We start from the raw sequence: 72089 nt of genomic DNA, 5'->3' as shown, positions 1-72089 counted from the left end.
TAACCATTTGATACCGAAAATTCTTTTTTAGCGATCCTGTGGGGTGCAATCGCACGTTTGTGCATTTGTTTAATGAAGAATTAACTTTTCGGCTTGCAATATCATTCTCAGAGTACACGAGCAATGCAAAATTGCCTTATGAGTCATCCTCGGCTGGCCAGCAAGTTTCTGTTAGGTAACTTTCATCAAAAGCCTAAAGCTGTTTATCTTAAACATTTAGTTGCTTAACTTCCTCTTTAAAAACGATCAAACCAGTTTATAGCAACTGAACTGTATTCTCTAAACTATTAACCAGAGTTGAACGAAGGTACACTATTCCCTGGGTAGTAATCATTGTTATTGGAAAAACAAACAGCATATGAGGCAGCCTCTCCTGGCACTGCATGTGGATATTGTTATTCTTTCCGATAATATTCAAATGTCTCATGCAGAGTAATTTTAACGCTAATTTAAAGGTAAATTTAAAGAAATAGTCCTCTCAGAGCGCGAGTCCTTAAAAATTCTCCTAAAAAAAAAGTACTAAAAAATAAAATTTGAGCACAAAATCTAGTTCAGCCCCTAGATTTATATATATAAATAGGTTACAAATGTATAGTGATTAATGGTACAAGTCTCTACGCAGCATTTATAGTGAATTCGATTTAAGCAACACGAACACATCGAGTTTTGCCTTGTCACAAGTCGTTTGGATAGCACGAGACATCTAGGCAGCAGGTTCGTCCGTGATCGCTTAAAGATTTTCTGAAGGATGCTCTCTTTGCTAGAAATGTCGGTGTCCTTTTCCTACGCAAATCTATAAGGGCTCTCTTCCCCAAGATTACGCTATATTCCGTTTGTTGCTCAGTCCCACCGCGCAGTATCTAAACCTGTGGGTAGTTTTATCTTTTCTTACTATTTTGCATTCGCCTCTCACCTTAACACCTTTGGATGATTTCGACCGTCCGGCCGAGCACCTGTTTTCTATCGCTCTGTCTCCTAGACGCTAAATCGCGCCGCCGTCCCAGATACGGCGCTCCGTTGCTACCCACAACGACCACGGATGCGCTTCCAGTTTTTCCTTTGCGCTTTAGTACGTGTAAACGCAGCCACGAAAACAACTTCGGGCAACTGTGGTAGGGAGGCGTGGAGAGTATAGGGGTCTGGAAACTTAGAACAAGGCCGTGAAGAATATCGAGAAACGCAACTCGAAGTGCTGCCGATTCCTAGAGAAAAGGCACGAAGGGGCAGTCGGCATGTGAGCGCTAGCTGTATTATGTCTTCTGCGGAATAAGAGCTGCGTACATAAGAACTACAAACTCCTCACCCAGATGGGTTCACAGTCCGTTCTTACGATGATCGCGGAACAATCGACGAGGAAGCTTCATGTGTGGCAGCTTTAGGCACTGCGTGTTCCCGTAATCGATTCTACTGACGGAATGTCGGCCATATACGCTGGTAGCACTCTCTGTTCGTACCTATTTTCAGGCGCCGTAACTTGCTGGCAAGACAGTATTCGAAATATTTTGTTTCATAATCGAGGTCCCGCATTGTTCTCATTCAACTTAACAGAACTTTTTAATCAACGACCTATAACATTTATCCCTTGCCAAAATAGTATACATCGTCAATGGACGCAAACGCGCGGAATTTCCCATAATTTGATGCAAATCTGTAACAGTCAGTCAGATATTATTTAATATAAAGACCTCAGGGTAACTGAGAAAGGATCTTTGACTGAAATAGAACTATTGCATATCGGTTCTGTTAACTTGTTGTTGTGTAATTTCAAAACAAAGATTTTATTCCAAATTATTACGTACTAGGACGCAGTATTAATTTAAATTAGAAATTCAATATTGACCAGAGAGATAGCAAACCCAAAAGAGTCGTAATCATCGTTAGTGGTAAGTATTAACAGCTCTCTCTAACACCCTGGCTGGCTCTCATCTCTCGGATAGGTTTGATTGCGGTATGGGCGAAGGTATTCTTCGAAGCGATCAGCCGGTCGTGCTCAGCTCTTGGAACAAACTGTCAATATATCGTGATCGGTGGGACGCCTGGATGCAGCTTAACAATGACCATCAGGTAGGTGAAGTTGTATTCCTGAGACGCACACACAAACCCCGAAGTATGCCCAGTGGATTTAGCAACCGCTTTACCAAGGGGCCCAGCTGTATGACACGCGCTCGTGGCCGCTATTGGCTTTCGGGTAGAGGGAAAACTCTCAAGCAAATTGGAGGACAAGGTGCACAATGATGGCCAAAACTCGGTCCCGATAACGTCATACTCCGTTCGAACAGCCACCTGACTTTGAGTTCAGTTCTGCTTCTGACAGGCAGGCCATATTATTTCCTTAAAATCGACTACCTACTGCCAGCTGCCAAACACCGAATTGGCTCTCCTAAGCACGAATCGCTTTCTGCAGATGGGCGCAAACGAGTCTGCTGAGATCTATCTATGTTCAATAAGAAGGGCGTATTTGAAAATATAGAGAACCTTGTTTAAAATGAAAATAACAATAACATCCTTACCCGTTTGTAGAAACTTAGGCGTTTCTGTGATACGGTGATATCATTTCTCATTGAGAAACAGACCTACTGTTAAAAATTGTGCTGCCATCACCCCGCGCATTCTGGCTGACTTGTTCAGGTCGGGCTTACCTTGACGGCGATCCATAGCGCTCATTTAACACCTTCATCCACAATGCGTCTTCTTGTTGTCGCGCACCTAATGTCGTTATATTTCAGGTCCAAGGAAGAAGCAAAGGCTTATTCTCGCGTATCACCTTCAGAGACAATTTATACCTGGGCGGGTCGCCCAATATCACGATGGTTGAGGGACGTCTGAGAACAGATAAGGCATTCATAGGCTGCGTGAGAAAGCTGGAGATTAACAATAGGAACTTTGATTTTCGTTCAGGGGTTAAAGGCGACGCACTCGACGGGGCCGATATTGGTAAGTAATGCAATATGTACGTATACGTAACAATCATTTGCACACTGGGCAAACAACTGTAGTATTTATACAGCGGATGCCTTTAGGTAGTCGGCGCAAAGACAACACATTATCACTGGATATACCTATTTACGTTTCAAGTACTATTGAAAAATTGTTAATATTTGAGCTCATTCAAGTTGATGTTAGTATACGGTTTGGGATGCATGATTTATCACTTGGATACGGTATTAACCTGGGTGGAGGAACGAAAATTTAGGAACTTACTTATACGAATAGAATATTACAATAGTTGGACTGTGTTACACCAAAAACATTTTGCGGAAAATTTAACTTTCTTTGACTTTTACCAATTGATTATAACTATATATATTTTGAAAATCTTCGTTATTACATTATTTCGTTCCATATGGGGTTCTACTATTACTCACTAGTGAACAAGATAAAAAATAAATAGCCCGTACAGATTATCGTCTAAAACCGAAGCTTATAGAAACCTATTTAAGTCGCCTGAACCACATAATTCGATCGAATGCGTTGCGAATTATCTAACATACATCAACTACTCTATATTATACGTGGTTACGTAAAATTTTTATTCCTGACAACTAAATACAAAAGTCTTTTACTACGGTTCGTGACTAGCAAATACTACCCTTCTTACAACAAGTGAATCTGCGCAAATAAAATGCTTCAGAACAACTTTTTTGTTTCTTCCAGTGTCGGAACACTGCCCCGCTAACTTCGAAAGAGCATAAACTTTCTCAGTCTCACTTTTCGTCATGATCATTTCTGAAAGTACGCGACAAGGGGTTTTTCATTGCTCCATTCTATAATATCTGTTCAGACCATCCGTGTGCGTCGTTTTAATCCTAGAAGCTCTTCCTGACGCGTTGCGCGCGGCGTTTGCACTTGCAATATGGCTGTCGCTGATCCTTCTGACAGATCTTCAGGCTTCCCAGCCTACACGATTTCCTTCTGTTCCCGAAATTCGCGTATCCCATTTAAGAGATCCTTGTTGCCTCGAACTCGAGAGAAAGAGCTTAAGGCAAGCTGGACAGAGTCCTCACGCAAACGCATACCGTTTCATATGGGGCAACCGTCGTCACGAAAGGAATATTAAAGGGGTCTGTATGTAAGGCTGTGAGGGAACGAGGAAGCGCATAGCGACAAGCTGCCTTTACAGTATTGCGTTGCACAGTTCTACAGAGACCAATACCATTGGGCCTCGGACATCTGAAATAATCTGCCCCTTTCTTTCGTAGAGAGGAAATGCGAATGCTGTTTGCCGAGTTATTTTTGGAAGCTTTTCTACAGTGCCATAGAGTGCAGTTTTCATATTCTGCGTCATGCCGCCAGTAGTTCTATTGCTTACACGGTGCTTCTCTTCTACCAAGCCAGGGTTTGGCATTGTATTCTGACGCAACCCCAAACATTCCTTCATGTCGCGTAGCTCACCGCATCCACCCTCAGGTCCCATACGTCCAAACTCTGTCGGCCAGGCTTTGCTGTTTCTCCGGTTAGGATGCGCAGATTGGGCACGGCCAGAAAATAAACAAATAAAAAGAGAAACCATTAATGGTAGAAGGCCGTCTCCTAAGCGCATACAGCGTGCCAAGGACAACAAGAAGCGACTTATAGCGGATTAACCACCGCGACGGCTGGTGCTTCTGCTGGCCACAGGGTTACTGCCGTCGTACGGTTGCGAGCTACTGAACAGACGAAGCTCGCTAGCCAGGCAGGCATTATCGAGAAAACAACGACGAGATCAGGGGAGAACTCAAGTAAGAAGGTGTTAGAAATCATGCTTTGCAACCGCCCGCTTGAAATGATTGTTAACACGCAAAAACCGTGGACAGAAGATGTGCAATACAGACTACAAAGAATCGCATACGTGAAGAAAACAGCAACTGGGCTTTGTATCGGCTTAAAAAAAAAGAGTGAGATACGCAATAAACAAAACGTGACCTGACACGCTTATAGTAGAGCGAAACATTCATTTTAAAACTATGCAACATGGCTATGAAACCCTGACATGCAAATAAAGCTTTCGGCTTTATTTAAGACGAAACTATTTCATTGCGAAACACGCTATTCTTTCATATAATATTCCTATTTGTGTCATTAGACAGACGGCTGCTGTGGAAATCGACTTAATCAAGATACCGACTTTAGCTGCTAACGAGATATCTAATGCTTTGCTACCTTTTTTCTTTCTTAGCTTTTACAATTGCTAAGTGTTAGCTGAGCTCCGAATTCAATTTCGCCTGACCTGTGCCATTAATTGCATGTTCACATTTTCTTTTTTAGGCGAATGCCGTGATGATGCATGCAATAACGTGCTCTGCCAGAACGGAGGACAGTGTGTCGACCACGGAAAGACTGCATCATGCATCTGCCCGCTAGGTTACGAAGGAGAGTTTTGCGATCAAGGTAGTAAATGAGCCAAGACAACCCTAGTCCCTTCGCAGTTATCTTACACTAGCTACGTCCTGTATTTACTAGCAAGCATTGAACACAGTAATTCTGTATGCTTAGATTCCGATACTATATGACATTCGTATTGAGATTGATGAGGCGATAACAATATAAATCGTCTATTTTTCCTGTCAAATAAGCCAAACTAACGTTCAATGCACGGGTTCAGTGCATTTTGAATATCGAACTGAGAAAGCCTTGTCACCTCACCTACGGGCGAAATAGAAGGCGGTTTAATAGCCAAGCGAATGCTCTGTTTGTTTTTCCATATCTGCTCAACTGTGAAGAGGTGACAATCCTGGTACCGGCGTTCAACGGTTCATCGTTCATGCGTTTCCCCGGCCTCGGTGAGCGTTTTCTGTCCTTCCTCGAGATCACCGTCGTGCTGAAGCCGCGGTCTCTAAACGGAGTTTTCTTCTACAACGGAGATTCTCTCGAGGGACAGGGCGACTTTATTATGCTGCAGCTCGTCAACGGTTTCGTCGAATTTAGATTCGATCTCGGCAACGGGGCCGCTATTGTTAGGTATATTGACGTTCGCTATTCTTTTCTCAAGGGCTATCATTCAGCTTTAATATCTGCTGATACAGAATTGATGAAATGTTCTTTTTCAGCCTTCACTTGCCACAGCGAGACAACATAACATGAGAACGTAAAGATGTATAATAACCTAAGTCAAAGGTCCTACTATCGAGCACGCCAAACTGTGAAAATATTTCACTTTAATGACACACTCGTCCACTCCTGGCAAACCTTTTAGGTCTTCAGAGTAATAGAGATAATATTGGTGCATTCGTTTTCTCAGAAGCGACGAGGCAGTCACCGTGGACAAATGGCACACGATTTCCATTTCGCGCACGGGACAGCTTGGCATTCTACGGGTGGACAAGCACCCGTATATTGTCGGCTTCGCACCAGGAGCCTTCACTCAGCTCTCCCTCGATCTGAACCTGTACATCGGCGGAGTACCTTCTTTTAAAGAAACCTCGCCCAATGCTGCTATCACGCACAATTTTGCGGGATGCATACAAAAGGTTGTTAAAAAGGTTTTTTTTTTATTACTAACTCTTTCTTGTGAACAAACAACGAGTTATCCACGTTTTATCGAGACATACCTATATATATATATATATATAGCCCGGTCGACCGGTATCTCCGGACTACTCAGGTGCAGGCCCAGAATGACGGTCTCGTGTTGCAGCATCGTAGGAAAGTCGTTACGGAGATAACGTCTATGTTTTTATAGAAGCTGCATGACTTTCGGACAATGTTATTCTCATCGTTGCAAAAAAAAAACTACAAATATAAGTGCTATATAAATCGCTGTAGTCGAAGCAACTAAAAATCAATATTTTTTTGACGGACCCAGCTAACAAAACAAATCGGTGAGATTAATCTAACGCGCCCTACTGTGGCTATGCATTCTGCTCTACGATTTAGGTGACGATAAACAATAAACCGCTGAAGCTTCTTCAGGAAGCTCTGACCGGTCGAAATGTCAACAACTGTGCACATCCCTGCGTCACGGGACCGTGCTACAATGGCGGTCAGTGTGAACCGACCATGGATGAGTTCCAATGTCACTGTAAGCTCGGCTTTTCCGGCCAGCAATGCGAGATCGAAGTACAGGAAGCGATTGCCCAGCCAATGATGGGTGGTCAGAGCTTCCTGCACTACACAGCCGAAGAGATTATTAAGCGCGTGCGCGGCTCGAAGATCGACATCCAGATGAAATTCCGTTCATTTTCGGGACATGGTCTGCTATTATGGGCTGGCGAGAAAGATGTTTCCCGCAGCTCTGACTTCGTCTCGCTCGGCATCAACAAGGGCCAGTTGGTGTTCCGTTTTAATCTCGGCTCGGGTGAGGGCGATCTCGTCTACAACTACTCGAGGGTTGATGATGGCCATTGGCACACATTACGGGCCATACGCTATCGTCAGGAAGGATCTCTTACAGTGGATGATGGTCCGACCATAGTGGGTACTTCGTTCGGGCAACTGAACCAGCTCACCGTGAACAGTGGACTCTTTCTAGGTTAGCCGATTGCTGGGCTGAATGTGTCTGTTACATTTTATTTTCACGTTGTCTAATGTTTGAACACACACGTATACATGGTTGTACATCAATAATGCCGTATTTTCATCTATAAGAAACGCTAATACCTTTTTAGCGTTATTAAATACACCAAGAGCTATACGATAGACCACTATGGAACATGAAGGCCTACTGAGGTTTGCTTATAAATAAGGGCGAATAAGGGAAAATCGCGAGGATCAAAGCGAATCGAAACGGAACCCACCGCATCTTTGCGCCTCCGCCCTCTGCCGCGTGCCTGCACTTGTTCTAACACCGTTGTTTGTCATATTCACAGGCGGTATCCGCGACCTAACTCACATGACACTGGGTCGCTATCAGACTGGCCTAGTTGGCTGTATCGGGAACTTCACACTCTCAACCGACTACCACGTCCGACTTGTCACACATGCCAACAGCGGAATCAACGTTCAGCCCTGTATCTAAATAAGTCTGCATCTCGAACATGGTCGTTTGTGGAGGTGGCACCTTCTTTCTTGAACCGTAGATAAGGATTGATCACCAACTGCTGAAACAACCAATCGTCACCACTGAGAACACTTGGGGCTAACCATCTACGCTTACTGCTGGGCTGGAAATGTTCTATCAGCAAGCACCTGCAGTTAACTCTCGTAACAGGACTGCCTGACTGAACTCGACCATTCAAAGAGCCTGACGCTCCAATAATTGATACTTCGGTGACCCAGTGACGGAATGGGATACACCGTCACTGCCCGAAATAAGTGCAACAACTACAGCTAATTATGATAATAATAGTACGAATGATAATAAGAGATCAATAAAAACATAACGATAATGACGATTATCAAGGCGGACTAAACTATTAGAATAGTATAAATGTAACGCTGAAGTGTGAAGACGCGCAAGTTATTGATAGCAAGCAAACATAATGAGGAACGTGAAGCTATGTCGGTGGGAAACACTACGATAGCGTGGTCTGCAAACATTGCGAGAGCAAAGTTCAGCTTGAAACACCTCTACGCATATGGTCTGTCTATACTGGATGACTGAAACTGTAGTAATGGCCACCGAATAGCAAATGGCAGCAACTTATAACCAAGTGCCCGACTTATCTAAAAGGAGTTCGGCGCCATCTCTGTTCCAGCCGATGCAATGGATATAACGTGAATGTCTCAGCCATTCGCAGCAAGAGATTGCTGTTATACCACCCATCCACTCCCCAACGGGATTGAGCGTTTACTAAGCGATATCAATGCCCCATGATTACTCGATAGTTTAATTACTAGTGATGAATATGGCAATTCTGTCGGCTAATACAATCGTATAGACCTTTATATTCTATTATAGATTTTTATCGTTTCGTAGTGGTTGGAACGGAGATTCGTACCCTAAACGCGTGGCATATCATCCTTTCTTCACTGTGAATGCCAAACGGAGATATTACTGTGACTGATATATACACAGATGCATATATTTCTACTTATCTGTACAGCGGGCCTAACGCTTAAAATTAATTAATGGAACAAGAGTATGCGTTATTATTATTATTGCAGTTGCTGTCAGTATTGTACGATCAGTTGAAGACATAGACTTCTTAAAGAATCATTTACGTAAAATTATTTTTTTAAATCTATATATATATATATATATATATATATACATATGCATACACCCGTAGATTCTTGTGTATCTGCAGACAAGGGAAGGGGGTGAGTCCGTGGGTAAAAAGACGCATCGTTGTGGTTCTCTTTCTTACAAAACTGTTCGGCGTGCTTTTTTTTTTTGTTTTTTTTTTTTGAGTATTTCCCTTGACGATAACAATGACGTTGATGACGACGAAAGCGACAACCTGGAGTCGATTTTTGTGGAACAGAGACGGCCTGACACCACTTCATAGTCTAGATAGCAAAAAGTATGTACTTATACGCGAAGGGGCTGCCGATATTATTTTGTTATGTACAAAAAATCATATGATGTGGATCAGTAAGCTACGGAAGGGACAAGAATACGAATGACGCTGATGGTGATGATGGTACTAAAATAATATTAGTAATAATGACTATGTAATGAATGACAAGGCACTATATTATGAGGGAAAGATTATGATGCTTAGGTGTATGATAGTCCTCCCGTCATGTCGACGAAATAAGCACACCCGACGACACAGCGGACAGTTGACTGAGTCTATCCAATGCGATCGTGGCAATGCGCGCGCTGACAAGCATCGTAATCGAATGAAATAGCAGGGCATTATTTCGAAAAGGGCAAGGGGTGAGAATTTTACATTATTCGGTGGTACTGAAAGCAACGTTACGAATATGTGTCAATTCATTATTTCAGGTATGATCGACACTGAATATAGGCGCCGTGGCAAGTAGCTTCATCATGCGGGCTGGTCAGTGAAATGGGAAAAAGTGAACCAGTGACAGGCACCGCATGGCATTTTTCCAAAGACTGATTAGGACGGGTGGATGAGTGTTCTAAAGTTAAATACAAAACAAAGAGAAATTTGGCGAAGAAAATCCAGATAAAGGCTACTTCCCAGGAATGTGAAAAGAAAATACATACGATAAAGCGGACTGGCTTAAATTCACACCAAGATTATTATTGATACAGAGCCGTCACAAGCTCTTGTAAATAGTACGGAAAAGTTATAACAAAATGCAGTAATGACGTAAGGCCTCATGTAGTTGGCTAATATCTGTCAGAGACAAGTTCCACAACGCATTCTACCTTGACAAGACGAACAAAGACCTTCGCCACCTCCTCTAACCATATACGGTAGTGTAACCGAGGGTTTGATTAGGGAGGCATTTCGAGTGGTAGAAAGGAAGCTTAGGACAGTCTTGAAGGTATTTGAATTGGCAAGCTGGTGGGCCGCCAAGGCCGTCATAGGTTGCAGCTTTGGGATCAGGAATTTCGTGTAGATAAGGCTCAGCAAAATGGTTTACTGGCTGACTAGAGACCAAGGTAACGACGAAAAAGCTAACCGCGCGCTAATAAATCTGCTACGCAGATGAGGTAGGGATTTGACCGGTTTGTCAGAGCAGTTATGGGTATGAAGATCAAAAGTAGACGTCGTAAGGACAGAGGGGATCGGCATATATATATATATATATATATATATATATATATATAGCGTGTAAATAGCTGCAGTAAGTGACAGACAAAAGTGTGTCAAGTATATATGCGACCGGTTCAGCACGAGAACTGAAAAAATCGAATTAATTTAACGATACGTCTACTGGTCGTAGTTCAAAAGTCGATAAGCGGTGCGGGGTATGGGTCGCGGAAGAGGCTGATGAAACTTCATGGCTGATAAAAAAGAGTGGTTGCATTAAATTATATTGGCAAAAAAGTTGAAAGTCACGGCAAGAGATGATATTTGAAGTGACTAACGCAAGGGAAAGGTAGCAGAGGCCGATCTAAAATGTTCTATGGACGGGTTCTATAGCAGCATGCTTAGTACAACTGACACAACTGATGCACTAGGAAACTTAGTGATTGAAAAGAAACAATTACGACGCAAAAAAGCATGAACGAGAGTGAAAAAATAAAGATGGAAAAGGAACAACGTAATGAATATAAAAACAAAACAGAGAGTATAAAATCAAGCAACGACCGCGTCTATCCCTAGACAAAAAGCGTTTCGTTTGTACATAGAACTCGCTCACCAACTTGACCAAGGACGACGGACGCGCCATGTACACAGCGCTGAGGTTTTCATTTTTCAACAACAACAACAACAACAACAACACAAAAGAAGTTTATATTTGCATTTTTTTATAGTTATCAAGAAGGTACCGGTTATCAAATTCGAGACAATTCAATTTATATATGAGCTGACACTATAAAATAGCAAGATTAACAGAAAAAAAATGACCTCACAGCGCTGAAATTTTAAACGACAGTATGATAGACTGTGTGTGAAGATCTGCGAGTTGTAAGAAGGATGAGATGCGGCCGGAGTCTTATGGCAGGACGCGTGCAATAGCTTGTACATACTTACCTTATACATACATATATATATATATATATATATACGAGGCTGGAGGAAAGATCTTGGTTATGTGCAAGGCAAAAGAAGCTCCAGGTGACACTGGTGTTGCTTGATTTTGTTATCATATCTCTCACACCTGAAATGGACCCCAGAACCGGTCGAAGCTGGTGCTGCGCGTATTAGCTACACAGATACATCGCAGGTCCTCGACCAGTTTAGCTAGAAAAAAGGAACTGTAAGCGGAGTGACAAACCACGCTTAACTGACCAACTATCTGTTGCAATATTGACAGATAGTAACAAATAAAATAATATTGATAATTAACGAAGACGAAAAATACCATTATTATTATTATTAATAATATAATGCTATTCATGAGAACAGTAAGAATACAAGTAATCAAATAGAAAATGGAAATAACAAGGCTAATAATAATAATAATAGAAGAGAAGGCGAGCGGGAGCGAGAAAGAAGGCAAGCCAGAAGAGAAGATGGATTACGTAACGAAGATTATACCGAAGGGAAGAGACGACTTAATTATTACGACAACAATAACGATTATGAGAAAATTATCTTATGGAAGAGAGGATGTTAGGGAAGACAGAAGTTACACGTCAGCACAGCCAAATTTCTCCTAAGTTATGACATATCAATAAGCAAACAGTGACGATATTATGGATAAAGATTATTACTATTAGTATGACTAATGCACCCGTAAGAGAGAACAAAAGCGCGGTAAGTGGTCCTATGACGAATAAAAAAAGGGATGATGGAAGATCTGCGCGCTTGCATCTAGGACACCTCTGCCCGCGGGCGGTGGCTGACGCGCCATGACCGCCCCGCAGGGCTCGCTGCAGTATTCGGGCAGCGAAAACCTTCGCCTTCGCAGAGAATCAAAGAATGCACATCGTCAATGACAATAACAGTAGTAATTCTAATAACAATAATAACATATGAGGAGCATCTAAGAAAACAGGTAGCAGGAACGATAGGCAGGTGAGTGTACGGGGATATCCTGGGGCGATTTCGAGAAGGGAAGATAACGATGATGGAGAGACTGAAACTAGAATCAAAATGTATAGCAAATGCCGATGCTCTGAGACCAATAAAGGAACACGAAGTGTAGAGGTCTTGATCTGGCAATGTTCGTAAGACGATCATCGAATCGTTAGCTGTAATTGAAAAAAAAAAAGGGGGAGTGTACCGTTCTGAAAGACAAAGTGAAGTTGTGCAATCGCGGAATTGAAAGAGGAAAATGGAAAAAAAAAAAAAAGAGGTAAAAACTGGATGGACAGGTGGTCATTTGGGTATAAGACTACTACCAATTCGATTTTGGAGTAAAGTGGCATAGTATCATGATGTACTATTGTGAATAATTTAATTTCCATTTAAACGACGAGGTGAAAATATCAACTAAGTGACAATTGAAGGAGGCGTCAGCAGAAACAACAACATTATGTCATTATTGTAACACCATTGATCATGTTTTTTGATGAAAATAAACGAAATTTTAATATTCAAATGGACGTTGTGTTCGAAACTCGTTGATAACTAAATTAGGACAGGTGTCCTTATTCTGAAATATGTATCTTTAAGGCTTCCGTGTTAGAGGATGATCGGACAGAAGTTTGGTTAATTTGTCCTGAATCTCGACTCGAGTGGCTTCGTTCACACGTTGACTTATAGGTACTTGCTTCGTATTTCGTTACTGCAAATAAATGCCAGCAAAACAGAATCTATTATGTACGCTGTCTATAAATGAAAGTTAATATTAAAACCCAAAATGTTTTCGATGGGTATATGTGGAGGACCTAAACTAATTTCCGATAGGATATTAGAGATTCTTTAAAGGTAAACAAACACGTACTTGTAAGTTCGAGTAAGTAAGTAAGTAAGCTCGAGAAATTGCACTATTATTCACTGACGAATAAACTTGCTCGCAGCTGGCAGCTAACAATACGTTCGCCGTGCCGCTAAGTACTTACATTTTTCCAATTGCATTCTATTTCGAAATGAAAAAAGTATGAAAATAGGCGCGCGTGATGTTACGCCCACATCGCCTACTCGTCACGATTTCGTGAGACTCTAAAGTAGGTTCAATAACAAGAAACTAAAGGACGCGCAGCGCGTGTTTTCCAAGGCGACTTTTTATACTAGCAGCGAAGTCTTTTTCTTCTTACGATCAGCGTAAGCTCGCTGTTTGGATGGATTTAAGATATGATAATCTTGTTTCGAGTTAATGAAAAAAGAGGTGCGCCCTTTTTTTAGCTATTTGATATTTGTAGTAGTATTACATAGCGGGTGCTTACGGTAATAGCTTGCATCTGTGTACAGTGTATAAGGCACAATGGATTAGTTAGCTAGTAAGATTACGCATACATGCAGGTTTCATCCTTATAGAAATATTAAGATAAACGCACGCGCATGAATACGTACGAGGAATATGCGGTCATGCCCGATAGTCCATCTGCGTTTCTTGTTCTGCTAAATTGCGTTCCCTAATATAAGCGCTCCACGTTGTGCGATATCATAAGCTGAAAGCGGCTAAGAAGAGCCCTCGCAGCTCTATTGGAGCTTTTTGATTAGGCTGACTGATATTACACGAAAAAAACAAAGAAAGCACTCGTCTATATAATAATAACAGTAATAACACTAATGATAGTAATAAAAATAACAGCTAGCAAATAGAGCAGGGAAAGCAAAACGTTTGTTTCGCTCCGTCCGAAGAATAAAATCTAGTAAAAGCAATAAAGGTTTTCAAGTTGTTTCTACGCACATTATACCAACTGCTAGATCAGAGCTCTGCTAGCCAAAAAAATCCTCCTCACTCTGTTTCTCGTTCGGCAGGAATAGGTGCAGAACGTTTTCAGCGATGAACTCCACAACGACATTTTCTGAAGCAGACATCTTTAAAAGAGAAGTCTCGTCATGGGTAAATGGTGATGCATCAGCATGTTAATTTTAGGGGAATGCCCGTCGTACTGAGGCCTAACCCTGCGACATACTGTGGCGTCACGAAGGTTCCGGAGACAAAACTCGTCGAAGTATTTCATTGTAAACAGCGAATTAGTTGTCGTCAACCTCTACCTTACTCGGAACTTGAACCTCCGCGATGAGCGTCCCAGCAGTGATCCAGAACGATGAATGCGACCTAAACATAGCGTACCTCTGACTCGAATACAAATACTAATAAGGCTAATCCTTTGGCTATTTGGACTCCTACGAAGAACACGAACAGTCGCTGCTAATTTAAGCAGCTTCCACGGTTCGTTCCGCTGTGTACCGAATAAAGCCAGTAGCGTTAGAATGTTCGCCACTCGAGTGAGAACACGTCCTAGTGTAAAAAGTACAGGTGTCCTTTTGTCGAGTTGTATTTTACGTTACTTTTTCTATGCATATATATGTGTGCGTATGTTTGGGAATCGTATTGATCTACTGACTAGATAACGTTTGTCAACGTAACACGTAGACATCTCGCCTCGATTTATTCCCATGTTGCTTGAACACTAGGCGGATTCGACCATCGAGTTCGCCTGGTGTTAGCGCCACTTCTGGAACAACTTGTCAACACGAATAAACTTTACATTGTTAAATATATTTCAAAAAGTCGACACACTAATCGTTCTTGTGAATTCACAATATAAACATTTCTCGAATAAAGAACTAGGTTTGTATGTGCTTCAATTACCTTTATTTATTGTGCTTCAATATATTTTGCAAGAAAATAACATGAACTATTATATATTGTACCTTGGCTATCATCACAGCCAAGACATAGTGCCTCAAGTTCAGAACATTATGCAATTCAATTGTTTTCGGGTAATAATTGTCGCGTATCAGCAAAATCTAAACTGACTTTTCTTTCTGATCAACAGACGAGCCCATTGTAAACGATACGAGAAGTACGACAACATAACTATGCATCAAAAGTGCCAAGTTCTTTATGCAATGTACCTATGCGTACATTACACGATAATATAACTGGCCTCTGATCGAAAAAAGAACAGGAACCGCAACCTACCAGTCCCATCAATGACACAGCTGACGTGAATAAAGAAAGCGATTTACTTATATTATATAATAGAACTTTTTTAAAATATATGCCAAAGTACACTTTATGCCTTCCGTTATGGGACACTCGGTTAGGTTAGGTTAGGTTAGGTTAGGTTAGAGGAACTCTACTGAGTTCCTCCACTATAGGCATGGTGCCGCTTACGCACTATGAAGTACAGTAAAATGTTATTTTTGTAAAAGGCTTATTTTTCAGAACGATATTAAAAGTGTATTGCTAAATAATCTCTAGGCTTTTTGCGTTTCATTTCCATTAAAGATCTGCTGTGAATTGGAACTCGTTCTAAACAGATTTGCAATCTTTAATTCTCTCGTTCGTCACTAACCGGCTGGCAATCTAGCTGTTTCTACCATAACTCAGCCGGTCATAAAACATGGCCGAATTTTCGGTCTTATGCTTTCCACAACCGCATTTAAGAATTGTTATGTAGGTAAGTCTTACTATCGTACCTCGAAACAACGTATGCTTATTAAGGGTTGCTTGATAAATACGTTGCCCTCTTAGATGCCCAAGTATCTTTAGTATTATGCAAATGGTACAAATTAGAGTACATTTTGAATTCTTCCTAAAGTACATTTGATCATATATATATATATATATATATATATATATATCCCTGTTCGTCTTAAAAGTAGCTAAATACCGTTTTATTGTAGGCTGGATTCCACGATTACAAACTCGCCCTATGAATTAACGAGGCATTGTAAAGATCTACTTTTTAACAGGTACCTTTGAATTATCATTTCAACCATGCCGTGGGAACGAAGATTTCACTTATTTTATAGAGCAATAAGTGTTTTCGTTAGCCTATAGACAGTTCGTCTAATGGTAAGACTCTTTATTTTAAATGTGTTTTTATATGCATACATGGTATAGACCCTAATTGGGATTTCAGTCGCCTTAACTTTCCTTCAATTCATCTCCATCGAATCCAAAATTTAACTAACGAAACGAAGTTCCTGCTAAGCCACACTCGCAGCACATGCACACCTACACGCGCACGTATACAGACCCACGCATACACACATGCTTACACACCAGACACCAACCGACAAAACCAAAATGGAAAGCCCATATTGATCGTTGTTTGGGTTAGCAGCCCAATGAACAAGATATTCCAGTAAGCTTTTTTTGAAAACGGTTCAGCCCAGACACTTATCAAATAGTCTACCTTGATTTTTTCTTAATAAATATTTACATACGTCTCGAAGTACAACATGTTGTATGGATCCAATAATTTCTAGTAGTTAACAGTTTATTATTAATGTGAAAATTAGAATGATGCACAAAATAACAAAAGCAAGTAGACGTGGCGCTGTATTTGGAGTGAAGGACAAGATCGTCCAAACTGAGCTTAGTTCCAACATCACTTGCTAGATAGAGCTTGAGCACTAACTACGATTGAAAAACCAAAAGCTCTAGAAGTCCAGCTATATACGTGAGTTGTTGTTTGTCCTAAATGTTCAACGACAGATGATTGGGCCCATTGCGTTGATATAATAATTTTGCCTCTCTAGTATTGCCTCAACACGAAACAATGTGCGCCTATGCTTGGGTTTGAATCCACACCACACCGTTTTTGTCAGGATTTTCAGTTTAAGATTATCAGGCAAATACGTTTCCACGAAAGTTATCACGGAGACATTGAAACTTGCTAGTCTATCTTGGACGCTTGCTCCATGGCACCCGCTCTCACATATGTCACACTTAGTTTCATGTTCCTGTAAAGCAAAGACTTAACGAACAAATATGTGATTTTAACATTACGGTGGGTGAACGATCTTACTATTTTTTTCAAACTTTGGAAATTTTATTTCGAACTTCCTTAGAAGCCAAAAAAAAACATACTTTGTCGACTCGACTCAGTCTATAGAATATGTCGACTTACCTTACTAATTAAATTATTCGATTTATATAAATAAACAAAAGAACGTGTGTGTTCACACTTATACACAATAATTTAATTTATTTACATATACTGACGCTCACGCATAACAATACGAACGTGCAAGCAATAATGAATGCTCAGTTTTACAATTAAATACTACTACATATCATTGTTTATATACATTATTCGACAACACATTGAGAGCCACGGCACTGAAGTTACTGCACTCGTAGAGCGAGGCTAAGGATCGACATCAGTAGCACTCGTCACATTGAAGCAATAATTATTTGAATGGCATAAACGATAAAGGAGGAAAGGTACGTTGAAGGTAATGTGCATGCATCTCTGTTATCAGTGGCTATTTATACAACCGTCCGCTTTCTGCACCGAAGTCTTTACGTGAACATGTGCACAGCGATGCGACGTTAAGGAAACAAAGTGGTTCCGTACATGGTAACAGAAGTGGAGGTTCGAACTTGTTGTCCCTCTGAGAACTGATTACCTTGGCACATGAACGAATTTGAAAAATGACCAGTTACACGCAGTATGGAAAGATGACGTGGAAAGCTTGCTGGATGTTTCGCTTTTTACATAATGCGGAGAAAAAACGTGGAAGTAGTTGAACTGTTTCCAGCTGATGACTAATCGTAGACTGCGCTGATAACAACGTGATGGGCGATTGATATGCACAGAGTCGTGACGAGAAGAACGGGGGGCTGGAAGGCTGACTTCTGTCTTACAAGCAATACTGGACTCGTACGTAGAGCGGGGTCGCACATAACATTTACCACCATCCAGTCTCACCAAGACTGCCTTCCCAACCACCTTGGTGTCCAGATTGCTGCCATCCCTGATCCCAGTCTTCTTTAACTTGCTTGACGAATGTTACTTGTGATCTAGGCGTATGAACGGGGTAGCGTATGGGCAGCGGAATGATCGGACCGCCTCGAAGAATAGCGGCTGCCGCAGCCAGCTTCAGCAGCTTCTTCGACTCTGCTTGCTGTACATTGACTAGTATCGTTAATAGAGCCAGAATGACGATGCTTACGCGGAGCAGCTTTGATAGAATAAACATGTCGAGAGCGGTGGAGTTCTTCGAATATCTTTCAAAGTTGTTGTGTTGTCTCTTGTTGATCTTGTGTAGTCGCACAATGGTCTTCTACCACGTGGACGCCTTATATATGTGTTTGGGTGCTTGTTCATCGCACTTATTTTACCCACGCCCCTATTACCGAACGCGGACAGTGGCTCTTCGATGTGGGTAAGGGAGATGTATGGACACAACAATGACAAGGTACCCACCAAATCGACCACAACGCAGCGTCCACTCGTTGGTCGACATCCATTTCCATCTTTCCAGAAGCTTTTGCTTGTCGGGCGCGATCTTGCCGTTACTCAGTACGCCGTTATGCTGGTTATTCGCTGACTGGGAACATGTACATCACCGTTAGATACCTTTTTAGCCATTGGTCTGGATAATACACTCCGTTAACATCACAAACACACATCTTCGCTGAGTCGCAAGTGTAGTCGCGACCGGTAGTTGTGGCAAGGGGCACCATTGCTCTGCTACTACGATGCGAGGAGGGCATGCGATATAGACCTTGATTCTTGTTGCGGCGGTTCTGAACGTTGTTGTCATTTACCGGCGCTCCCAGGACGATGATGCGGTTGTTGTACTTTTTGTTGTGGGTGTTCGCGTCAGGGTTTTCGTGTGTAACACCGTTGTCCTTAAACAACTACTGGGTGAGCTATTTTTAGTGCTAGCAGCAACCACAGCAGTAGCAGCGGCAGAAGCAGAAACAGCAGCAGCAGCGGCAGCAGCAGCAGGGATGACCACAGCCGTCACTGATGCTGCTGCTGATCGACTGTACCATTCGACAATGACTGATCGTTGCGATGGCTGTAGAACCGCTGTGCATGATACGGCAGCAACCCTGATTGCAATATTATATATATTGCCGGACTAATGCTTCTCTTTGACGAACATACTGACGCTCCTGTGGATAGCGCACACGTAGCTACGGCGGATTTTCGAATTAGACGCACAAATTAACCGATCGTGCCAACACATGTAGATATGCGTAAAAGACAATAAGACACCATGAGCATCGGCAGTTGACGATGGGGCATTTAATCAGTTGAATGAAACTGTTCATCGGAACGAACAGAGTGGCGGAACTGCGGATCAGACCTGCTGCGACTTCCCCCGAAAGGTTTCATAGTGACAGATTTATTTTTGCTAGTATTTCTTGTCTGCAACGAGGGGGCCGATTTCGTCTCGCTATCGCGCTCTCTCACTACAGCGTTCTAATGCTTCCGTGGTCCCCAACTATGTGCACTTACATTATTGGTATAGATCTAATGGGCCGTGGACTAGATAGCTCCGTGCTGGAGCGTCACACCCATAGTAGTAATAGTACGACATGTTCGCCGTCGATGTAAGTACGCTTGTCCAAGGTTAAACACTTCTTCGTCTGTAGAGGCAAAGAATAATGATGTGGTTAGATCAGGAGAGCTAACGGTATAATGACGGTGGCTGTAACAATCCCAGCTGTCGACGCTTTTTTTCAGTCCCCGTCCGCCAGTGATCGCATGCTGGACATGCTCACTCGATCAATGGTTCACGGGTTCAATTGCTCCCGAATCATGGCTGTACACTGATGTTGGTACAGTCTTGGCCATTGTCGTCTTCGACAGTAAAAACATCAGCGCGGCAGAGCTGGCTTCATCCGAACTTTATCGAGCCATATAACTAGATACAGGCCTAAGGCTGAAGGTCTTGCTCCGTCAGCAGCTTAAGCGCCGACGGCAACCGCAGTCACAGTAATAGCCTGAACAATGGAAGCGAAACCGAACGAGTAATCGAACGAGCAATGGACATTTGGCACTACACTGTGAAGGGCGAGCATGGGGGATAAAGAACAACCAAACAGGTCGGCTGTAGTCGGATTTTGGGTTCTGAAGTCACCGATTACGTGTGTTTGGTGGACGTTACGCGATGGTCTAGCGATCTTACTGCCATCGGTGACTATGAGCCAAGCACAATGAATGGCGTTTTGCATCGTACGGCAAGGTGTTTAGTGTTGGATCTGAAAATGTTTTCGGGGTGACGCGCTTTTCGAAGCGGATACGACACCATAGCGAAGTAGAATGTCGGTGCTGAGCTGCGCGAAGCTATGCGTAGTGAAAGTTGAATGGACTGGCAGTAGGGACCGTTAGCGCGCTTACTGCAAGTCAATTGCGAACGCTAGCTTTAGCTGGCTTGATATCAGTGATCGCTGCTGGAATTGGATCTGTAGAACTAATATTGTTATTATTATTATCATTAACACTACAAGGGGGCGCATCTTACTGAAAGTAACTTCTGTTGTTAAGGATGACGTACCATCGCAGTCGATCTCGCCTAAATCTTCATCTGTGCATCAAGTCTACTAATTTACCAGATTTTGATAGTTATGTACTATCATTGTTTGCCTGCCGCTAAATAATATAGTATATATTATAGATTTGATACAGATAAAAGTAACATTGTATATTCGGTTAACTGACGGTGACTGAACCGCACGTGGCACGCCAACCTGTCTATACGTGTGTGCCGATATAAGATATTTTTATATGCCAATAACCGTTATTGTATAAACAAAAAAAAGTCATATCAGTCAGCACCAAACGAATCGATGAGACAGAAAACTGCCTGTGCATCCCGAATATAAACAAATATCGTCTGTTTGTTGGCATGGAAAACAAAAAATATATACGTTATCCACGTGTTTGCAGTTCTAGGTACCCATGCCTATTGTGTTAGATAGAGATAATTTTCAAATTGTTTGTTAAGCATTGTGAAAGTTAGCTTAATAACCCGGATTTTTTGGCGTATTTCTGAAATTTAATTCTGCAACTCTGGTAGATAATTCATTTGACTGATAAAAATCGTTAAACTGAGGGCGATTTACCGTAAGAAGCCGTTTAAAGAGTTCCTGGTTACGTTCTCCCATGATGATCGCCTAATATGGGCATATAGAAATTTATTCACTACATAATGTCATAAAGCGTGTCTAAGACAAATCCGACTTTTTCTCTCTCTCTCTCTCTCTCTCTCTCTCGCTATTACCTAGCATTTTTTTCCTTGTTAACCATTTTATCGAGGATTTCTTACGAGGATTACAGAAAGATAGAAAAAAAAAAAAGACATCACGTAATACGTAAGGCTGACTTCTTGCCGTTCAGTTCAATTCATTACATTAGATCATAAATTACCTGTTCTTTCAGTTAATCTACGCAGTGTTTAGTGTCCGGATTTAGGACTTGTGGATTCTCTCAGCAGTTCAAACTGTACTATACAATATGAAGTACGTGCGGTTGCAGTTACAGCACGGTTAAATCATAAGTTCTAGAGGTTACATCTACCCAACAACTAATTGTCGATCTGATAAATTAGAATTGATTACGTTATTTAGTGATTGATATTGTTCGTACAGGGGCGCACGTTCGTCCTTGAGGTCACTGCTGTTTAGCGTAAGTAACTAAATTTCGCTATGGCTAATCGCAATAAATAATATCGATCGGCTTTTCAAAAAGGTCCCATTGCTCTAACGAAGTTACCGACACGATAGCGTGTATCTATGTAAAATATAATAGATACGTACGTAGAGAACCCCGGAGCGAGTCCAGTGTGATAATACCCCTTGAAGCTTAAAGCGTTTTCTAGTAGTTACCCATTCGAAGAATGATTAGTTTCCACTTTTAGCTAACTTGTATGCAGTACTCTTGTTATTTGACTGCAGTACGATCAGGGCATGTGAGCCCCATTATACATTTGAATTCTGTATGCCATTCTTTAGCCGAATCAATATCTATCGTTTACGAATGGAACAATACACACCGTATCGGTGAATATCACGTATTAAACATCGATGCTTATAGATTGCTTGCTTACGTTTTCGCGTCCCTTTATCAAAACATGTCTCTAAGCGTTTTCTCTTCGCACTCTCCTATTTTCGGCTTCTGTTTCGGTATCAACGGTGTTCAGTTCAGCTAATTTTCAATTGTATAATGCTACTGACGTCGCAAAGCCTATTATGAGTGCTGCTAGATTTTTGTACAGCGCAATTCCCTAGGGACTCAGCGGATTCCCATCGCAAACTACGGCTATATTGTTTCAGCTTCTGCGCCACCATTGCTTTGCTATTATATCTAACTATTGCTATTATATCTAACCGTGTTCCTCTGCCTTTTAGCCAATTGCTCTATATTGCTGCTATCACAGTCCCTACCACAGGTCATTTCTAACTCTTTGGGGCCAGCCAGCCAGCCAGCCAGCTTTGAGGGGTAGTGCCCTATGTAGAGGACCTCTTCATACAGACAGATACAGATGACGGTTAAAAAGAGATCGGTCTCAGATACAGGTCGGGCAAAACTTAGCCAACCGTCTGATCTCTACGTATGCACTACGTCTGGGCTTAGCATTTGTCCTCGATAAAAACAAAAACAAATGCACTGGATGATAAAATCAATGAAGACGGCTGCCACCGCCGTCGATGCTGCTGTTGTGTTCGTGCGGCAAAGAAATTTCCATGGAATATATACTAGATAGCTATTGTATCAGATTGGCCGTTGTTTTTTTGCGACCGTCCATCTGCCTATCTGATTATAGACGATTTCGCTTGTGGTATCAGTGGCATGCTCTGATACCACTAGTGTCGTACGAAGTATTTTAGTACGCAGGTCAGGCGCGATCAACAACAACAGCAGGTTGCTGCCAGCGGTAGGGGAAGTTATGAGAAAATCTACAATAGACATAAGATATTTGTATACTCTGTTAAACCTAATCGGGAGACTGTGCTCTTAACATCATTTGTTGACACCCTAAAGCACTCTTGCGTCACACATAGGGATACGTTGGGTATGTCGACGTAGACATCTTTTCAATCGTTTGCCGAGCCAATACGTACCGCCATCAATAATTATAAAGCCTCATTGCGATCCACTTCGAAAAAAAAGGGGCGATTACTATGGGATTCTACAGCAGCTGTGACACTTCCCGGAGACTTTATAGTGCACAACAGCCCAAACGGAGACATCAGTTCACATACGCAATAGCAGAGCGCGAGAAGCATCACCGATGTCATCAATGACCTGTCATAAACGTTTTACTCAAGGCGAGACCGGAATGACAATAAACATCAATTATCGGTCTGGGCAAAAAAAAATCAGAGTGTGATCTAGGAAATAGAGCAGGGAGATATTAATGAGAATATCTAAGTTAAAGAAATAATAGCAGACAACTCTTAATATGTACATATCGACCAATGTATATATATATATATATAGTTGTCAAACAAATATTCACCGTTTTTAATCCAAAATTAAAGTACATATACTTTATTCTTCAAAATAAGATTGCGTAAATAAATGTGCGTGATTTTCTGCTTTTTTCCGTATCACCATATTTCTTTACCATAAAAAATCTTTCCAGCTTCTGAACGAAAAACTGTAACAAGTAAGTTAATCTTAAATAATAGTCTGATTCGGGCTATACGACGACTATATTAAAATGTCTCAACGAAGTTTTTGTCGGATAGCTAACGTCGAAATGGAAAAAAAAAAAGGTTGACTGGAATTGTCATAGTCAAAAACGATACTTTTTCTATTCACTGGTTTCGGTCAATTTTTTCAATGGTTTCTCGTAATCTTGTTAATTGTTGCCAGCAGAGGTCCGAATCAAGCATTTCGCCAAGTAAAAGCAACTGACAATGCACGATTCCTCTCCAGGTCCACTAAAGACATTGCATGACCTTCTTTGACGTCAGTCTGGCTTTTTGGTACACATCGTAAAGCGCACCTCTTTTTTCCTTTTTTTTTCATTCTCTTTTTGTTTGCGTATTGTGGCCCCACTTTCTATTACCCGTAAATAGTGGCTTAAATTTGTTGTGTTCCTTTGGAGTTTCGCAAATAGATATGCAACCAAGTAAATTATCTTGTATCAAACTATTTCAAACAACGAGCTTTTTCAAATAGTGTTGAACTGTTTGGTAGTGAATACTTAGTCCTTTGGCCACACCATAGTTATCCATCCACCATAGCTCTGGTTCAACTTGTGCAATAATCTGATAAACTTTTTCCGTGATCAGTAAACCACTACGAAGAGCCAGTTTCGATATCGAAGTTTTCAGAACAAAAGTGAAAAGCCATTTTTGATAACGCATCTTCACTGTTAATAACACAAATTTCTTATGTACATGGCCAGCATTTGTGCCTTCATCGTAGTAAATTTATAAAATAAAGCAATTCGTTATAGAAATTCATTTGGCGCTTGGCCAAGGCGCTTGATCTCATATTTGAATGAAGTAGTTTCACCTAATTTTAACGCAGTTTTTACTATGGAATTACAACATTTCAGTGACAGAAACGCCAAATTGAGACAGCTCATATTGCCTAAGATATGAAATTAGAAAGCCAAGTAAAAACGGTCAAAATTTTTTCGACAACCCAATATATACATGTATACGATATTGCCGTGCGTGGTAAAAGGTAAATGATAGAATACGAACTAACTGCTACCATTGCTACTACTATAAGGGGAGGTGGACGATGCTTTGACGATTCAAGACAGATGTGTAATCGACGTTGCCATGTACCACATCGGGGATCGAAGTCCCGCAGAAGAAAGTATTGACAGATATGGTAACTAATGATTTTAAAGGAGGCCGGTCCATGGCCGGACACGAAAACGCCAAGGGCAGCTTCAATGTCACTAACGAAGAACTAAAGAATACGCGAAAAAGCTTAACAGGTGCGACGAAGTAGATAAATCAGAAGAAAATCGCGATATATTTAGATAGATATAAATGATATACGATCATCAACTGTAAAAATAACTTATTAGAACGTCTTCAAAAAAAAAAAAAAAACATAAAACATTATTTCGAATAAGTATCGACAGTGTTTTCTGGAATAGTCTTGAAATCATTTCAATACATGTAAGTTAAGTATATTCTATGAAATTACTGATTGATGCCCTTTTTTTTTTCTTATTTGTTGCTTCGGCTGCTTTCAGTACGCCTATGGGATACTCTCAGACGTTCTTTAGGCGTCCTATAGATGTGGATAGGAAAGTGCAATTTTTTATGCTTAATAAAAACTTATGCGGCTTTATTATAGCTAATCAAGAGCGTACCTAGCCAATACTGTGGCTGGCCGATTTTTTTATAATTATAATCGATAACTATAGTCGATGGCAGAATGGATCTAACAGTATAGTAAGTCGTCCAGAACAGGAGAATGAGAAAAGAAATCATACTAGTAGAATATGGTACCTTCCGTTTGGTAAAATTTTGTTTACGCAACATTGGTCAAGTGAACCTGCGTATGCTAACAGCTAAGGCAAAATCGTCGTCGAAGGTAGATCAACGTGTGTATACATTGACATCTTATAAATAATCTATAAAGAGGAAATTGATAAGACAGTACCTAAAATTACACATACTTCCATGTTTTGTTGACGGTTCGTCGTTTCGAAATAGTGCATTCTAACCATCATGCCGCTGATGCAAACACCTTCGAATGATAAAAATAATAAGAGAATTCATTTGTTGAAGTTGCGCATTTTCAAGACATCGATAAGCTGCTAAGTTTTTATTGGTAATCCAATATTTAGTATCTTGATAGAGAAAAAATGGTACATGAGCGCCCGCGGCCATTTTCTAATCATTTCCGAATACTGCAAATAATCATATCTCTTAAAAACGTATGCAATAACATCAATTGTGTTAACTTAGGATCGCATTTCTACGAGATGCTGCTATTACACGACACTTCCTGCAGAAACTGGTGCTTCTAGGTTTTGCTAGCTTGTTCATATAGAAACGCATGTTAAAAGTTGAATGTTTGGGAAATGCTAATCTATGGGGCTAGAGTAAAAGTCACGCACCAGAGTTCCTCTTTTTCCTTTTAGATAAAAAATGTCTTTTATGTCGGGTTGAATGCTGAAAACAGCGTAACCACTTTTTTTTTTTTTTTTTTTTTAGAATTCCTTCCTAGGAAGGAACTGCGTATTGCCATCGCGCTAACGTTAACCTTGTCAATAACCATAAGGGTTATATCTGCAGCAATTGCTCATGTACATATTTCCGAGTACGTTGCAGACTTGTGAATCTCTGTATGAATACTGCTCATAGACAGGTGTCTTTTTTGTTATTCAACGCCGTAGACATTTACCAAACAATATTGTCGATGGTACCCAGCAAACATCACTAGAGCCCTAGTAAGCATAACGTTTATCCTCAGCTGTTTATATTCTCTTAGCTTTTTTCTAGATTGGATTTCGTTTGTAGTAGCAGAAGATGCCTTAAATATAACTTTTCTGGGTCACTTTGACCACAGAGTAGTAGTGCCCGGTTAAATTGACAAATTATTCGTATGAGCCACTGCTGCAGTATGTCTCGCCTTTGTACAGGCAGTTATGTTAGCTAAATTGGCAGACCCGCATTCAGATCCTTTAAAAGGTAAAAGACTCTCTAATAAAATCACTTGTTTCAGGGCTCGACTCAGCGTAGAAAGGATCACCATGATGCGAATCATCTGGTTAACGACTATACTGGTGAACAGCGGTAGGTAACAGATCTTGAAATAAATTAAGTATGTTCCGATATTTTCGACTGACAGCTGCAAGATTACTGTCATCGATTCACTGAGATTTAAGCAGCATAATTCTACTGGATATAATATATTATCCCCTTAAGTATCTTTTGAATATTGTTAAGCTGAGCCGTTCGGACCAGCAAGATCTCCCGATCATTTGTACCTATAACGTGCTGCGGTTTTCTCGTTTTGCAAAGTGTATGTCAGCTATACGTGAAGCAAATGTTTTCCAGCTAGAAATGTGACTGCGTAGAAAAGAAGCAGATTTTTCAAGCAGTCCACCTACCTGTCGCATCTATCTATCTATCTATATCGTAGTCCACTTATGGTAATCTGTAAATTTATGTTAGTTTTTATTTGGCGGTTAGCTGTAAAGATCTACCATCACGTGTGACGCTTGTCGAAAGTGATCGAAGTAGTTGATCAATTTTTTTGCGACGCTCGCTTATTGTTAGTTACGCAGTTACTTTTTGCGCTAACTCACAGCCAGCCCGAGCGTAAGCCAGCACAACTTCAAAATACCCATGCCGTCTTTTTCGTCGTAGTTTAGTTTAGATGTGTAGGGCACATTGGGAATTTTTCACGCCCGCTTTATTCAAACTGGCTCATGCATAGTGCGGCGACCTTTGATCGCTGGTTACCTTGCTAATGATCGAAACTGTGACACAAGTAAAAACCTTTTTATATATACGTGCCTGTTTAACATCGAATTTCAATTCAGTGAAGTCGGTATATTAGCTCAGGTCACAGCCAAGTAGGAGTTCATCTTTCAAACGTTACGATAGCATTAGGTACAGGTTATGAAATTATTATTATTATTACTGTTATTGAAATCCTAATTTCGTACTTGACTTTATTCAGCTTTTTGTAAGCCTGAGCCTAGGGAATGCGGGAGGTCGAGAACGTCGCCTTCGGCCACGCGCATCGTCGGTGGACGAGAAGCACTGCAGAAAGAGTTCCCCTGGCAAGTGTCATTGCAGATGAGAGGTAAACCTAATCAATGGCTCCACGTGTGCGGAGGGACGCTGTTATCCCCAGAGCATGTCCTTACAGCTGCTCACTGTTATAGTAGAAGATCAAAATACAGGGTCGTGGCTGGAATGCACAAACAGGGTGACATGAGTAACGAAGCTGTTCAAGCGGCAACCGTAAGTGATTCAGGTTTGACCATCTATGTCTCACCGTTTTCTTCCAGAATCTTTCCAGAATCTTAACATACCCATAGAGCTCATTTCACGTCCAATGGCGATAAGGATTCCCCTTGACGTTGGTCAGACTATAGGATTGTCCATGAAAGCTATGGACCCCAATTAACCTATGGAAAACAGCTCACGAATTAAAAATATCCTAATACATAACGATACTGTTGTCCATCAAACAGGTGTCATCATTTGTCATTCACGAAAGCTACAATAAACCGAAGCCTTTAATGAACGACATCGCCATAATCACACTAAAGGAGCCTTTGAATATGACTGAGGCCGTTGAGCCAGCGTGCTTGCCCCCCGCTGCTCCAACTCTTATGCAGCCTAATGACAAGATCACCGTATCGGGCTGGGGAACTACTCGTGAGGGCGGCCAGAGCTCACAGGTTCTCATGGCAGTCGAGTTACCTGTTATATCTGATACGCAGTGCAATGAGATGTACAATGGACGAGGATCAGGAGGATCGAGCGCGTTCAACCCGATCATTGGCTTCTGGGAAGTGATCACATCAGTAACAGGTGGCGTACTACCAACATTGATGCCCCCGAAATTCGAAGCATCAAAAATTGCTTTAGATCGGGCCGCAGATGGCCCCATACAGGGCACCATGTTATGTGCCGGCTATCCTGAAGGTCGTAGGGATTCGTGTCAGGTGAGGAATTCACACTTCTAACAGTAGGTATGTTGCGGTTCAGCCACAAATAACGCACGAAATCAACACATAATCCCATCGTGTGCTTCGGCTAACTTCGACTGCAATTGAAGCGAGGATGCAAAACGTGATTTTATTGAACATGTATTCTGACAGTGAGCTCCAATGCATTTCCTGTTTGCTTTATTTTCGCGTCAGTCAAATGTTCAATTAAGTACCTGTATGCCATATGTCGAAGCTTTAGTCCAACAGTATTCTTCCATTAGCTTCATTGCTAATGGAAGAATACCGTAGAATGCAGAGTGACAATATTTTCAGGCCCTATTTCATTTAAAAAAAATATCTTGCTGTTTGGATTTTCACTGAAGAATCAGAATGCATTCACACGCCCATATAAACCTCCGTGTTTCTCCAGCTAAGCAACCATGTTGCCGATACATCATCGACTCAGACCAGAGATGTCTGTATCTGAGCCGCTAGCTATACCGCAATGGGCCGCATAACACTGCACTATAGTTTATATATCGATTTTGGCTTATTGCGGCGTTGTCTACAACTCAACTATTTACCATACTGCTATCTGATACTAGCTCTATTGGATCTGTTACAACGGCCGTTTAATGCGGCACAATTTGTAATTCAATGATTCGTCACAAGTTCCAACACAAATATCCATTTCACTATAATACTTATTGCCATTTCATTAATACGATGGACATGCTGCTTTCTGCTTGTGGTAGGGTGACTCCGGTGGTCCTGCGGTTTCAAAGATGAACGGCTCATTGAGTAACATTGTTGGCGTCGTATCTTGGGGAACAGGATGCGCTCGTAAAGGAAAGCCCGGGGTGTACACGGAAGTTGCATACTTTATCGATTGGATCAATGAGAAAATGCAATCATAGGTCCTTGTTTTTTAATCTGGATCGCATTTATCTGGATGTTCTTTGATAAATACGTATTCTTCTGTACACGTTTGGTTTGTAGAAATATGAGTAGATAAAAAGAGAAGAAAAAAAAAAAAGGAGACGAGTTAACTGCTGATATCTGCGGCGATTTGCAAATAGGGCATACAAATACAAGATAAATAGAAGCGAGTTATAATCGCGCAGACGAATAGATCACCAGGTTCCATATGTGCGCCAAGTAGAATAGTACTGCAGTACTCAATATTGCAAGTGCGGTATCACTGGTAAAGAGTTTATTTGAGCTATTGAAGTAAAATGAAGCAACCAGTTAATTAATTTTGTCAGCAACTGAGAAAATATAGCAGAATCCAAAATGGTGTTTCTTAAAAAAACAAATAAAGGAACATGAAACGCGTATGTATTTCATACATTCGCGCTTATCTAATAGGTTACAACTAGCTTGGCCGGATCTCGACAACATATCACTAGTAGTAGAAATAATTATTAGAAACATTCTCTAAGTAACGATGATTCTATCTCCAAAGCATAAGCCGGGCACACGATCCACGATGGTCACCAGACTACGGAGACACCGGCATCCGAATCTGTAGCATTTCAAAATCCTGATTTCCATTCGAAGCCAATTAGATGACCCGTACAATAGATTAGGCCTATTGATAGTAGAAGAAATACCTTCGTATTGGTGGTTCGTTTGTCCTAGAACTGGGTTTAGCCAAGCTGGGCGCAGGCAGCAATGACGCGTCTGATCTAAATCACAACCATAGAATTCGACAACAGTAAATGTAGACTAGTATATCTTTACTATGTCACAATATGTCGCCTATTCATCTGACATTGGTAAATATATTTAGCACTATGTTCCTCTGATAAAAGAACTGAATATTTCAATACATCCTGATATTAACCTATGGACTAGTATGTAAGTTATTCGTAATGTGTACCATAGCGGGTACCAATTGAACGTGAACAAACCTTATTTTTCTAAGTACATGAAGGTTGTGAGCGATTTTTTTGTGCTACACAAAGCGTCATTACTCAATATTTTCGGGCATTTTCTTGTATAACTGTTACAAATAGGTTCTATTTCAATACTACTACGTGCCGAGCAATATTTGCACCTTTATGCATTGGCCACAAAGAAGACATAAGTCAGTTTGGCGAAGTAATGATTAGGTAGAAGTGTACTGAAGTAACGATGCTTATGCCATATATAGCTATATAAGTGGTCTAACCCTAGGAACATCTATTAAAAGCCGCTTTGCGGTCCTTCATACAGAGCCACATAAATCATAATTTACGTAGTCTCAGCTTGACATAGCTGAACGCTGGCACAAGCGATAACAGGTAGGAAAGTTATACTCTCCGTAATACAAAATCAAGACAGTATTTAAGAATCAGTTTTTTCTAGGTTTCCAGGCCTACAGCATGTGATCATTTAGGAACGTCGCCGTCAGCTATTTGCATTGTAGGTGAAAGAGGGGTCCTTAGAAAGGGGCTCCCGACACCGGTGTTTCTACAAATGGGGCGCCCTCTTAGCGTTTGGTTTCAGATCTGCGGAACGTCGATTCCATTTTCACGACTAGTTCTCAGTACATCGAACCGTAGCTGGATGAAATAAAAAATCGAGATGTTCAAGTTGGAACCGTAAGGCATTTGTGAACACTTTTTATTCGTATTGCAGGCCCTCTAGTTTAATTTAAAGTATTCACAATAACAATAATGTATTGAAACTAATGCACAATAGCGGATTAGATGGCGCTGTTCTTAGATTTGAGCCACAGTTACGGCTAATCAGTTTGTTCTTACTAACTTCAAAAAACATAACACACGAGCATTTTTCTTTAAAGTGAATGTTTATTATTAGTCTAATAATTCTTAAATAATCGAAGCCAGCAGGTGAGGCAGCTTCCAATTTCTAATTATACTACCGACTGGGCAGGTATCGTCGTTGCATACAATATTCCTATTCATCAACGAAGTATATTGCCATCATCGCACTGAACGATCCTTTTCATGCTATATAGAAAGGATGCTATAACCTTGGCAAAGCCAAGATTATAGCATCTTTTTGCTTGACACTGACTGCTGTTGCGACCCAACGACACGATTACCGTATCAAGTGAGACAGCATCCAGAAACACCATCGCTCCGCTGTACCCTGTCGTTACGGGTTCGCCTATTATCTTCCGTGCAAAATACAATGAAAGAGGACGTAATCCGATTACAGGCTACTGGGAAGTGGTCATATCGGTTAGAGAAAATTTGCGGCGGGGGTACTTAGTTGTATTTGAGGTTCTGGTTAGATAGTTAGTTTGGTATTTCAGCGACACGATGCTGTATGCGGGATGCACTGAAGGAGAAAAAGACCCGTGCCAGGTATAAAATAATTAAAACACTGTAATCAGCAGGTATACGAGTAATGAATGGGCTGTCGCAATGGATGCAGTCACCTGAGGTAATACGAAAAAAATCTTGTAGTTGATGTTGAACGAAGTTCAAGTTTCCTCATATAGACCCGAGCGCTGGTCATCTACGTGCATATTTAACATTTATTATACGATTATTGTTCAGTATATTGCTTTTGCGTACATATTGTACCGATACAAGCAGAACTAGTGAAGACACCAGTATCATTATCTATCGTTGGCGATACAAGCGGCACTGTTCGGAGCATTACATATGGAATCGACTCTGGTGCCGAGATGCGAAAAAGATACTAAAAATTTTAAACATAACGATTTACGGTATGAATCGCATCTCTCCGTGAAGACGATATCGTCACGAAAATACAGACTGGTCAGTGATGGCTGTTCTGCGCGGAATTTTTGAAACGTCACAGGATGTGTGCCACCGAATCAGTTGCTTCGAATATTTCCGGCCCTCGAAACTCACCGTTATTGTACTAATGATTAAGACGTTTTCTTGTATTTGTGACAGGAGAGCTCTCGTAACCCCGCAGTGACCGAGATGGCCAGCAATGCGACGAACATTGTTGTTGGCGGGACACCCCCGAAACGGACTGCGCTCGTGAACAAAAGCTCGGTATATATCCTGAAACCGCGTACTTTGTCGACAGCTTCAAAAATAGAATGCAATTGTAGCTTGTAGACATATATACACATTAGTTGAGTATGCTTTTCTCATTCATATATGAAGTTAGCGGACATAAATCTTATCAGAAGCTGCTTGACCGAATGATGTCCCTGCAATAGACGCGCATTACTATTTCGATCAGTTTGAAATGGGGCAAGACAAAAATTGAATACTGATTCCTTTAATTACCCATTACGAAAAAATGCGAAAATATTATTTAGAATTGAAGAGTTGGTAAAATCGGAATTTCCCAATTAAAGTTAAACTAGAATAAATCCTACACCCGATAGTATTATCCGTAGGATTATATTAAAAACAAACATACAAATATTGCAACAGAAGCTAAAAACGGAAGCCGGCCGTGCGCTCCGTCTAGAATTCCAGGGCTGAATTCCATTGATATTTGTGGCTTTAGATAGGCTTAAATAATTGCGTTTTAGAGGGTACATTGCGAAATGAAAAGATAATTCCTTGTTTTGTACACACGTCCTGTAATCTATATGACCTTAGAAGGACCCAAAGTAGCAATAAAAATCGTTTCAGAAAAAAACAGGACCAGTCACGTAGATTTCGAAGCGCTGGATACGGTAATATCTAATTTATAATACCATTAACGAGTAACGTAGCGTAACAAGGTAGCATAGGTACGAAACATGGTTTCGTACTGGAATAAGCCAGCCATCTTGAATAATAACTCACGGCAGTACCACACGTAAAACTCAAATTATTTATTTCGGTTCAATGGGTATTTAATGGGAATAAAGATAAGATATTTAGCTAGCCAAATAAATGTTGTTTTTAAAATTGAGTGTGTTTTAGAAGACAAAATGTTTGATCTTGTTTACTCTTATTGCCAACGTGTTTTCTTGGTAAGAACCGGGACAAAGACGCTTTAATGCAATTACCTGGCACGTGAGTATCTGTAATAACCTGAAGATGAGTTACTGAAAAAATATTTATGGCCAAACAACTAACGTCAAATAGGTAAAATGAGTAGATACTTTATTGAAATCGCAGAAATAAAAAACCACTTGCTGCACGAAGACGTTTTCATGTGACCCTTCTAGGTTTCTCTTTCAGCCACACCTAATTTTTTCTCGAAAATTGATTGTGTATTGACCTGCTCACTGCGTGAGACACGAACGCCGTCCACAGGTTTATCAGATATTTTGTACCGTTATCTTCAAGCCATCTGCGCCATCCGTATGTGTAGGTCCAACAGATGATATCGTCGTTCTAAATGTTAATTTTTTCTGCAATCACCAAATTTTTAGAGATGTTCTGTTTTCTTCACGAAAGATTTTTTTGCTACAGTTTTGTATAATTTTTATATTTTTTACAGTAAGCGAGGGAAGACGCTCAGCACACAGCTCTAGTAATAATCGAATTCGGAATATGCGCCCCCAAGGGAATTTTGCTAAACAGAATTAAAGGTAATGGTAGTAGCTTTAACAGTGGCCAGATATTAAAAAAGTTGTTTCAGCTCCTTAATACAACGATGACATAGCCAATAGCTCCCTCAGGCTTGTTACCCAAGGACAATTTAGATATTTAGTGATCTTTCCGTTCCGCCAATGACCGGATTAATCAGAAAGCATATCGAAAAATGAAATTCAAGGCACTGGTGATGCCGCGTGAAGTTTAAGCAGTACGCTTTGGAGCTCTTATGACCAAAATATAGATATAATCGTACCATAGATAATAACTAACGTGTCGATGTTGGGGTTTTCGATCCCTATGAAACGGCGCCCGGCGGAGATCAAACAAAACCGAGCAAATAAGACACACCCGTTTCGAAGACCTCAGCGTAGGTAGCGGCTTACGATTGTTGAATTCCCAACTTCCCCCAAGCCCTGTCTGCCCATCTGACGTACCTATTTGGGCGGTTAGGCTAATAGGGTTCCGCAGGGTGAACTAGGGATGCTCGTCGCGTCGTACTCTTCGCAAGCATGAACCCACTCAACCTAGTCGGGCAACGTGAGCATGGCCAAAGACTGACACGTGCAATCGACGAAACCCTTTCCGAAGTGTCGGGCCAAGGCTCTCTCAAAAGAGGTCCCGGCTTATTTGGCTTGATCAGTAGCGATTTGAGATGGAGCGTCTTAATGAGAATTCTTCTTTTTTCTTTTGTTTGTTTCCTACGGAATCTTTGTTTGAATTAAACTCAAAATTAATGACTTCGCTAATCTAGTAAGTAATGTTGGTGTATAAATGTTGTGTATTTGTATGCATCAGATCCATAGCTTACATTGATGCTAACATAAAGAGCTCAAGACGAACAGATCAGCAAATGAGTACACGAGTCTGTGGATGTATGGTGTTTGCTGATCATGCCTGACGAAGGCTTGAGCACTTCATGAAGGTGCGTAAACGAGTGAAAAAGAACAGAAAGTAGAAAGTTTCAGATGCCACACATACAGTGCCAACGAAAACAGCACGTCAACATCATCCAAACAGGGCGAGAGGTTTAATCATAGATCATTAATAGTTATTCAAATCATTCGTTTGACTCATTACAGTAAATAGCAACCGTCGTAGTCCCTTGAAAGCATCCCTGCTAACCCTATCCAATATTCAATAATGGATAGGAATCTAGTGCATCACAGGACTGAGAGCAAAGCCAGCCGATCTTAGCTGAAACTATCAGCTTTTCGTAGAGTAATTAATACCTAAAGATTGGAAAGGCCCGTTCTACGCCGCTTAATGCCAATGCGATAGGCCTGCCTGCCTGCCTGCCAAGATGACTGACTCTTCAGAGGCGCGGGGGCAACCCACTCTGAAGATCATTGCGGGACGGGTTTGTATCAGTAATGAGTGCTTTCTATCGGAGAAACAACTATATCGCAGGATAATACACACATTTTATAAAGAGTAACTTGTTTGATATTAGTCGAAATATTATTATTTCCTTTTTTGTACTAAAATTAAGCAGTCGACAAATGAAAAACCTGAAGTTAACAAAAATATATGCAACTTCTGAAACTATAAAAACTAGAAAAGAAACTATAGAAAGTGAAAAAAAATGAGACAATTTTTGACAAACTATATGCTATCTGCCTGTACCTATATAATCGTCCACTATGCCACGAAGTTACATTGCGTTAATCAAATGGACTCTAGCTGCTATATTCTATGATAGTTTTGTCCTAATTGAAAATTGATTAATCAGTTGATTGTTAAGGTGGAAAACGTCAGGTGTGTGTGCATTTAACATCTCCTTTATTCTACCTTGGGTAATTTTTCTCTGTATTTTTAGCACTACTATAGTTATTTATTTTAGGTGAGTAGGCTCCCAAAAGTTCCTAGGTATAGCATTGCGACAATGCCTCATTAGTAGTCTAACCGAAGTGAATATTGCTGAACGTTTGTGAGCTTCTTCGGTGTTAGGTCTTTGAAACTACGTGCCATAGCTTTCTTAATTCTTTTTTTCTACATATTAGTAATAATTAATCATCTTCCTGATTTCTACCACGACGGGATTTGCTAGCTAGAGATATAATGGCACTTCAAGAGATGCGCATTATTACCAAGTTGTTCAGTTTCTTGTGACCACTAACTGTAAAAACACGTAAAATGGTCTGGATTGGGAGCTGAACATAGTACATACACTTCGTTTGCTGCTAGGGGCCACTTAAAGCAACAATTAACAACAAGGCCAGGCGTACTACTCCAAAAAATCATGAATTATATATCCCGTATTAGCGATGAGAGTTGCGCTGAGCTCATCAGACACAGAAGATAGTGAGACGCTTTAAGTATCTGGAAAGAAGATTCCTACGTTCACTTATGAGGCTTTTTGGCGCGATGATTATTATGACAATGATATCGTTATTACTTGGTGCGAGCAGGTTATAAAGAGTCAGTCTACATACTTAAGCTGCTGGTAACAGATCGAAGCAGAGGAACATACTCGAAGATTACAGGTTTCAATCCCATTTCTAACAAAAAAAAAACTAGTTCCACATGATGACGTTAACAGGCAGTACGATAAACAAACAAAGACACTCAAAAATTACAGCAGAATTTAACTAATTGTGAGTTTTGGCACACATTCAAAAAGAAAATGCCCATAGGAGATTTTATCGATACATAGCAGATGATGCCCTATCAATTGGTGTTCTGGGTTCAGCTCTGTTGATTGGCCGCTGTGTATAGTTCTCAACCAGAAACAGAGCACATACATTTCGACTTCAGGCACTATTCTGAACGAAACTTATAATAACTGCAGCTTACTGGTTATATTTTGCCCGCTATCTTGTCAACTAATTCTCTATCAGTGATCTTGAAAAATATCCGTCGCATGCTAATTTTTGCTAATACAGCAATGTGCTTCGTACAATTTTGGCCATCCGCCATTTTGTTTTTTCAATATGTAAAAAAGATAACACTGACCGTTAAGTACGCCTATATAGGGCAGTATCGGAACGCCAAAATATTGTTTGGATTCTCTCTGGGCACTCCCATTGTAATATATGTTTAAAGTATGGTTGATATCAATATGGTGTATAATAATTGCGCGACGAAATTCGATTGATCCCGAAGGTTAGAAGGGCTGATATCGGTTGCAGATTGTAATTGATTCAGCTTTAATTGTGTTTCTTGATCCATCTGAAGTAGTATTCTGCGTTTTTTTTTTGAGACTTAATATGAATGTTGTTACCTCAATCGTTTATCATTTCCTTTCGACGAACAAAAAAAGAAGCAGTGTTTTCTTTTAGTAGGAGTTTCTTAGAGGCTTAGACGATTCCGCCAAATATACACAAAACTGAATTATCTAAAAAAAAAAAAGGTCAGTTTTTACATTATTGTAATGGAGGCCTGAAGTAGTGCTACGTTCATGAACGATTGAGGTCTAATTAAATGAAAAATTGAAAATCAAAGTAATATATTATATATGTGTAGTATAGTAGTAATATATATAGTGTATAGTAATATATATGTGAAAATATGAAAAGGATTCAACAACAATGGAAAAATAAGATGAGTTCACCATGGTGCAGAAATTGCAGAATGTTCCTAGAAATGAATTTTTTATTAACTGATAACGGCGAGCAAATGGGTCTGCGCTTGAGTTATCGCTAGGTGTGTCACTTATAGCAACAAAGCAATTTATTTAATTAACCAAACGGATGCAGGATTTTATGTTAGCTTTATACAGATAGAGTACGATTTGCTTGGGTTTATATTGGAAACTCCGAAGTCGAGGTTACGCTAGCTGGGTGACGGCTTAATCGTGATACGAGTATCGCCTGGCTACGGCAAAGATACAAAGTTATTCAAACACGCAATAGTGTAACGTAATAAATTTCGAATTTTCCTCCATTAAAAAAAAACATGGTAAATAGATAAAAGCAAAAGATTAACCGAATGAACAAAATCATTAAAGCAGTATAATTGAGGCAAAATAACGGATTTTTAAGAAAATCGCAAAACCCGCACAGGTTTACATGCAGTTCAGTTGTCAGCTGATACACAAATTATTTGGCTCACCATTATCAATAATCAACGTTAATATTATCATTTGGCCACTTGCGACATATTCCAGATAAGCACCACGGGACCAGAGACGAAGCGCAAAAATGTCACAAACAACCTGTGAAAAATCGCTGATTTTCTGCTTTTAACATTTTTAAACCTATAATTTATTTACAGAGAGGCATTTATGAAGCACGTTCATCCATGCGAATCGACCTATCGGAAGATCAAGTCGCAATTATGCAGTATTTGCTGATCGAACGGTTAGATGGTATCGTAATTGCTCTATCTCTAGATAACACATTGTGAAGATAATTCACAACCATTAGATCGATTAGTTCTATTGTTGCTATTACGAAAAGCAGACCATTAAAAAATCGCGCCACACAGTAGCCATTTGTATCTTCGATTTATTTGCATAAACTTTGGACGGCGACTACGACAGCATAACCCTTCATTGTACAGGTGCAGCTGGCAACCCGTTGGACATGATGTTATGGAGTCCGAAGGGAGGTTCTTGGTGTACATCTACAGCGTAGAAACGGATCGTCCACCATCGTAGGTATTATTTTCGTAAACTTCTGAAAGTGCGACGTTGTTGGTACGTTTTATTTCGAAAACAATCTGAACTTATTTAGTATGTTTGGAATACTGAACGAAGGAGTACAAGCATTTGAAATTAATGCGCTCATATTATTATTGTTATCATAGCTTAAAATCTTAATGGTAGTTGAAGTGGAGCTGTGAAATAACAGTTTTTATATATACTGAATTAATAAGAAAGTATCTATCCTATATATATAAATGTTGCTCACTAACAGACTTACTCTTCTAGTGGGACTAAATCTGCAAATGTGACGCAGCTTATTTACGATCATAGCGATACGTAGACAGTATTAATTAAAAAAATAATTATTGCATGGTAGTGAAGTCAACTCCCAAGGATCTCCAATTTAAGAAATATCTTCGCCTTAAATACTGAAATAAAAAGAAAAAGCTTATTTGTTTATAAAGAAAAAAAAATCAAACTCAGTACCCGCGAATTTAGAATTGTCTTTTTATGCGTGCCGTTATACAGTTTTGTGTAGAGTTATGTCAAAGGTAATTGTGTGGAATTACCGTTTACCTGTGCCGGAGAAGTAAAGGAGCTCTGCTAAGATATAGAACATAATTTACGGATCTTACCTGTAGATCTTACTGTAGATATTAGAAACACAAACGGTCTTGTGATTCAGACACAAAAGCGATCTCTCTTCCTCATCACTAAGACGAATATGGGTCCACCTTGTTCTGGTTCATCCAATTTTTTCTGGTTTACACAAAAATATAGCTTGCGGATCTAAGTATTTGAGGGTATGATATGTCCACAACTAATATAGAACAAGACCGCTTTCATTCCCAAGTAGATTTTTTTATTCTTATAAGAGCCCTATCGTTGTTGTATCAACAGTGGGGGGATTTAGAACTTCCTATCCTGTACTCATATTATACTCTACAATTAGTGACGTCTGTCGTTATCTATGAAATGTTCGTGTAAATATTACCAATTCGTTCATAAGCCATCTTAACCTTTTGTTCTGGGAGAAGGTACTAAGGGCTCGGATAGATTTTGAATGCATTCTTGAGAACCCTTTCGTAACCTGGGTCCGCAAAGGTACGGAACGAGGAAGGTCCATTTCTATATTTGAAGGACAAAACGGTAATGCGAAATTTATAACCTTTTGGACAGGTGAGTGGAATTATTTGTATGTTATATGTTAAAACTGAATACAGGTACTAGATCTAACAAAATTATCCTTGACAAGTTTACGGATTCATAGCGCACTTACGGGGCAAAGTACGTTACTCGTTAAAAATAGACTGAGATTGAAAATAAACGATACCACCAGAAGGGCATGATCCTAGCCTGCAGACGCCTAGGTCGCGATCGTTTTGGGTGTTTGCATTGAGCCGAAATAATGTGCACGTGTTAAAGAAATGTACATCCATACTGAGCTGAACAGTTTTATAGAGCTCGTGCTTGCAAACCTGACCTGACCATGTTCATCTGCTCCTTAGATATGGTACCACATCGATCGTCTCGTAACTCGCAAGTGCCATAATCGCAAGTGCCATTTACCTCACTTGGTGCATACATCTGTGTTCTGTTGGGATGATCGATAAGTCTTTCCATTTACCAAACAACACACTGTTTCATTTACTTTTAGACCTCAAGAGATCTTCCTTGAATAGGAAGGCTTGAGCTTGCCTGACGGGTATTTTTTGCTGAATAGTCCTATTCGTTTGATTTAGTTGGGCTATATGGAGGAATTGGCTCGCATACTAAACTTTCTCAGGCAGTCTGCACTGTAGTAGTACCCCAAAACCCACAAATCATGCTTTTGTTCAAACAGATATCTTTTTTCGATTCTGAACTGTCCGTTTGGGCCCAACCAAAACTCCTTTAAATTGTTATAAAGGTAATGTGGTGCACAGTGGCTGTTTTTTTCTCTGTTTATTAGTTGATATTTTAACAATTGTGTTTCAGCATGAAGGGGATAGGGTTCACGTTGAACAATATACATTTTGCGTGTTGACAACTTAGTTATTATTATTATCCAAGTTTTTTTTTTTACAGAATTCTGTAAGAGTTAATTTGCCGACGCAGCCAATGAAGCGTCTGACCGGACTGGAACGTCGATAACGCCATAGCCATACGGCTTCCTTTTCTGCATTAGACAAGAGAGCATTAAAGTACATGGCACTTTGACACTCCAACCGTCGCAAATGCCGCTGCGGCATCCACCGCAAAAACAAAAATTATCATTTTTGATGATGACACAGAAACTATTCTAAGTGGAAAACCGACCAGAGTCGACAGGGTTCCGCTCAGAGCATTTGAACTTAGCGAAATCTGAAAAAGAAACGGTACTTCAGCTTATTCAGACATAGACCGGAAGCAGCGTCGGAATTCGTCTGCTAAACTTCGCTGTGATATAGATAAGCTCGAGTTAGGATAATATATAGAGAAATACATTGTGACAGAGAACTTGTCAAATCAAAAAGAAGTTTGTGTAGTTGGCTTGTTTTGACAAAGTATTAGATTATGGAACTTCTCGCATGAATTATACACGATAACAAGCAGCTAGACATTAATATTTTCCGCAAATCGTGTCATTGTGCTCTGCGAGTTATTCTATAATAGTCAATGTTTCCCTGATTTACAATACTTATGCCTTATATTTGATTCAGTCGTTGGCTCCATATCACCACTAAACTCCCTGTCTGATTGAGTCACTTTATCAGTGCTTGAAAAGGATGCCTACCATCGTAATTATTTTATTTTGACGGATTCCAAATGGTGTTTACTGCGAAGGCTATCATGATCCTATTGATTCTTGGCCGCGAAATCCTTTCACGACGCAGAAAATATCTCTTGCCTTTAAAGTAGAAATTCCTCCTATTCTCATATTAAATCATCTTATTATTCCGACGTATGTACATGCAAGCTTCTATACAAGGTATATTTATATACGAATTCTTCTATCGACGATTGTTGTTTTCGCTGATCAGTTGTTTCGGCGGTGATTGGCACCTCCAATATCTTTTCATTTCATAACGCCTTCGGTGGCTAATATCACTGAGTCTTCAAATTTTCGCCGAGCTATATTAATATAGCGACGAATAGTATGAGACGGCTCGATAAAATTATTATTATAAGCAAGGGTTTTCCTACGCTGAGTTCAAATTAAAAGACATTTATGTTTGATGCCAGTCAACACTTTTATAAGGGAATTCCCCACCGTGGCTGGTTCAAGCCTTCCTCACCGAATCGACACCGCAAGGGAAAACGGTTCGATTTCATGATCAGTTGAAAGATAACAAGGTCACGGATAATGCCATGTTAAAAATCTGGGACAATTCAGTACGGATTTTGAGATATACTGGATCATTTATAATATTCAATGCGTCCTAAAGCTAAGCGGAATTGAATGGGCGATTGATAGGACACGATTTACGCTAGCGGTCCTTTTATCAAAAAAAAAACTAAATAAATAGATATAGTAAGCTCATCTAGGAGGACTTTAAGCATGTTGGTTTACGTTTATTCAACATGTTGTTCTTGTCGTTCTGTAATATTATGCTCTACAACAGTTACTTTGATTGTTAGTTTGGAATGAATCTATGACCAAAGAATAAAAAAAAAAAAATATAAACCGTCCAATATGGTTTCGCGTTGGAAGGCAGAGAGGTGGGACAGAGTAAACAAACACAGTACTAGAAGGCATATCAGTGCTGCCGCTGTTGAAACTCCTTTAAAAAATGATTAAATTACCGGACGTGGCGGTATTTCATTGAGACATAGCAATGTTACACAAGCAAACTGGACAATACATGCCAAAAGAGTATTTCCTGTGAAGGACCGTTATTCCTGATTCAAATCTTTTGTTACTTCAAAGGAAATATTCACACTTCTTAAACGTACAGTTGCGATGTAAAACTCTACATATCTATGCCGCTGAAACTGAAAGCAAGTCGCACTTATGCCTCAGAGGGTTCAAGGGGCAACGTATATTTAGAATACAAAAATATATGCAGTTCTAACGACTAATATAATAATTTCTATAATTAATGAGGCAATTGCCGTTAAAAATGCTTAACTATGCCATTTTCCTTCGTCCCGTATAGTTCATAAGCTAATATTAACAAATTAGAAATGGAATATTTGAAAATAACTCAGGTGGCTTTAATAGATCCTCGCATGGCTATTTACCTGAGCAGAGATCGTGCGATATCAAGTCTGTCTGTAAGAAACATATAGACCAAACGGACTTAGCAAGAAGCACACAAGCGTGGGTAATATCGTCTCGCTGTCTGACACAAAAAAAAATGACACAAACTACAAAATAGGACCAGGTTCAAAGGGTTTATCTGTCATAGAAAACCGACTCTGCCAGTTGTTTGTTATTATATTATAGAAATAACAAATCTATTATTATTTCAATTGTAAACAACTCGGCTGCTTTTGGCTAAAGATTAATGAAGACTAAATCTGTATAGAGAGGACTCACGAAGAGGATGTCCGTGCAGTGTGTATTTCGAATCACAGACCTTACTCTGAGAATGGTGTCTACATATCCTAAGCGGTCCAATTATAGTGAATCTTCATTCAAAGGCTTGTAATTGATTCACTATAAATACTAGGTCTGTCAAACAAATCTCTACTTGATTACCTTAATAGCTATTTCAATGAACGTGTCAAAAACCTTCTATCATCATCATCACATAGTATATTGACGGATAAATATCGCGCTGACTAGGCGTAACAAGGCTGTAATACGAAAACAACATTGATTTATCATCAGATTGCCGTTAAAGAAATACCGACGCTATGAGTGATGACAATGCCGCACGTTCTATAAATGCGTCCGGGAATGAGATTGACGAGCATTCTAAACACATTAAAGTTAAGGAATGGTTTATTTAGCAGGACCCAGATAACACAGTGGGGAATTATTAGCCGATTACGCTTGAAATATTTAGGGGCTAAAACTGATCAACATAAACTCGTTCATGGCAGGCCCTCAGGACTTTGACTTATTGGAGTGTTATAAGAAAATCAACCGCGCAGTGATTAGCCTTGTCGTTCAATTAAGTGATGGCTGATCATCACTGACGCTCTAGAAAGGTAGTCTTTTCATGTAAATGTGCGCAGAAGTAACGGAGCATCTGCGTTAGTATTGTATGTGTTATAGCATGATGTTGTTGGACCTTTGTACAGTACAGAAAAGTATTACGATTCTGTCCGCCGTTGCGTAACGAACGTGGCCTTGAGGCTTTTGCGTGGTTCTGTACGCTTTGATTTGATGAAACTGTATGACTGATTATCAAGTTTTTGCTTATCTAGGACACGTTTGTTGCTGAAATCGCCGTGTCAAATGAGAGCTTGTCTAGTTTATAATAAACTCAGTTTATTACTATAATATATTAATAAGCTATCCGAGAATAAAGTGTCACGACATCAGTGGGCCATCCGGTGTAGATGCAAAGTATCGTAGATATTATTTGAAATGTTCAAGCTCTTTGCGTTTGTTTACTTAAGCATTTATTTTTTCCAAACATATTTACTTAAATATTTTATTATATTTCGGTTTATGTAATTGTGCATTGAATGCCATGTGCCCGACACATAGAAGCCACACGAGAGGTATATGTATGAATATTATTATTATTAGATTGTAATGAAAAACGCAATGGTTTTAATTATATATTTTAGTAAGTATTAATGATGAAGCGAATTACCTCGAGTCACCAGAGTTTTTTTTTACAGAATCTGAAAAGCGTCTCGATGCAGTCGTCCGGATACAAACGAACCTTTTTCTATGCGGTTAGTAATAAGACAAGTAATAATTTATTAGAAAATAAAGTTACTTTTTGGTTCGTATTATTTATACGGCGTAATTTATTCAAGTAAGTTCCTAAAATATCATAATTAACCATGCTGGAGTATTCGTATTTGGCTTACACATCAATCAATAGTTTAGAGGTATGTTATACAAATTTACACTCGAGTTATGTATTTTACGAAACATAGAATTTCAAGAACTTCCGCTCCTTTGGCCTTTTGGTGGTGCGGCCTTTCGAATTGCATTCCGGAACTTGTAGGTGTTTAGACAGCCTGCTTTGGCCATTGAAGGCCACGCGTAGCGAATGTGTGATTCGTCGCAGAGATTTCTGCACCAGTACGGGCAAATGTCCAGTCTCAGAAATGTTCATTTAGAGCCTGTAATAGGACCTCTGTTTGTGAGGTACGTATTATTCGAGAGCTCAATTGGAATACATAAAATCGTGCTTATATGCGTCTTTTTCTTTAGTTTGCGAACATTAACTCTGACCGAAGATCAGAATCTTATCTGTTTTTTCTTTTAAGTATATTCGCTTTCGGTCTTACAAGCCGAAAAAAAAGAAAAAACTTCTTTTGTTTTTAAGAGGAGAACGCGCAAAACACGTCAGAAGGTTCAGCCCGAATACAAAACCGTGGGTTGCTCAAGATAGTCCACGTCGAGCGAAGTAAACGACTGCACGAATATCAGAGCGTCGTGAGACTGCTAGTAATAGACATCATATACTTACTGTAGCAAAGGCTAGGCAGAAGCTGGTCAAAAGGTAAAGAGTAGACTTTTCTAGAAAATAATGAATTTACACAGAGTATATTGGAGCACCTTTCTTTGTTTAACAAAGCACATTTTTTTTTTCGAAATTTTGGTGGCTGCCACAAGTTTGAGTAAATGGCAATATTTCCAAGTAAGAAAAATACAGTCTTCAAGCTACCGGTGCTGTTAAGGAACCATTAAAACCAAGTCTTACGTCAGCCGATAATATAATATGCTGGCTAATAAATTTATAAGACGTTTCAAAATCGTTTATAAGTTTATAGTCGATATTCCCTATGCGAAACTATATGTACCTTACAGTTTGTATGCGAAGTTTAGTTACTATAGAGGCGCTGTATGTACTGTTGTTGTTCTCGTTGCACTTCGACACTGCCATTGCCGAACTGTATTTTAAATTTCGCGGTACACCCGAGATGTTCGTTCACATCGAAAACAAACGGAGTGCAATGCACAGTACGCAATATGTCAAACGTAAGACTGGCAGGCGTCTTTTCTACGATCCTCTAAAACTGGAAGGATTGTTACTGCGCTATAGACGACTATTAAAAGTCGATTCCGTTCATTATATGACAGCTGACATCGTTTCGTGAAAAATAGTCGTCCGAAACATGGCTTTCACGCTAAGTCTTTACGTAATGTACTCTACTATAATCATGGAGTGATTTTTTTCATTGCATAAGAGATATGGCTATGAATAACATAGGGGGGCATCGACTAGGTCGGGCGTGTGACATTAATAAGGCTTTTGCTAGCGTACGAATATATGTGGTTACACAATGATTACATCGTACTACGTGGCAAAATGGAATAGTAAAGGATCAATGTTAGACAATTTAGTACTCTGAAAGTCAATATACTATATAAATGTCATAGACTTTGGAAAGGACAAATACATTTGCGCGATTGTATTTCCTGTGTCGTAGCCACAAATATAGGGCAGACTGAGGCAATTGTTAAACAAAATAATCAATTTCCGATGTGTGTGGATGTCTGTAAGGTTTAAGTCATTTTTCATTTAAATAGTGTCGTTGTGTTATATTAAAAACGTGCCTATTGGAATCTTATGATAGGTGTTCATTGTTTATGATTTAAAATTGATATAGAATAAATTTTATTTTCCCTAGAAGGAATATTGAAATACACAATTTTCGAATTTTCTACCTAGATAATGAAGAAAGTGTATTAATTTACCGGTTGAAAGTTACTATCTAAATATATGATATCACTGAAAAGACAGACATCTTCAATATCGTATTATTATTACCCAGTAATTTATCATTTCCCTTACAACTACATATATATATATAACAAATGGATGTTTTCCCATATAAATATACAAATATAGGGCGGCCGCTAACATTTTACAAAATCTCGACAGAGTTTGTCCGGTGACATGTCCTCCGTACAAGATTAATGTGTAAGCTAGAAACCGTTTGAGATTGCACCATATAAGTGGATAAACGGTGTCTGGACTAACTAGTCGGCTTGTTTAGTACACGATGTTATTATTGAGTTTTTTTTTCGACCTTCAAGACAGTTAGTGTGTGTATACCGTATGCTAACCGATTTTCTATCTAGATGAAAAATCACCCATATCCGAAAAACGTATGCATGTAACGCGATGCAGAAATATACGGTCGATTTTTTTTACCTAGCCCAAGATATGGTTTTTTTTTTTAAATGTTTTTGGGGTGTTGACTAACTTATGTTATCTCTTTGTAGCTAACCACTGGCGAGTGGCTGTGATCCATATTCGTATGGAGATTATTATTTAAAAACCGTATAAAACAATTGTCTAAAGCGTTTCGTCATATTTAATAGTCTAGGGTAATAGTAACAAGTACTGCCATACTAATTAAGAATGCATCTGTTTTTTTCGTTTTAATGGCTAGTCCAAGTCGGCGTAATATCAGCTGCATTCTTCTATTTTGAATCTCGCCGGCAGGCCGGTAAATGGTCCACGATAATCAATTTCATTAACTATACGAATTCGGAAATAAGGTAATTTCTTTCTCAGAAGAATCAAAAATATGATTCAATTAAAATGAACCGTAATTCACCATATTCCTCCATTTTGGAATTAAAAGCAACCTATTCTTCATTACAGACGCTTTAATGAATAAATAGACGCTTTAAGTTAGGACCACGTCGAAAAAGGCGTATTTCAGCGACTCGCTTATGTCCTGGCCTAACTTGTGGTCTTTAACGGGAAAGCACTGTCATCATTTTATATGATAGATGTGTGCTGAGGACGGCTGTGTAATACACTTCAGTTATAAGCTAGTGGAAAGTTGTTTCGTGCGTACGGCTGGGGTGTATAACGCTCCCGTCTGAAAATGTAGCCTTGTTTATGTTTGAAACGTATTTCTGGTACAGCTTTAAGAACTGACGATCTTGTTGATCTCGTTAATGTTTTCTTGGGTCAGAGAAGGTACATCAGCTTCAATTTCAGCGCGCACGTTAGCGATCACTTGATCAACCTGGGGAGCCATACTCTTCGTAGATCTTCGGCCGAGCTCGGAATCTAGCCAGTATGTTGTCATCACCCCTTTGCCCTGCAAGGCAATGGCAAAGTTGCTCACAATAACTATTTACGCAAGCAGATAGTCTCTATTCAAATGATATTATTTAGCACAGTGACACGAAAGATTGATTGCAAGCGGGCACCCACCTTAACTTGGACGTCTCCTCGAAGAGTAGAGACAAACGATCCGAATCCATCCAGTATTTCCTTGCATCTTTTACTAATGTGAATTTTCATCGCTGCTAATGGTTATCGTTAAGTAAGTTAGTATTTACAATGAAAATATATAACGAACAACTGTGTCTTTACCCCAACGCACTCACTGGCTTAACCGTCAAAATTGTTTAGGTATTGCCCCATTAGGGCACTCAATCTATTTGGTTAAAAAGAACTATCAGCTTGTAAAACTGACATCACAACTGAATACTAAGTAAGAATACGGTAAGGCTACTACGCAGTAAATGTTTTATTTGTTGAAAAAATAATTTCGAAAATCAAAATTTAACCGAAACGAAAAATAACCCGCTAACAGCCAGGTTAAGTTCCTTGAACAGGCCACCAAGGTTAACCTAATCAACATACGTTCGCCCGTCGTCTCCATACGCGAAGCGGTATTTACTGCGTCGCCAAATAAGCAATATTTAGGCATTTTGAGACCAACTACACCAGCTACACAGGGTCCTGAATGAATGCCAATTCTCAGTTGTAGCTTCCGCTTGGGTAAATGCCGAATTTTGAATGTGGTCAAGTTCTCACGAAGTAATATAGCCATTCGGGCTATTTCTCGTGCATGCTCATTTCCGTTGGGTATGGGCACGCCGGACGCCACCAAGTAGGCGTCGCCAATCGTCTCGACCTATTCGAAAATCAGACACAAAAATTGCATTTTCACCGAATTCTGTGGGTAGGCTTGTATTTTTTGTTGTTGAGAAAACCAACTGATCAACCAGTGTCCTCCAGTAACCCGCGAGCGTGGGAAGTTACTCTGTATATGCTAAAAATGATAATCTTCTAATCCACAAAGATGATCATCTTTCTCTCATGTATTTTATCTATATTTTTTTTCTCCAGGGCTCAGCCGTACACTATTCACGTTCGATTTGCTTATCTACAAAACATTATAGAGTAAGAAAGAGCTGTTAATTATTGATGTTTATTCAATTACGGCGAACATATATGTAGGAAACGAGCGTTCAGTTCTATATAATTTTACACCTAAATGCTGTAGCCTGCTATTTAAATTGGATACATTTTACTATCCGAAAAAAACTAGATAGTAAGCATTAATAGATCAAAGGCCATTATTCCATAGAGTATCAATGAACTACGCCAATAAATGCAACGCAATTTAAGTCTCATTCTATTACCTGAACGAACCGCGATCTTCGAAGATTTTTGTTCTAGAAGTGGCGGAATTCTTATCACCTATGATCTTTTTGGCAAGGGCCGTTAAAAACCGTTAACCTCGTACCTTATAAACGTCGTGTTGCTCGATAACAGCGTCGAACATTGTGTAGAGATCATTGAGTAGTGTTACAACTTGAAGCGGGGAACTTTCCGACGAAAGTGTTGTAAATCCTACGATATCGCTGAAGAAAATTGTTACTTCTTCGAAGGATTCTGGCTGGACATGAGATCCTTTCTTGAGCTCGTCGGCTACGTACCTGGCAATGGACATACTTGCTGTAATTGTTAACATTGGAGAGTACGTATATGCCCCACAGGCCGATTACTTACCTTGGTAAAAGCTGGTAGAGTAATTCATCGGTTCGTTTTTTTTCCTCAATGAGCGACTGAGTTTTCTCTTCTACTATGGATTCGAGATTGTTTGCATACTGCTCCATTCGTTGGAGGAGGTTGTCAAAGAAGTTTTTCGATGACATTCCCCTGCGGAGGTCCCAATAAACCAAGAAGAGTTTGTGCAAGCAAACGCTGTTAGCGTGGCCCTAGCGTGGAATGACCGTGAAACCTCTTGCAACTTGAATCTAGCTTTTATGTCATGAGCTGAAGTACTCTCAAAGAAATACATCCGTTTCACTGTTCAGTACATAATTTGTAATCGAATATATAGACAAAGGACTACTTGTACGTACTTGGTGATCTTTTTAATGCGAGCTTTCACCTCTGCGATCAGCGGACGATCGTTGGGATTTTCAGCCCAGCAGTGCTTCATGAGACGCAGAAGTTCTTGTGGACACTCATCTGCCGATACCTCAGGCCGGAAGGGCGGCACCACGCCCATCTTGACACGATCAAGAATTTCTGGTCATCAGAAAACGACTCTGCTATTTAAAGGGAAGCTTGGCCCGCCCCAAAATATACTGAGTAAAAATTCACGCAGAGAATGCATACTTCGAAACTAAGTGTAAAGAACGGTTTACTAACCTTCTGGTTCGAGGTTGACCTTGGCCCTACCTAGGCGCTCGATGGATTCAAATGGACCGCAGCGTGTGATCACTTCCTGAAGCACGATAGCCAAACTGTAGATGTCTCCCTCTTTGGTTCCATTCAGTCGGGGATTGCGGCTGCGCAAAATTTCCGGCGCAGTCCAGAAATACGTTCCTGAAACATGTTTATTGGTTTGTATCGTTCTGACTCGACTACTGATGGTTACAGTGTTAATTATACTGATAGCCTGCTCACTGAAAACTCATAGGAATGGCTCGTAATAACGTAAACGGAAAAAACGGCAATTCTCATACTCAGATTTTTGATGTCCGGCTCGGGAATTTGTTCCGCCAACGACGGAAGGCCAAAATCGGTTAATTTGACGACGAAGCGACTATCGATAACACATTTCGTGCTTTTTAGTCGTCCATGGAAACCAATCGAAGAATTATGGAGGAAGTGAATGCCCTGAGTGTGACGAATACAAAGATGAAAAACAACAACAGCATAACAAAATGGCAGTTTATAGTTCAAAAGATCAAATATAGATATCTACCTAGGGATAGCACATATGTACCTTTAGTACCTCGCCTACGCTTTCCTTCGACAGCGCGTATATATATGAAATATCGCATGCCTATTACACGATATATAGATAACGGCCAGTAAAAATACAAATTGTGCTTTTTTGGCATTTGTGAATTGTACATTTTTAGAATCCTCGTCTTGTCATCAGAAAAAATTCCCTGATCTAGCCGGCTTGTAGCAGGAGACCGATTGAATTTAACTAATGCTTGAGTGGGCTCGATCGACTGCTGCAGCATTACTGCACGGTATAGAGGATGAAAACCTAATCAGTCTAGAACGTCACTGATTTAGGGTTAAACCAATACTAAAAAATGTAAAGCTCCGAACCGTTACTTCGTACACCTTTAGATCCGTAGAACCGTAAAATGCAACTTATAGCCGCTGGTTGATTTAAACTACAAATCATTAGTGGCTAATCGATGTATGTCTATGAGTTACTGTTATATTATCTATTATCTGTCCTTTTATGCCTAACTTTGATCTGCTTGTAAAGCGATCCACCGCGTTTTACACACTTAACTAGATCATTACGAGTTACCTGCATCGGTGCATGTACGTACGTCCATGAGCATTCGTGCATATGTTAACAGTTGCTGTATGCTGAAGTCTTGTAGCAGTGTTATTCCAACTGCTTAATGGTTTGTGTGCTCAAAGTCGCTCTATTTGTCTATCCTTGTATCTGTGTGAATGTTTACGTTTCTGTGTGCCTTTATTTCCTTTTTGACTGCTTTTGTATTATTTGCTTCGCTTCGGTCTCTACTTATTCCGTATTTCTAGCTCGGCAATGTTCCAGCTACAGCCCTCTATCGTATAATGTTGAGCTAGAGATTAGTCAGTCGACCTTTCTCTACTAGACACGAACTAAGCAAGGAGGCCCGCAGCGGTCCTGTTTTGACATCTTGAAGGGCTGATTTTCGTCTCGCTATCCGTCTATTCACAAAGGCGCTCGGGCAACGATATCGAGCAGTGCGTAACATCGTATTCATCAAGTCCTCAATCTCTTACGATTCTTGAAGCAACAGGCCCAACCACTAATACTCGATAGAGCAAAATACATGGAAGGAAGCAGCGTAATACGCGTTAGCAGTGTTATTGGATGGTAGAAAAAACCTAATTTAATTTGAAAAACGGAAATCAGAGTTTATCATCACTTAATCATCTGTAAGTTCTACTTTGCGGGCACAATCTTTGTCAATCAATGTTTTGATGTCCTTATATACATATATATATATATATATATATATATATATATATATATATATGGAGACGTTGAATGTGTTTAACGTTCGTTATCACCCACTAGACTTAGGAGTATGTGCCGGTCTGTGTGTGAAAGAGTGGAAACAGAATCATTACAATTAAGCCAAAATTGGGCTCGTCAAGTAGTGTTTCCAAAGTTGTTCTTCATTTTCTGATTAAAAGGTCCTTGCCATAATATCGGTCTTCAAAACGTACTTCTATAACATTTCTATTTACGACGATGTCCTCTCATTACTTTGAGGTTATTCTTCCGATTGAGAGCTTATAGGTCTGGTTTTGTGTTACAATCCATCTCGGAAATAGTCCATCGACATTTTAAATGATTGATTCGCATTTGGTTAGAGGCTGAACGTCTACGCGGCCATGGTCTTCGCGAACAAATAGTTGGATACATGAAAGGCCCATATAGTTATTTGGCGGTCAGACGAGTGGCGTGTGCTTCAGAGTAAATACTGCTAAGTAACGGGTCTGTCTGCGATAGTTGTATATGAGCCTGACCGACTAGCTGAAGTTCAATTCACTTTGCTGTAAATATAATTTAGGTTCACTGTCGTCTGCCAGAGGATAACCACCATCAGCAAAGGTAAATAAACCGAATTTAATCGAATTCAGACTGTAAGGAAGTTCATCACGTACTTGGTGTTTGTGTATGTATGTATGTATATATATATATATATATATATATATATATATATATATGACTAGACAATACTCCGGCTAGTAGTTTATTGCCGTTGTAATGATACTTTTAAAATAGGTTTCAATAATACTTTTTTTTTGTCCTGTTGGACAACTGGTACGCTTGCCGAAACACAGATGGGCAGGTCCTGCGTTGTGAAACCTCTCCATCTGGTCTGCATTTATAACAAAATTGGTAAAAGGAAACCAAAAAAAGCTCAATTGGTGCCGTCTCATACCTCGATCACATCGGAGATCATCGAATATCTGAAGATCCAATCGATATTCATGGATTCATTCTCCAGCATATCCTGCAGAGAACGATGTTTCGTTTTTAGTCCATATGCCCTTATTTGGCCTTCTCATAACGACGATAATAATAAAGGTCTTTTTCGAGCTACTAATGTGGAATTTTCATTACCTAATGAAAAGTGTGCAGGAAAAATTGCAGGAGTCATGCACTTCATCATATCGTAAACACTGGAGGCTTTCAAGACATTAATGACAAGTTGACCTATCGCCGGAAGCGTGTTTGAGCTTACCCTAAGACTTCCTCGTGTGCACAACTCTGTAACCGTGACAAGATTTGGTTCGTCTGGGCATATACCAATGAATCGCACCAAGTTTTCGTGATTAAGGTCGTGCACCTTTAGACAAACAACAAAAAAATTGTTAGGTTAGCAAACCGCACAATGGCGGAGAGCTTCACTTTTGTCAACCACCCCACCTGTATTGTGCGTCTACCTAACGCTACCAAGGCAAAAATTTCCCACTTTTTTCGTTGGCGTCGAACGTAGAAAAACCGGAGGCTCCTAGGTAAACGCGTCGTCTAACTACTGTGGTAGTGATGCATTGTACCATTAATTAAGATTAACCGCAGAGCAACTTTATATGAACTTTCAAATAAAAATATTAAAATATATTAAATTAATTTATCAAACAGTGGTTCACGTTCAGATCGTGGCAAAACGTTTATCTATCTCAGATAACTTCTACGGATGCAGTTGGGAGATGAATATATGCCTTATCTTTTCAGTAAGATAACGCCTTTTCATTGTTCTTCCAAGAGCTGTAGAGTAATTGTTTGAATTATCTGTATGTACGTTACTCGTCGCAATTCTGATTCTCCTTACCTCTTTCATTTCTTTCAGCAAAGTCCGACTTATGTGAAGCTTTTTTATGTCGAGTGATTTAACGGCAACACGAATTTGCTGGAATGTCAAAGGCGAAGGATTTAAGGCCAGTTAAAAAAAACTCTACAAATTTTGGGATTAAAAACGTTAGTCGATGACGGATTTTCTTCACTAACTTCAAGGTAAACACTCTACGTTCGATATCATAAGAATAAAATATAATAAATTTCTCTTTATTTATTAGGAATTCAAGTTTGTTTTGATCCTACTTACCTTATATGTGGCAACACTGATACCTAAGAGGTTTAAATTGTTCAGTGTGCTAACGTTCGACGTAGATTTGAAGTTCGATTCTGCGGCACTCTGTAAAGGTTTTATTGGAAACTCCGATTGATATAATTGTGTATGCTTTTCTTAAATGCGTATAATGTTTTATTTAATTATGTATAAATAATGATCTGTAGGAATCGTTTACTTAGATAAGCTAAACAGTTGAACAGAACTTTACGTACAGATCGACTGGCGACTGAAGAGGTTCCTTGTGATGGCAGGGATCCTCGACTTTTGTCCGTATTCCTATCGGAAAAAATCAGATCCTCATAGCTAATTTTCCACCATATATCAGCCAGCTGGGATTCGTATTTCAGTTTACGGCCGATTATGAGAGCTAAATAGACAACAACAATAACAGGAATTAGTATGAAGTCCACCGGCGGATAGCGGGTGTGAGACCTGTTACAGCATGACTCTTTAGCGTCCTTAATCCTGCATTCAGGACCCGGAACCAAGCTTTTTGCTGGAAATACCCCAAGCTTAATTTAACTTGATATACCTATTCATCCTTCAAACTGTCAAATTTAAAATATTTTAATAGATACTATACAAAAGTTCGCAGCTTATGAAGAACAAGCATGACTGACATATTGTGCATGTTTCGACAGCCCGGTGCTGGCTTCTCGGACCCCATTGAACGATTTGACAGTTAGCTAGTAGCAGGTATGACAGCCTAAATGGTGATGTCTCGAGTACTCAGGATAAACTGGATTTTGTGAACGGATTACACTTACTAACTATACTAGCGATTAAAATAATTCCGGAGAAGCCTGACGCAACTGATATTATAAGATTTCGTAGGAAATCGTCACGGCAATGATCACCCTTGAAGCCGCAACGAGGTTTATTGAGCGGAATTCCTCGCGGAAAAATGAAGTCTTTTCCCCGCATCATGTCGAATTTCTGAATAGTGCCCATAAAGCGAGCCACCACCTAGATGCAGTCACGTAGGAAGGACGTCAATTGGAAATCAAATTAGAAACATTACCGCTGGTGCAAACTGCGTCGTATTTTCTCATATCATAAACTGGTAGATAGATGGCTTTGCATTTACCTGAAATCCTAGTTTGGGGCTTCTCCATACTTGAAGGGTGTAGTCCGCCTCTCGGTCCCCATTGGGGCCCAGCGTGATATTTCCAATAAAGCCGACACTATTTTGTTCGGCTGTAAAGGCAAATGCGCATTATGATACAGCGCAAACACAAGCAATGTAAATTTAAAAAGACTGAAAAACATCACGACATTTTATACAAGGAAAAAATAAAGAACGTATAGGAAAAAAAATCCGAACGAGCAGGACATCACTCTAACAATGGACATGTTGATGTTTTGAGGGCATTTATCACAGAATGGTCAATTATATCCGAAATATCTAACTTTGATTCGTTCCTCAATTTGGGTCACGCAGGTGATTGTTTTGGCTCTGAGTTTGCTCTCTTTTCACTATTTATGTCGTAAGAACACCACACCGAGCGGCTAACCGATTAAAAACTCAGCTTTTTTGTTTTATCGACGATTATGCTGATATCAGTAGAAACAGTCATTGGAGCCTTTATTTGCAATTCTAATACAACATAATAACATAAATAGAAGCAAGTAAACGTTCCACCCGTCGTCTTACTTTCTGTCAGTGATCGATTCCAGAAGTTTCTAACAACTGTCTTCCCGTCATATGCGTTACCCTTGTTAGTTAATGTCTCGTTCAAGCATAGCGCATAGAGCATTACGCAGTCGTAGAATGCAGCAACGACAGGAGTAATTTCCTCCTGAAATATTGGTTATACAAAAAAAAAAAAAGTCGCAAAGAAAATGGCCGACTGTCAGCACGAGATGTGGTCCAGTCAATAGGGTACACATCAATATATAACATCGTACCGGATCATTCTATCTTGTTAGGCGAAAGGAACGGAAAAAATTGTCATGAAGCCAGCAAATTATCTGATACTTCGTAGATTACATAAGTACATTGGTCTACTGTAGGGCGTCATCTGTGTTGGACTTATGTGCAAGAAGGAGACAATGCGAGCGGTATGAAACATGTTATATAAAAGTAGTCTCTATTACAATGGGAACTATCGTTTGTGACAGAAGTTAAGGTCGACGCAAGTGTTTAATATTTTTTTTTTCATTCATATGGTCAATCCACACAGAATGTGGAAAACCGTAAAGGGAGTACTTGTCCGTAGATTTGCAGTTCGTAGAGATCGACTAGGGCCTGTGGAGTAAATAAACATTTGCACTTTGGGTTATGCAAAAAGGGGCATAGAGCCGTACTATAGATTAACGTCCTACCTTTCTGACAATCTCTGTAAGACCATATTTTTTCATGTTGTACGTCATAAAGGCAATCAGGTCGTTTTTGAATTCGCGACGAAAGCGATCAGTTTCGGGGACCATGGCGCTTACCACCATTACATAGCTGAACATCTCTTTTACCTTCTGAAACTCATTCATCGGGAAAAATCGCTTCTTGCATTAGTGACATCACCCTCATACGTTGGACAATGATTGTTGACAACACCCGAAAATTATGCTAACTTAGTGCAAAGGGTATGAAAAATATGCCATTAGTTTAGATAAAGCCATTTCAGAAATATTAATTACAAGCAAAAAGTATTACGAGCTCGTTAAGTAATTGTTCATATAACAGCACAGTTCAAAAAGCGTAAGTACCATTAAGTTTCCGTCGTAATCTTCGTTAAGAACCTTCGTCAGGTTATTTCGGACGGCGTTTCCCAGCAGGTTAACGTTGATGAAAACGAATTCCCCATTGTTCATGTTGAGGTCGTGTCCGACGAGGAGTACGCGCCGAAGAGCTTCGGCTTTCGAGAGGATAAGAAACACACGAGCTTTGTCTTTCGCCAGCTTCAACTTCCATGAGATTGATGCGGTACTGTCGGAGCCATTGAACAATACTTTGTCCGGGAACACTTCGTGATTTTCGCCCAAGTCCCCCAACAGCTTCTGCGATGCGAGCAGCTTCTCAAGAGAGATCGCTGTACTGGCGTCGATGAAAGAAGACTCATCGACGAGTATAACGATGTTGTGCCAGACAAATTCCTTTAGTATCTTGAGAAGGAACAGGCTTATACGATCAACCGAATATGACATTCGGGTCAAAGTACTATAAATATCTTTCCTCACAAAGCGCTGGTCAATGCCTCCTGCGCTAAATGAAGGCACGTTCCAAAATGCGGCCATGCGTGCCACATGATCAAGCGCTATTTCACAACCGGGTCCAACGAAAACGCTCACATTGTATCGATAATAGAGCTGGGCCGCTAACCCACCAAGAGTGTTCTGGTCACAATTTTCATTCGAGATCCGTGCTACGTAGTTGAAACTAACTGAACGGTTAAATATTTTATTCGCTTCTCTGATAGCCATTTCGATCGCTGGTACCACTACCTTCGCATCGAATCCGTGATCGTCACTATTTATAAAAATCGATGCGATAGTCGCCTTAAATACATCGTCCCTGGGACTACTGGATGTGTCATCGATTCGTAGTATGAATGAACGGTCTCCTTCATGCACCAGTTGTTCCATCTGAATGAAAAGGAGGACAAACGAAGAGAACTAAAGTGTGAGCTGATGACTAGCATCATCGTTTAACCCTGCCTCGTGTGACCAACGAAAAAAGCTTAGTTTACGAAGTATCAATGCAGACCAATAGTTGTCGGTTATGTCGACAATGTTGAGACTATGAATCTAGAAATGCTACGAGAAAGCGTGCTTTAGGCATATGACTCGGGCTATCTGCTATCTTTCAGACATTTCTGTATAGCTTACACTACTCTAGCAGCAGTTATCCCAACATTAGTTCTGAGCGCCAATGGCTAAAATTACAAACTATATAGAGTCTGAAAAAAAATTTTTCATTAAATATCTCCGAATGACTTTTTTTTTCTGTAAAAAGACAAAAATAATCTTTTTTTTTTTTAACATTTTAGGGAATTTCTCTTGTGTATTCCACCATGCGTACTTTGAATAGATGGAGTAAGTAGCAACAGATGTAGTCCCTCTGGGCAGTGGTATCGCAAAGCAGCCTTTTAAGTAGTCAGATTATTAAAGATCGTTCTTGTATGGCACGTTTATTGCAAGGAGTTGTAATAAAGTTTGATGTGACCGCACCCCTTTACTTTGTAGCGTCGACTGCGTGCTTTAGCTAACTATACAAATTTCTCGTTGTAAAACGTATTCAAACCCAGTAATGCCCGAAAAGGGTACCACGAGCGATTGCACTTCTACGGCAGAACCGCCGAAGAGTCATATGTTCAAGAATAGTCGCGGGCACCATACCAAAGCAGAACTTGCTAGCTTTAGCTATTATGTAGAAGTACATAAACTCTACAGAAACCTTCAGCTACTACCTTTGGCCGTGCTGTATTATCTAACAATGGTCGTTTTCGGATTCTGCAAAGATTCTTTCTCGACATCCCGTATACGGAAACTCAATCGCACACATCATAGTGGATCTGCGGTTCCATCTACAGTACCGAATGTGCATAGGCCAGCATTCGTTTTCTGACGATCTTTGTGGGCTGCCTTTTTTTGCGCCATTACACGCTCTCTCCCAACAGAAACTCCGCTGCTATCCAGATATCCACGTCGGATTCAAAGTTGGCCGTTAAAGTTGGCGTTTACAGCCGGCCAGGTTCCTGCGCAGTGACTTGGTTCTGGCTATTAAAAACGGCTTATGATGCTGAGATTGTGACCGTTACAAATTTCAGAGCGGCGCAGATACCCGGTCATAAGATAGGTGTCTCAGATTGTCATAACCAAGGCCGTCTCCGTACGCATGTCTGTAGAAGCACCGAAAATGGAATACAATGCTTATTCACACATGTAGGTATCGTATGCGGCGTACGTTTGCTTAATGGTAGTAATGATTTGAAATCGGTCAACAGTAGAAGCGTGAAGATGTTGATCCTCTGTCACTATTAGAATATTTTGTCAGAGAAATGTTCTCATCCTTAGCAATGACTCTTTTCTCGTTCATATCATGCACTGTTGCACGTTTTTTTATAATATCCGTAAGATGATGTCTCGTTCTTATACTCTGAGCCTTAATGTAATGAAACGGATGACTATTTTCAAAAAAAAAAACAGGAACTAATTCATAAAGAGATTTGTTTAAATTTGTTCGTATTCGTTTAATTGCCCTATTTCAGAAACATATATGATCGAAGACGCACTTAATAAGGAGTCATATTAAATTTTAGATGAATACTTTACAAGCCAAATAAAAGTACTTTATTTGAATATTTAAAAAGGGCGAAAATCCAAGTTGATTATTCTTAGTCATATTAATAGAATAGTTTTATACTTTAAATTATCGTTTTCAGCTTATAAATGCAGCCAGTCAAAAGCAGCGTCATTTTGGCTTTGCGTGGAAAACATCTTCACTGAAATCTCTCAGCGCAGATATCCCGGGATGAACAACACTGTCTCAGGTGCGACATTAACAAAACAGGATACCTCTAAGCCTCGACCGATCAAATTTGGTGTACTTCAGATCCCTCGAATCCTTCTAAAGATTCGAATTATCATGTGTAACCAGTTTCAGTTTTACTGCGGAATGTACAAAAAAAAAGACGGTACTTCAGCGAATGTTAATGCGAAATGCTAACTACCAATGCGAGGCTATTATTGAAAGACGGCTTTTTTATGTACGTACCCAATTCACATAATGGGTCTTATGGATTTTCCTTTCCTACCCATCAGCCGTCAAAAACGTGCCGTCTTTCTTTATATTTAGCTTCGTTGTTTACAGGTTATTACGTTCAATCAGTACCAAATCGCGTAAAGTGTTTTCTGTGCTTTGAACGCTTGTCTTGCTTTATTAGCTAAGTATGGCTACAAGTTCAGACAAGTTCAGGCAGGCCCTATCGCAGAATGAAACTAATGTGAATCCCTTCACGATACAATCGTCTTTTTTTTTTTTTTTTTTTTTTTTTCGATTTATATACCGTATGCAGAATTGAGTCTATGAGGTTTCATTCCAAAAGGAATTAATTAGAGAAGTAATTTTAGAAGCTAGCTTAGGTCTTTTCTTAACAGAAGAATAAGAATTATTTAAGTCACCAAACAAATTGGTCAAAGGGCAAAATCGTTTATGCGTAACGAATAGAGTTTTAAAATTGGCTGTATCTTATGACATGTACCACTGCCTTTAGATTAGAGAAAAGTTGATTACCTATTTAGAGGAATTACCTATTAGAGCAAAAATGGACCTAATAAGATAATTCATTAGCATCATTCTGTAATAAAATATCTAATGTGTAGATTACGGGTTCAGCGGAGTGCACCATACGGTTTATGTTGGCCCCTAATTAGTAGCAAGTTGGCATCATAAAACGGCCTTTAGAAAGCAAAAAACACCAAAGCGTCTCTAAGCAAGAGGTTGTTCGATGGCCAATTTCACTATAGTGCCGTTAGATTGAAATTTCTACGTCAGGATCTCGGCATCTAGCCATAGAAAAGGCTAGACGTTGCTTGAGCAGCGACACTGATCACGGACTCCTTGCGGCGTGTCAAGTTCATATACTGGCAAGCACACAATGTAGACTCTGATTCTTAGCAGGAACATCCAAGTGATGAAGGCAGTATTCTATTAAAGAACCATCCATTTACAACATTATTCATTTACAAGGTCTACATGTTCCCAGCAAACGGTACAAGTTCACATGATGTATCCTCTGCGCACTATGCAAGGAGTCGTTAAACAATACACAATGCTGATTTAGTCCGGCGACTTGTCATAAAAAGTTTTGAGGGTGGTAGAAAATTAATCTTAGAAACGGCGGTAAAAAATAATGCGAATTATAAATTTTCTGACCATATTTTCTCTCCTTTGCACATACCTCTGTCGATTCAAATGTCGACTTTTGCAGTCGGGTCGCAAACAATAACGCATGCACAAGCACTCTACCCAACGCCATGGCGGCTTGCTACCCCCAAAATGCAACCTTATTACTTGATAGGGGCCGCCGCAATGTAAGGCAAATAGTTATTGAAGAACCGACTCGAACCACAGCCTTATATAGCTTCCCCTTCCATCAGACGAAGGAAGAAGCCCGGGGGCATTACGCGGAAAGGCTTATGGAAATAAAAGGCACCCACATATGGATGCGTGGCAGAAACAATTATCAAGAACGAAGTAACTTACTTAGCAGAGGCTAACATGGCTCATTGATGATCTCCGTTGCTCAACGAAGTTAATAATTGCAGCTGGCCTCTTAAAGGTAGACATGGATAGATATAGTTGCCTTGTGGTAGGTTAAGTGTAAAACAGCTACAGTACACTAATAATTAAGGATCGATTTCTACCGTAGGTCTGTCTCTCGGTGTGTGTGTGTATATAACAGATAGAGACGACACTCGACACTCTGTACCACTCTTTGATTATCTCTGTAGTTCGAGGCGATAAAAGGTGATCGATAACGCTGGGGTAAGAGGATCGTGTCACGAAGTAGGTTCGCCTTTTTGCCTGTTCCGGTTCAGGACCTCAGGAACCACGTGATCCACGAATCGTACGTAACTTAGACGTAGACGCAAGGATTCCATTATGTGTACATTAGTTAAGAGATCACGGTACTACGCTGTGGTACAATAAAGAATTAGATGACGGTTGTGACAAGAGTTGTATTGGATTACAGTAACAGGCTACTGCTTATTGGTGAGCGGCGTTGGCCCAAATGAAAGTGGACTACGAGCTCGCATATGATTATCTCTAGGCCATATAGCCAACACAAAAACTTAAGAATACCATTTGATATCTACACGATAGACATTAGTAGACGATGGAATTAGCTTACGTATCGGCCTGTTGTTTTGTATCAGCTATTACTGAACACAAACTTGACTAAAAATAAAAAAAACCTACTAGTAGAAACAGAGGGCAACTTATTGGGCAGAGGCTGCGATGAAAATAAATACTTCTTTTGACATTGAATTTTTCGTACTATTTTATAGTAAATACAAGATACAGCCTTATTTCATTCAACACGAATATGTTATCGTTAAGTTACATGTTGGGGGCCGTGAAACAAATCATTGTGCAAGATTTCCAAATCGTATCGCAATCATCAAACAGAATGAAGACAAAAGTATGGCTTGTTATCATTTGAGATGAAACCTGTCCGGTTGGATAGATGGCTTTCTAAAGAACCCGAAAGCCATTCTGCAGGTTAGCAATAATGTAACTGCTATGGAAAATTTTGACGGCTTTAAGTACGTATACTGCCAGTATATATGAGGTATTTATAAATAAAAACTTATACGTTTAAAATCAATAATACAAATTTGGCCTTTTTGAAAGGAATAGCTTCATATGCGTTATTCTATAGGTGATATCTGTTTATATTAAGCTATGTATTTTATCATCTACAACTGGTAAGGAGAAACCAGGTTATTTCAAAGTGACTGAAACAAATTCCTCAGATGAATTATTGGCAGAACAGGTTAGGGTTCAAGCAATTGCTCGCCCTATAAGTCATACACAGACGTTTACTTGGACTCTACGAAAAAGGCTGGACTTTCCTTCTCAGTCGACATCTTGTTTGCAACGACTCTCCGAATTATTGTTTGCAATTGTCAAAATGTTAGGTTATTGCCTTTTAAGTCTTACTTGGCATCTTGCAAGACGAATTCAGGCCACGATCCTATGTCGCGTGCGACTTCAGCTTCCTTAACAAATGTGTTTAGACATCCAGAGGGTCATGCAGGTTCCGAGTGTTGAGCACTAGCAAATATCAAAAAAACTAAAAACTACGTTAAAAATGCTTAGACTTTATAAGCAAATTTCGCGACTTTTCGTGACCTTACAACAAAAATTAGCCCTTTGCCCTAACTAAAATTAAATTGATCCTATTGATCACCGCTAGTCGCCATCACGGCTCAGAAGAGTGACTGATTTGACGGCGAGCTCGAATGGCAGTTTTGCGTGCAGTTGCGGTCTGATGTTGACGCTTCGTGACCGCCCCTCTTGATGTGGCAAGGTCAGCAGCATATCGGCAAAACGAAGTACAACCACATGACGCTACCAATAGACCGTATCATCAAACTTTGAAAGATTGCCAAAAATGCTTTACTGTCTATATCAGTGATCTGGTTAGCGCTATGGCTATTTGATTCTGTTTACATAGGGCAATCACCTCTGAATCAAACGGCCTCTAGCAGAGTTTGAGTTAGTTCCCTCCAGAGAATTTTTAGAACCCTAGCTGACTGAATTATCAACGGTATTTAGACCATAGAAAATTCTCTGTGGACTTACGCTGTGTGCTTACGGACTGAACCCATTGAGATAAAGCTGGTTACGGTCGGAGACAAGTAGCTGAAAATGAAATCAACTCCAGGTACGACGCGCTTTCAAATTCTATTTTTGACGTTACCTTCGCGTTACCCTTCGAAACCATATTGCACCTCAATTGGCAACAGTTTCTTTTGACTCTATCGAAATATTAAATCATTATTTATGTGTGGTTATTACTATGCTAGAAAAAAAAAAAAGCTATAAAGTTAAAAGGTTCTGTGCCAATCTTAACATTTTCAAAAAGAACCGCAGACGGTTGTGTCTTAACGAAAACGCGGTATGTCCTAAACTCATGTGGGCGGGTGATGTCCTATCGCTCTATGAAGCAAGCGGAATATTGGAATATAGAGCGGTCATAAGTAAATATTTACTGAAGCAAAAACTTATCGATATGGTAACTGTACTAATATCGTCGCAAAAATCTTGCGTTAGAAGCTGCATAATAACTGTCTGTGTTCGCTTCTGGACTTCACCTGGCCCATATCGGACAGCAGATCAGGCTATCACGTATCAATGTAAGCATGAGGTGAACTAACGGTTATTCTGGGCAGCAACATTGTCTCTTATGTTTGCTAAATGCTCACACCTTGAGAACGTTAGCATTATTGCTCCAACGTGTGTGTCTCGTAACATTCTACATGATGGTAATTTTCCGTCTCAACTACAGAGTGATCTTCTTTTTGCTAGCTTTAATCTTCGAAATTCAGACGCCCAAGTCATTTGTTCTGGATTCGATTCCGAGCACCGATTACCGCGTAGCAATCAAACAGTGCGGACAGACAAACTAAATTTTGGCTATGAAGATTTTTCATTTTCGACTGCCCAGAAAATTCCGTCAGGTCTATAAACCTACGAATTCCTAACTATTTTCTGGTCGTACTATCTGGCTTTAGTGATGGAAAGTAACGCGTTCGTCCTAGATCCGTTGTGCTAGCATAACGATTAGACGTACCTTTATTTTGTGTTAGCAATTTATCGATGAAACTAGCTAATACTGAAATAGATTTATCAGTCAGTTTTTGATAAGTGAAGACTTTATTATGTCTTGCAACTCATCTACGTAGCACGTGCGGGGAGCGCGTGCGACGTTGTCGACATTGGTCTTGAAGGCCTCCAGTCCCTTCAGACCCGCTCTAACCTCACAAGTTGACGTAATCGCTCCAAGTTTTACGGCCGACAGCAACGATGATGCCGGCGTTTGATAGTTATAGTCATGAATTGACGCTTTTTTGTGAAATCGTTATTAATTACTACTATCGTTAAATATAGAGATTACTTAAAGCTCGCACTTGTGTTTCTGTTAAAACTTCTAGAGGATCCAGATATCCGAAAAAAGTTAGCGCGTCCTCATATAGAAAAAAAAAAACAATTAGCCTAGCATGCACCTTATCAAAACTGCAAACAAGGGTCATCATTTTCAGATATTTAATATCGACATTTTTGTTTTTATTAAAATAGAGCTCGTGCAAGATGGGATCTATTTGTAGGTGTTCTAATATGCCAATATATTGAATTGGTCTTCATTGATCCTTACAGTTAGGCAACAAAAAGGTCTAATTTAATTCGTAAACTTGAATTCTCCAAAAATCATTCATAATACTACCTACACGAATTAAAGAAATAGTAAATTCTTGCCGAAGTTCTGTTTTTTTTCTAAATGGCAGTTTTTTTTTTGGCTCATTGCTTGGTTATAACGGGATTTTATGGGATTTTACAGTATATTGGTTCTACCAAGTGACATTGTGTTCCACTACAGAGGAATGCACAATTTGTGTATAGTCTAGGCTGTATAAATCCAATGTATTAAACACTATTTTATGGCATCCTATGAATACATATCACTGACAGAAAAAACTACCTGTGCCTTATACCCGATTACAGATCCTTGCTAAGCAAATAACCGAGACCTTAGCTAGTATAGAGGATCACTAGACGCAATGCACTATTATAGCCAAAGGCCTTTTGCCTGTTCTTCACCAAACACGCAAAACGATTTGCAGAACCCATTGCACATCGTGCGTTGCTAAATATTCTAGACTTTAGCAATAATATGTGCGATATACTAGCTCAGTCACTGTACCAGACGCATTTATATATTCCCAACTAACCTTAATTCATATATTGTGGAGGTAGGTAACGTCCTGCTTCAAGGTACAGATGTGTTTTAACATGCAGCATCAAATGTATTGGTATTGTACGGATCTGAATGAATATACAATTAAATGTTAAAAATAAATAAAAAAATAAAAATAAAAAAAGCCGGAACCACTGCAAAATGGTAGAAAAATTACTATTTCCTGATAAAAAATTGAATTTCCTGAATAAATAATTTATATTTATATTTATATAATTATATTTATATTAAATTTTGTTAAATTTAATTAAGCAATGATCGTATTCGTAACTAACTATGAAAAAACTACATGTTTAAACAGATAGTACGCTTCAGGTTATTCTATGAGATGTGCCTAGTTTACGACCGCAGCGCAATGGAAAAAGGCTCGACTTGTTATTATCATTAGGTCTTTATTTATCTTTAGGTGACTGAATTTCCAATTGAGGCCCAGCTATAGCTTTTTAATTACTCAGGGTATCATTATAATGTTAGTTTATAGAATAATTACATCTGATCAGTGCGGTCATCTCCGCGTATATAGTTTGATCGAAATAGGCCACATCGTCCTACAGATCAGGCTTCTTTGAGAGTGGTTGGGGCTGCTAGGTGTAAACTTAACAAAAGAATATGATTAAACTCCTTAGATGATATATATAATCCACTCGCAGTATTTTCCAAGCTAACTGCATTTGTCAAGCATATCAATGACGTCGAGGCAGTGTGAGCCTGTAACTAAATGATCGTGATGGACGAAGTTCTAAACCTCCCATTCATGTCACCGATGAGAGCGTTCTGAGAATCTAAACGAATTCATTATTTAACTTACTCCTCGCGTAACTTTTGATCGTTTCGAGTTAAGCAGAAGCTTAAGGGCCTGATTGGAATACAAGACAGGTAGAAGATATTAGGCACTATATAGGCGGTGTTTTGGCTGTAGGTAATTTTGTTAACGTTTTCAACTAGTCCCAGAACGATATCGAGCCAAGTTAAACAGCCTACATCTCTTGTGCGTTGATAATTTAGAGCTGTTTTTATCAGTTGATATAGCATTTTATCTATTACTGAATAACAAACCATAAAATTATCGAAACAAGCACAATCCAGTACCAATTGTATTCAGCCGCGTCGCGACCGCAGTAGTTCATCTCGATTGAACGTGATAACAGCGCCATGATTACGACTGACAAAATGTTTAGTCAACATTTACGACAATGAGCACCGTTAAGCAGAAGCTGGAACACCTATTGTGGAAGATCACAATTCGGAAACTGCAAAGGTTTGGCTTTACGCCCAGATCTTACGTCTAAGAAACAGCAATTATCTTAGGATCTAGTAAATCTATTATACTTTTACTTATGGCTGTAGCACCACTAGGAGGCTCATTCAAAGGTGACTTCAAGGGAGAAATTGTCAATAAAAGCAAATAAAGCCTAAACAAGTATTAATTGTATTTATTACGATAGGTTATTTTACTTAGTTACTCATAGATTGTAGTAATGCCTGTAATTCTGTGCTTGGCCTCCACCCTTCGCATGTTTTCTTGGCTTCGGCGTCGAAGAACGATTTTACGCAACATTTACACTATAAGGGTATCAGAAGGTCATGTATTGGTTTATGTTCCACATGATCCTGACATCCGAACTGCGGCAAAATTGACCCATAGATAAACATTACGGTTGCTTTTTATTTGTTTTGTTATTTACTTCTGCTTATATTACGGTTTTTGGAATAAATCTATCTATTTCACTCATTCATTATATTCAACATACATTAATGTTACCTCACCATCTATAGCTGTGGCTGGGACATCGGGGCCTTAAAGCATATGTACGTGTGAAACAAGAAAAGCGAGAATCTGGTTACTGTGAGCACGACAGACTTCAGACTTCATACCTATACTTTTTAGTAGTTGAGAAGGTCTCTTCAACGGTTTTTCGTGGTTCACTCTGTATGTCAAGGCCTGAGTGTGCAAAGCATTTTGCAAGAGATCGTGCACCTGGTTGGCGGGGCTAGCGAAATTCCAGCGCTGAAATTTTTCTATCGTTACAGGACCTATTTACTGTGAAAACACGAAGTCCGTTGCACGCCGAGCTTGCCGAAAAAACTGACCCAACTACAACAACACAATTTCTATAGCTGGGTCGCGCACATTGGAAGGCCTGATGGCTGCACCGCTTCCAAGTCTCAGTACGGTCGCATATGTTAGCGACTTAGCGTTTAAGCAAATGATGACGAACTTCAACTTAGTCATTTCAATTTTTAGTTTAAATATGCACTAGTCAAACTCCTATTGAAAAAGGAAGGAGTTAAAAATGAACTCTTATTTTAGCTACGATCGTTCGATTACAATGAAGTCCTCAACTTCGAAGCCTTCTTAAAAAGAAAGATGAAAGATTTCTACTTTGGACAGAGAATGTCGCTTCTATCGTTACCATTTAGGCATTTGCTGTAAATACAAGTATGTTCGATAAATATATACCGTTTGTATAGAAATAGATATATACCGTTCGGTAAGCACATGTGAAAGTTGGGAAATTACTCAAGTTACCCTTAAACAAAACCAACAAGCAGTCCTCTTAGTAAGAAGATTATTTCAAACACTTCAAGCCCTAACGCAGATCCAAGCGAACAGGTCCTTAACCCCTTCAATCCAGGGATGAAAATCTTCTCTCGTGCGCAGAAGGCAAACGCAGAATTTTATTAGACATTATCCTGTATTCGAAATGTTCCGAGACCGGTCTACTTCTTTCCTCAAGCGTTCCCAGAATTCGACAAATAACGGACCCCTCGTTGGGTGCTATCTGTTTGTTATCTACATCGAGGTTCGTTGGCCTTCGGCTATAATTTCTCGATGCTCCTATAAAAATGATATCCTTCGTTTTTTCCCAGTTTTTTTTTCGTCCTTTTATTTGTGGTGCACTTCACGCTATATTTAAGCTACAGAGTCAACCAGATCAGGTCTTTTATATTTGACATCTTCTATAATTGCTTCCTAATCAACGCAGTTATGTCTGCGGTAGGACTGAAGTCGACTATAAACTCATAGGCTTCATGTCAACAAAATATACTCTGTCTCACAATTAATCGAAAATATATGATAAAATTATTAAATGTTAGTTTGTATAGTTGATAATAAACAATAAGATTTGTTTTGTTGGTGTAAAATTTCATTAAGCTGGTAATAAACGTATAAATACATTCAAGTAGGAGATACGCATACAGAACAATGGTAGCATCCATTTCTATAGTGAAAGCCTTATACCTGTAAAGGGTTCAACTTCATAGTGAATCCGTGCACATAACAATGCTTAGCTGTTCAACATCTTGGAAACCCAATTGTTACTGAAGCGTATGAACTATTGTCATTGGTAGGCTCGGGCAGTGTCCATAAATGATAAACAAATATCTAGTACCAACCAAATTACTCCACAGTTATCGCTCAACGTGTTTGTGCGTGGCGATGCTTATTATAATAATTACATTTGAGATATTACTCCGTTTATACTGCAACCCTGCTAACGGTCGCTATCATTATTACAGCAGCTCAATGGGATCTTTATTGTTATTATTACGTATTTGACAAACAGGCTAGTGCATGAAGTCGGGAAACTTATGACGAGCCATCAACTATTCCCATGATCGTCATCTGCAGAGCTATACAAGCTAATTGTAAACTTTTTTTCGTTTTACAAGCTCTGTCATTCGTTGCTGTCTTGGCTGGTAGCGTTGCTAAGAACGGATCGTTGAGCTAGGATCCTGGATATACCGTTGTTTGGTGCCCCTGTTGTTTTTATCCGAGACGCTCATGGTATCCATCCGATATATATTCAGCCTGGCTATGACACCGCAGGCCTGCGGTCAACGACGTATCGTTCGCTACTAGTAGATGTTAAATAATAATATAGGCACAGTCCTGTTCCTTGCCCACCGGCCCGCTCGCCCGCTCTTTAGCGCTCTCCCAAGCGATTCTACGCAATGTGACGTCATCCTGCTCCGCAAGAAAGTCAACGAAGTATCAGCTTTACGTCTCACTTTTCGGAGGAGACCAGCCTGCCGCCACAATGGATAACGAATCGAGGAACACAGGGGAAGACACCTGGATCATGGAAACCTCTTTAGTAATTAGAGTCGTTTCTTTAAATATTGGAATTGTTACAAGCAAGACTTCAAATGGTACGCTCTATTGAAATTCGGTACCGTTACATTATCGTACTTCTCTTTTTTCAAATCAAGCCCGTATACGGAAAACTAATAAAATCGTTAATTCCGTTTTCGAGTTGGCCGATGTATTTATTATTACACATTCAAACAATTCTTACTTAGAAGATTAGCTAAAGTATAAAAATACGCGGCACCCATTCATATGTACGTTCTTACCAATCGAAGATCGTCTGCTAGGTGCAGTCCGTAGTGCTTTGCTATATTATTAAGTTAGGCGAAATAACTTAGCCAGTAAAACGATCGCCGAACATTTCACCGCCTGTATAACTTTTAACAATTATAAATGCTGCGTAATTGTGCAGCTATGCAATGCATCAGGTGACCAGCGTGGAGTTTTGCATTTTTTGGGCGAGCTAGCATTCGGTACGATGGATTTCTATGGATCAGATAGGATCCGCTTTCGAATGGAGTTCATAATGCGCAAACGATAATACAATTGATCATTGATATTGATTCAAATATCGAAAAATGTGGAACGGACTCGTTTAGAAACAAATGATAAAATATATCTAATAACGCATTAGGTAACAGATAAAATAACATGATGACTGAAAGGTCGTTAGGCTAAAGAAAGGGCAGAGCCCTGAGCGTTAACGACCAAAACCAAGACGATTCACGCGGAAACTCAGTTGTGGGGTGGGGTATGGTAGTCGCGCTCTGGGTTTCTTCTAGACGACACTCATTAGATGATCCTCTCTCGGACATGGATTCAGTGCACCATTCCCAACGCTTGCAGAACCACTACGCAAACAAGACGGAAATACCGCTATTCCTGCATATAGGATCATTTGCACGTTTTTCTGCGACCACATAGTTATACTTAACATGCTAATAGAATATATAAAAGCGTTTTGAAATTCCAGTATTGTAAATTGGTTAACCTTGACATATCGAGATTTTATAAACCTTTGTGCGCGTTTAGAAAAATTGATCGATCAACATTTGCCCAAAATAGTTCGCGCTCATTGAAGACAGAGCAATAGTCGGCATGATCCCCACAACTGGAACAGCTGTTGTCGGTATTGACCTTCCGCTCGCAGTCGTGCAAGTTTTGAAAAAGCGAGCGTTTGTATCAGACATTGCCCCTAACTTTGGAGCATTCGATCTACATAAGGCTGTAAGACATGAAAACGACTGTTAGCGCCCGCGCAGTTTTACATACAGCACAGTACTTATCTGTCGTTCTGGATCTTTGTTAGTGAAGAGAACTTAGCTATAGTATTTGATCCAAGTTTCTGGCCGGTCGGTACTGTTTACTGCCAGGCCATTCTTTGGATGGCTGCTATCGGAAAGAGCTCCAGGCAAATGTAATAGGGTTATTGATGACGCACACATCCAAATGATACCGATTACGTTTACTGTCCTCAATAAGGGGGACGCCTGTGATGGTCGTTGACAGCTGAAACGGAGACTATTATGTATGTGCTACAGCTTTTGCTCTGCGGCTAGACTGGGTGCTCTGGACCCTACTATGCGTATTGCTTTCTCAATGACACTGACTTAATACTTACTTATCCGTGAAACAGCTCAGTCAATGCTATCTAGCGAGGATGTTTGTGTTTTTCGAAACGATCATCCGTTACGGAACAGAGGGATTTCTGCCCATACTGACAAGTAATTAAGGGAGTTGATACAAAAATAGTATTACTGGGCTAATACATTCCGATTAACATATTAAGTTAACTAAGTTCATATTAAGTCAATCAAGTCGCTAATGCTGTAAGTTTTTACGATAGCATCCATCATGTTAAACCCATTTGTGACGAATTACAAAACAGTGACGTCCCGATAGGCATCACGATTGGCGGTAACAGCCGAATTGGCTGGGTTGTTGCATCAGCCCTTAGCTCTACCACTGGAAAAGAACTATTTGTCAATTGTTCTTTTTATAGCAATCCACCTCAATTAATTACGAAGCCGAGAATTACGGGAGAAATTATAATATTTTTACGGCCT

The 72089-nt window shown here is 39.8% G+C and overlaps 3 protein-coding genes across 4 annotated transcripts in view; 2 read left to right on the top strand and 1 right to left on the bottom strand.

Moving 5' to 3' along the window:
• Positions 1 to 12990, top strand: part of LOC111266460 (pikachurin) — a 76238-nt gene extending 63248 nt beyond the window's left edge. Inside the window, exons 7-14 of one of the 2 annotated variants that reach the window (XR_002684112.2) lie at positions 1938 to 2064; positions 2727 to 2934; positions 5245 to 5367; positions 5700 to 5937; positions 6218 to 6446; positions 6853 to 7447; positions 7785 to 9380; positions 9809 to 12990. Coding sequence is in view for 1 of the 2 variants with exons in the window: in XM_022843957.2 (XP_022699692.1) it covers positions 1938 to 2064; positions 2727 to 2934; positions 5245 to 5367; positions 5700 to 5937; positions 6218 to 6446; positions 6853 to 7447; positions 7785 to 7933 (1669 nt within the window). In the remaining variant the exon portion in view is untranslated. Of the gene's footprint in view, positions 1 to 1937; positions 2065 to 2726; positions 2935 to 5244; positions 5368 to 5699; positions 5938 to 6217; positions 6447 to 6852; positions 7448 to 7784 lie in introns of both variants that reach the window. The other variant, XM_022843957.2, reaches the window with a different exon arrangement.
• Positions 12991 to 19108: 6118 nt separating this feature from the next.
• On the top strand, positions 19109 to 30261 carry LOC111266457 (trypsin-1). The gene is made up of 6 exons (XM_022843954.2): positions 19109 to 19174; positions 25010 to 25223; positions 26969 to 27039; positions 27932 to 28218; positions 28452 to 28928; positions 29669 to 30261. The coding sequence occupies exons 3-6, from the start codon at positions 26997 to 26999 to the stop codon at positions 29828 to 29830; spliced, it is 969 nt and encodes a 322-aa protein (XP_022699689.1). The 5' UTR covers positions 19109 to 19174; positions 25010 to 25223; positions 26969 to 26996; the 3' UTR covers positions 29831 to 30261.
• A 16555-nt stretch (positions 30262 to 46816) lies between these two features.
• LOC111266458 (atrial natriuretic peptide receptor 1) lies at positions 46817 to 58029 on the bottom strand. Its single transcript, XM_022843955.2, has 18 exons — positions 57154 to 58029; positions 56773 to 56919; positions 56102 to 56246; positions 55535 to 55644; positions 55215 to 55413; positions 54660 to 54814; positions 54421 to 54510; positions 54148 to 54225; positions 53557 to 53661; positions 53254 to 53325; positions 50803 to 50956; positions 50486 to 50662; positions 50194 to 50362; positions 49838 to 49987; positions 49572 to 49764; positions 48683 to 48956; positions 48248 to 48339; positions 46817 to 48131 (listed from the first exon to the last, which is right to left on the bottom strand). The coding sequence occupies exons 1-18, from the start codon at positions 58027 to 58029 to the stop codon at positions 47955 to 47957; spliced, it is 3363 nt and encodes a 1120-aa protein (XP_022699690.2). The 3' UTR covers positions 46817 to 47954.
• Positions 58030 to 72089: the final 14060 nt, after the last annotated feature.

This window comes from Varroa jacobsoni, unplaced genomic scaffold, assembly GCF_002532875.2.
Source record: "Varroa jacobsoni isolate VJ856 unplaced genomic scaffold, vjacob_1.0 scaffold_1085, whole genome shotgun sequence".
In the NCBI taxonomy this organism is placed as follows: domain Eukaryota; kingdom Metazoa; phylum Arthropoda; class Arachnida; order Mesostigmata; family Varroidae; genus Varroa; species Varroa jacobsoni.
Note: the sequence above shows the minus strand (reverse complement) of the source record. Positions and strands in the feature narration are given on the sequence as shown.

What these genes read in the sequence shown, in the direction of transcription:
- LOC111266457 (XM_022843954.2), top strand. Translation starts at nt 26,997, where the DNA reads ATGATGCGAATCATCTGGTTAACGACTATACTGGTGAACAGCG. An exon ending in GACTATACTGGTGAACAGCG is followed by an intron (nt 27,040 to 27,931) that starts GTAGGTAACAGA and finishes GACTTTATTCAG; the next exon opens with CTTTTTGTAAGCCTGAGCCT. An exon ending in GTCGTAGGGATTCGTGTCAG is followed by an intron (nt 28,929 to 29,668) that starts GTGAGGAATTCA and finishes TGCTTGTGGTAG; the next exon opens with GGTGACTCCGGTGGTCCTGC.
- LOC111266458 (XM_022843955.2), bottom strand. Translation starts at nt 58,029, where the DNA reads ATGGAACAACTGGTGCATGAAGGAGACCGTTCATTCATACTACGAATC. An exon ending in GGTCAACCTCGAACCAGAAG is followed by an intron (nt 50,363 to 50,485) that starts GTTAGTAAACCG and finishes TCTGATGACCAG; the next exon opens with AAATTCTTGATCGTGTCAAG. An exon ending in TATGGAGACGACGGGCGAAC is followed by an intron (nt 48,340 to 48,682) that starts GTATGTTGATTA and finishes AACCATTAGCAG; the next exon opens with CGATGAAAATTCACATTAGT.